Source organism: Bos taurus, chromosome 8 (assembly GCF_002263795.3).
Source record: "Bos taurus isolate L1 Dominette 01449 registration number 42190680 breed Hereford chromosome 8, ARS-UCD2.0, whole genome shotgun sequence".
NCBI classification, from domain to species: Eukaryota; Metazoa; Chordata; class Mammalia; order Artiodactyla; family Bovidae; genus Bos; species Bos taurus.
In genome coordinates, this window is record NC_037335.1 from 62,410,391 (window position 1) to 62,476,113 (window position 65,723).

Consider the following 65,723-nt stretch of genomic DNA (forward strand, 5'->3'; position numbering starts at 1 on the left):
CTCCCCTATAAGAACCTATACTCTGAGAGCAGGGACCATGTGGCTCTAGCTTACCAGCTGGATGTCATCATTTAGCAAAGATGTTTGATGGATGAGTGAGTGAGTGGGTGAATGAATGAGGTCCCAGGCACAGAGAAGACTGGGCTGTCACACACACACACACACAGCCAAGTCTTCTAGAGGCCCAGATGCAGCTTCCATTTCTCACCAGCTGCCAGGCCATCATATCAGACGCAGGTTTTCAAATAGAAGCAAAAAGTTGAATGTTTGAAGCTAAACAAAGCAGTGAGCTAAGCCAATTTTCCTAGAGGCAAGCTGCTTCCCCCTCCACCCCGCCTGCCACCCCAGAGCCCGCAGCCAGGCCTGTCCCACTGCCAACCCTCAGCTTCCAATATCTGCACCCAGTCAGAGAATGTGGGGCTAGGGGCTTCTGCAAGGGAGGTCCCCTACCATCTTCCTATCCTGTACGGCCAGGGCAGACTGCCTCTTTTCCCCTAGTCTACCCCACTCCCAGCCAACACACCCAGGTCCTGGGGGTAGAAAAAGGGGAGGAGCTCTATATTCAGGAGTGGAAAGAAGAAAAGAAGATAGGAGAGCCTACACCTGGGCACCCACTGGGAGCTCTGCTAGGTGCTGGGTACCCCACCTAGGCTAGTAGTTCGCAGCTCATTACCAGTCAGAGGCAGGGGCTGTCACTGCCTTTTGCAGATGTGGAAAAGGAGGCTCAGAGAGGTTACTAACTTGCCAAAGCCGCAAAGTCCCTTCTGCGGCAGAGCAGATAGAACCTCTGCTCAGTCTGATTCCAGAGCCTGAAGTCTTGCCTCAGGCTGTGGAGAAGAGGTTTCTGGTCCCAAACTCTCTCGTCTTCCGCAGTGCCAGAGTAATTCCCTTTTCTCTTCAGTCCAGATGAAATGCCACCAGGATGATTCACCTCCTTGTGTGTTTTGGTTTTGTTTTTAAGGCTAATATAAGTAATGAGGGGCAGAGGTACAGCTATTAGCCATTCAATCCCTGGTGAATTACTCCAATCCATTTGCTTTCCTCTTTTAAAATTGTTATTTTATTGAAGTTGATTTACAATGTTGTGGTCATTTGCATTCCTTTTGATTCTACCCCCAGCTGAGTCTCCCTTGCATGGAGCAGAAGGAAATGCTAGGAAAAGAGAGATAGGGTCACTTAACAACCTTCACTGTAATCCGTGTGCAGATCAGGAAACTGAGGTCAAAAGCAAAGAAGAGAAATGCCCAAAGCCAGGTTAGGAAAGCAGATAGAGTGAGACCCCAGTTCAGGAATAGGAAAGGAGATTCCCAATGCCAGGGCGAGCTCTTCCTAGCAAAGCTCCCTGGTAGAGGTGAAGGAAAAGCAAAGGAGAAGGTAAGGGAAGGGTGTGGAAGGAAAGATGGAGGTTTTCAGAGAGAGAGGGTTTTTCTGAAAGGGGCCACTGGGATACAGTTGCCTGTCCTAGAAAAGGAGGCCCAGCCACCCCCACCCCACCAGCACCCACCTACTTAGACACTGGTTTAAGAAGGTGCAAGGAACCTAACTCCATAGCAGGCAATAGCCTAGCATCTACCTGGAGCTCTGCTCCACCACTCACAAGGCTTGTGGATCCCTCTGAGCCTCGGTGTCCTCTCCTGTAAAATGACTGTTTCCTTTTGAGGGAAGAGTTCATGACTATAAAGCATATAGTAACCCTAGCATGGGGCTTCCCTGGTGTCTCTGTGGTAGAGAATCTTCCTGCCTGCAGTGCTGAGGATGTGAGTTCAATCCCTGGGCTAGGAAGATCCCCTGGAGAAGGAAATCGCAACGGAGTCCAATATTCTTGCCTGGGAAATTCATGGACAGAGGAGTCTGGCAGGCTACAGTCCACGGGGTTGCAAAAGAGTTGGGCAGGATTGGCGACTAAACACACACATACACACCCCTAGTATATGATTGGCTGTCATTAAAAAGAGAACTGCTACCTTTTGTTAGGGCTAGAAATGGACGTCTCACTTGGTCCTCTCTAATTCCTCCTGGGGCCTGACTTGAGATATCTTACTGGTCTGCACAACCCAGCAGAAACCCCTCCCAGGCAGTGTGTGGAGGCCAGGCCTGGGACCCAGGAAACACTAATTCAGTTCCCACCTCTTCTACAGACATGCTGTGTGACCATGGACTGGTGTCTTCACTTCTCTGGGCCTTAAATCTCCCATCTGGTAGTCAGATTAACAGTTTCTAAATGCTTTATTTCATTTACTCCTTATCCCTACCTCAAGTGGTAAGAATTCATGACATTCCCCTTTCACTGATGTGGAAATCAGGGCACAGAGAGGTTAAGTGATATGCCTCAGGTTATTCATCTAGTAAGAGGCAGTCAGGATGCAGTCAGGTCTCTCTGACTTCAGTCATCCTGGAGGACCTTAGAGGAGTGGTGAGGCAGATGGTGAGCATGGTGGGTTCCAGACAGGTTTGTGAGCCTGTGACAGATTTAAGAAGGCACAAGACTGGGGTGCTGGGAGGGGCTGGGGGAATGCCTGACTCATCAAGGCAGCTGCAAGGGGAGGAGCTGGTGAGGACTGGAGGCAGTGCGGGGAATTGGGCCAGAGCCAAGACTATGGTCAGGAGCAGAGGGTGACCCTTGGAAAGTCTGGGGGGCCTCAGGGGTACAGGGAGGAGCTCTGGGCTGAAGTTAGAACTCCTGGATGGCAGAGGATTTGTGTTGTGCCAAAGGCTGACATAGGAATCATGGCCTTGGGTATAATGCTGATCCATGCCATGATTACTGTATATTTACAGCTCTCTTCCCTGCATGATCTGCAGATGTTTATCAATACATCCTCATGGTAATCTGGGGAGGGTAATGGGGGCAGTGATACCTATTGCGCAAACTTTAGAGGTGGGTATTGGGTGGGAGCAGACAATTTAGAAAGATTTGGACCATTTGTTAGAGCTAATCCTGGACTCCTCAGCAAAAGACAGAAAATCCTCCTGTCATGACCCTCGGCTGCCCTGTTGCTCGAATTCTCTCCATCAAAAAGGATGAAAACAGGTGCCACCAGACAAATCCGTATTTGTTGGCCTGCAAAGGATGTTAACAGTTTGTAGTTAGTATTTTAAAACAGGGCGAAGTGGGACGACTGGAACTCTCATGCACAGCACTACTAAATGTAAACAACCTCTTTGCAAAATTGTTTGTCATTATCTGCTAAGAGCTGAATACCTACCTACATGCCCAGTGGCCCAGTAATTCCTCCCCCAGTTGCATCAGGACACCAAAAGGCACGTATAAAATGTGCAAAGCAGCACAGTGTGTAATTGACCCATGCTGGAAACAAACCAAAAGCCCACCAACAGTGGAGTAAATGAATAAATTGTGGAAGACTCACCCAAAGAATATTATGCAGCAATGAGGATGAAATCACAGCTACACGAATGAATCTGTCATGACATTAAGGGACAGAAACCAGATGCAGTGCCCTATGATTCCATGTGTATAAAGTTCAGAAACAGGCTAAACTGTTTTATATCAGAAGTCAGGACAATGGTTACCATTATTAAGGAAGGTCACCGGAAGGAGCACTGGGATGGGGAGTTCTGGGCACTCACGGTGTTTTGTTTCTTGATTTTGATGCTTCTCTCACAGGTACATTCATTTTGTGAAAATTCCTCAAGCTGTACACTTGTGATACACTTAATGCACTTTTCTGTATATGCATTATCCTTCAGTATAAATTTGTTTTGGGGAATTCCCTGGTGACCTGGTGGTTAAGACTCTGTACTTCCACTGCCATGGCCCAGGTTCCATCCTTGGTCAGGAATCTCAGATCCAGCAAGTCATATGGTGTAGCCAAAACAAACAAAAAAGGCAGCACAACTAAAGAAAAAGGGAAAGAGAGAGAGGGAGTTTCTTTATAACTACTCAGATTTTCTGCCTCTCTGGAAAGTAGGACGCTCTGACCACTCTGGCCTGTGGCCACGTCTGGCCAGTGATCCAGCCTGGCTGTCCCATTGAGAGGGCGTGAGATGTCCACCGACCACAGTCCTCATCATTCTTGCCCCCTGTGACTGAGGCCAAGGACTAGTTATTGTTTATCAACCCAGTTGCAGCATTATTTTTTTTAAAGTAGAGAAATCTTTGAATGGTCAATTTACCAAAGTAGAACAACAACAACAACAACAAAAACCAAGAGGGCCATGTGATCCCAGAAAAAAATGGAACAGACAATTCTTGTTTGGCCCTTTACATGTTTAATATGCAAACCCACTTCCGTCTTGGCAGGTCATCTGCCTGGCCTCTGGATGCCTCTCAGTTTACATCCCTTGCTCTGCAGTATCCCTGCCAGTGTCTGGCCTCTGTTTGCACACCCTGATGATGAAGAACTCATTCCCTATCAAGGAAGTGCTTTTCATCATGCAGCAGTTCTCCTGGTTGGAAAGTGCTTTCTCAAGCTGATGTGATCTGAGAATCTCAGACTGTGATGCCTGGGTGGGACTTGGGGGGTGTCCTAGCCAGAAGTCCTCAGCCTTTTAGTCCCCAGAGACCCCTGTCATTATCAGCCCCCCTGGCTCTTTGCTGGGATCTACTGTGTCTACCTCTCCAGGGGAGTGAACTCACCTAAGAGGATGTATTTCCAAGAGATAATATTCTCTGGAGTGTTTTAACTCTGAAAGGCCTTTGACCGGGAATCACTGGTCTAGTCTAGCTCTCAGGCTTTGCAGGTAAATAGCAGATGTCCAAAGAGGAGAAGAAACATACCCAAGGAAACATTGTGAGATATATAGCTCCCTGACCAGACATCCAAGCCCTAACTGGTCCCTGGGGATGTTTTCATCCAGCCTGACCCTAGCAGAGAAAAGAGGGAAATGGCAAAGAGACAAAGGGGGGTAAACTTTGGTGGTAAAAAGAGGAATGGCACAAAGGGGAATCCAACGAAGTCAGTGCCTCTCTTCAGGGCAGAGAATGAATGCCAGGAGGGAGGCTGAGTGCACCGGGCACAGGGCAGTGGATGTGGGGCACAGGCTGGAGGAGCTAAGTGGGCATATGAATAGATGGCAGAGTCCATCACAAGTTTATTGACCCAAACTTCCTGCTCCCTCATGCGCTCTGAGCTCTTGCCAACTGATCCTGAACACTTCCTCCCCTCCATGCTCTTCCCACCTCCAGGCCTTTGGTCCTAATGGTCCTTGGGCTGTTCCCCCATCTCTCTTCTGATGCTCTGATGGGTCACCGACCAACACATGCTGGACCTGGTTGTGCCCTTTGGTGTGCTGGTCACCCTCCACAGTCGTGGCTCTCTCAGTCCTCACAATGGCCCTGCAGATTGAATACGGCTATTTCTAATCGACAGGCAAGAAAACTGAGGCTTAGGAACAGAAGATGTTTAAAACTTTTAGGAGCACAACATATTATGTGGGGAAGTGAAACTGAGATCCCAGGTCTTCAGGCTTCAAGTTCAATGTTCTTTCGAATATACTTCACCATCCTGCTTTTCATGTGAAAGTCATAGGATCTCATGTATATTTATAGAAAACAAAACTGGATGGAAACATCAAAAAATGGGAATAGTGGTTATCACTGGGTGATTTTTATCCTTTTCACTCCAATATTTTCAATCAATTTTTTAAAATTGTTATTTATTTTTTGTTGGCCGTGGGCTTTCTCTGGTTGTAAGGAGCAGAGGTTACTCTCTAGTTGCACTGCCCAGGCTTCTTCTTGTAGTGGCTGGTCTTGCTGCAGAGCAAGGGCTCTAGGGCATGTGGAATCTTCCCAGACTAAAGATTGAACTTGTGTCCCCTCCACTGGGAGGTAGATTCTTAATCACTGGACCACCAAGGCAGTCCTCAATCAATTTTTTTTTTACAATGAACATCAATTTTTCCCCTATCACCAGAAGCAAAAAATAAACATTAGAAGTTAAATCCTTCTCATCTTCCCAAAGTCCAGCTCAGTTTAGAAGGAGAACTCCCTGGAGATTAGCAGCTCTGTCCTCTAAACCTTAGTACTTCTGTCCTGCAGTCCCCTTGCTATGCACTGACTTGTGTCCACCTACAATGCATGTGTTCAAGCCCTACTTCCCAGTAAGACTGTGTTTGGAGATAGGGCCTACAGGTGGTTAAAATAAGGTTAACTAAAGTCATAAAAGGGGCTTCCCTGGTGGCTCAGACTGTAAAGAATCTGCCTGCAAAGCAGGAGACCCAGGTTCCATCCCTGGGTCTAGAAGATCCCCTGGAGAAGGGAACGGCAACCCACTCCAGTATTTGCCTGGGGAATTCTGTGGACAGAGAAGCCTGGTGGGCTACAGTCCAGGGGTTCACAAAGAGTCGGAGAAGACTGAACAATTTTCACTTTCACTTTCAAGGTCATAAGGGTGGGATCTTGATCCACTAGGGTTAGTGTCCTTATAAGAGAGCTTTCTCTCTCTTTCTCTCCCCATCACGTAGTCAGAGCAAGGAAGTGGCTGTAGAAGCCAGGAAGAGTGTTCTCACCAGAAACTAACTCTTGGCCTCTAATTTCCAGAAATGTGAGAAAATAAATTTCTATTAATTTAGCCATCCAGTCTGTGGTGTTTTGTTATGGCAGCCCAAGCAAAGTGAGAGACAGCTTCAACAGAGAAGGCGAGTGGGCCTGAAGCAGGGGTTAGGGTATTCATGAGACACCTCAGAGGTGCTTATGGTAGAGGCAGACTCCCAGATCAACCCCCATGCCCAGGATTTCAAGTGAGCAGGTCTTAGATGGGAAGAGGGTCTTTGTAGATGTGATTAAAGATCTTAAAATAAGGAGATTATCTTGGATTATCCAGGTAAGACCTAAATGCAACCATTGGTGTGCTTATAAAAAGAAAGCAGATAATATGCTGCTGGCTTTGAAGATGGAGGAAGGGACCATGAGCCAAGGAATGCAAGAAAAGTAGCTCTAGAAACTGAAAAGGAGAAGGAAATGAATTCTCTCCTAGAGCCTCCCCATACTCAGGAAGGAGTATGGCCCTAAAGAACTTGATTTTGGTCAGTGAAACGGATTCAGGCTTCTGTCTTCCAGAGTCATAAGAGAGTGAATGTGTTATTATTTCCAACCACAAGTTGGTGGTAATTTGTTACAGCAGCAATAGCAAATAAGACACAGTGTCATATCCATTGTGTAAACCATCAGAAAAGTTTAGAGGAGAAAAGTTTAGAGCTGTAAGTGCTGGAGGTTTCAGGCTCACATATACCTTTGTTTTTAAGGTGAGAAGGAACCTCAAACCCCCAGTTCCTCTGGGAAAGCATTTACCAACCCTGATTTCCAGCATGTTTAAGTGAGGCCGGGTGAGTTGGACATCCTGGGTTAGAATCTACCAGTCAGTAGTTGGGTGACTTTGAGCAAATTAATAGTTCCCTCTTTTCTTCTGACTCTGATACGCATTAGAATCACCTGGAGTACTTAAAATCATACTTGTGGCCAGTCCCATTGTTTAGACTCTGATTTAGGTCGTCTAGGGTAGGGTCTGGGCATGAGTATTTTTATAAGCCCACTGGTGATTCTAACTGGCAGCCAGGTGGAGCAACCCCTCTCTAAATCTGTTCCTCCTCTGAGATAGAAATTGTAGTTAGGTATCCATCACATGAGTGTAAGGAGCCCAAAATCAGGTAATCCACGTAAAGTACTCAGCACACAGTAAGCCCTCAGTAAATATTAATTATTATTTCAATCTAGGCAGATGGATCATCTTAGATTATTACCATCTTTCAGTGTCCCCTTCTATCCCCTTTCAAATTTTTGAGGAAAAATAGGAAGGCTCAGTTAATCAAAGACACGGTGACGTTTTCAGGTACACAAGCCTTCACACTCTGGGTCTAAGCAGATGAGGTGTAACCAGAGGTCTCTCTGGCTTTGTGAGGATCCAGTGCCACACTCAAAGCAGAGGGAAGTGTCACTAAGCAAGTGTCTTGCTCCTAGCATTGCCTTAAGGTTGCAAGAAATGACCCATTTATACATATTCCAGAAGGAAAGGGCCTGTCTGGCAGGCAGATCAGAATTTCTAAAAATCCTTCCGGTTTTAAGACCAAGAGCTTGATTTACTATGGACTCAAGGGCTGCCTTGAAGGGGTGACCTCGAGTTTTCGAAAATAATTGCCTTTCCTCTTCTGTGCTCCTCAATGCTCTTCAGGCAGAGGGAGGAAACTGTTTCCCAGCTGGAGAGAGCTTTGGGAAGGGAACCCAGGGGCTGCAAGCCCTGGGAGCAGGAATCAGAAGACAAGCAGGAGCAGACCTAGGTTTTGCAGGGCCCGAAGCCTGTACCTTAGGGGTGGGATGGGGTACTCTCTGCCACAACCGCTGGTCTGGGAAGCAGAAGATGATGGTGGTGATTATGAAGAGATAATGATGAAACAGGTTTGCAACGGTTACTTGGTGAATAAACCACCGGCCTCAATACAGCCGTTGCTTTGTCCCTGCTTGAGGTCTGAGATTCCAGCCTCAGCCTTGTAGCAGGAGGATGATTCGGCCCCTCATTACCCGGCCTCCCCCCTTTGTTTTGTTTTTGCTTGAAAACAAGATTGAATTATCCTTTTTCCCTCTGGGTATTTCGAGTCAGGAAGCCTGTTGAATAAACATGCCTATTAAAGGTGCTGATCTGTCCCCAGCAGGCAGTTAATTGCCAGTCCAAGGCCACAGATGCAGTGGCTTCTGGACGTGGAGACTGCCTCTTTGTCCGACTCTGCCATGTATTGCCTGGCTTGCTAGTGTTGCCTTGCCTGGCTTGAGGTGATCCAGTCTCCAGTCCCGGATAGTCAGGGTGACAATACTATGAATTCACAGTCATCCCATCCCAGTGATGAACCCCTTTGACTCAAGTCCTGAATGAAAAGGCAGGACTCATTTTCAGCTGAAAAGGACTAGCACTGCCACGTGTGTGCGTGCTGAGTCACTTCAGTCGTGTCCGACTCTGTGTGACCCCATGGACTGCAGCCCACCAGGCTCCTCTGTCCATGGGATTCTCCAGGCAAGAATACTGGAGTGGGTTGCCATACCCTCCTCCAGGGGATCTTCCCAATCCAGGGACTGAACCCTCATCTCTCATGTCTCCTGCATTGGCAGGTGGGTTCTTTACCACTAGCACCACCCGGGAAGCCCCAGTACTGCCATATAGGTGCTTTAAAATGAAATGATCACTTACCAGTTTGTAAGCAGCTGATATCTAAGCCCTCAGTAGCTCACCTCCACTCTAGCCTCCAAATCCCTGCCCTAGGACCCCGCCCCCTCAACAAAGCTTCCCATGATTCAGCATCCAGAGGAGCAATGCCTGGCCAAGCGAGGGGGACATAAGAACAAGCCATAGAAGAATTGGAGCCAGGCTCATGTATGGTGTCAGTGCTGGATATTATGTCAGTCAGTGTTTTGAACAGTGTGCTTAGGCTCTTCCATGGGTTCAAGTACTTCTTAGTCTTGATACTGGCTCTCTGAGGAGCCTCTCCAACCTTTATACCCCAGAGCAGGGCCCAGCTTGTGGGAGCACTCAGTGTGCAGCTGGGAATGAGGCCCAGCCAGGGACCCCTGATCTGTCTCCTGACTCTCCTTTCTAGCAGGTCATCTGGTCCAAAAGTTCGGCCCTATGAGGACAGACCAACTGTCCTGCAACCCCAAGGAGGACTCTCACCAGGACAGGTGGAGGCCATACTCCCTGGCTCCTGCCCCCCGTCACTTTACGCTGTCCCTTCCTCATGAATATTCTTAGACCTCTTCAGCCCAGGGGCATAGCTGGGAAGGACCATGGAGCCACAGGCTCCTGGAACTGTCTCGGGGTCACCAGGGGTGGGGTCTGCCAAGCTGCTTCTTTTTACCTGGCTTGACATTGGCCTTCTGAGTAAGATTTCATTTGGGTCAGTGATCTAGCCTAATCCTCTCACTCCATGGACAGTTAGATCCAGCGAGCACAGTGAGGCAGGCAGCCTGGGATCCAGGCCTCTGGCCCCCCCAGCCTGGGGCTCTGCCCACTACACTCATGTCCTCTCTCCTCTGTGGTTCCATTGTCCTCATTGTGGAGACACATCACTCTGTTCTGGGGAAGGACTATTCCATGACCCATACAGAATCCATATGAACAGATGTGCAGCAGGAAACACCTTTCTTATTCCAACCCTGAGGCAATTTCACCAACCTGCAGCTGATGCCTTAATTAGGATGCAGCCTATCTGAAAGGTTGTTTAAATATCACACCTGGCACCAGCTGAACAATAGATAAGACTGTGTGTGCCACCTGTGGGTCCTTATTACAGATGTTCATCCAACCGGCTCCTCCCCATGGATTCCCCGTAGGACCTGGAGAAATCCTTCTGCCCCTCTGGGCCTCAGTCTCCCCATCTGTACAATGGTGAGTTTGGACCTGAAGCTCTAACAGTCCCCTTGTTCCCTGATCTGCCCCTGATTCTGTGAGGCCGGGGGCAGGATTAGCCGTCCTGGGAATCCTCTCTGGTAGGGGCTGCTGCTGTTGGATGACACACAGAGGCAGATGCCTGGCAGGATCTTAGGAACCAGATTTGGAGAGGAGAGACTCAGCGTGGGCCAGTCACCTACAGTCGCTTGCCTGGTACTTAAGAGTGTGGCATTCCCAGTCAAGCTTTTTAATTCCAGATGTCCCATTTCTAGCCAGTCATTTTCTCTCTCAGCCTCAGTGTCCTCATTTGTCAGTGAAATTGCTAACACTTGTCTTCACAGCAGAAGGGTCTGTAGACTCCTAGTTATCCCCCATGTCTGTCTTTCCGCAGTCACAGAAATGGAAGCCCTCAAAAGGACCACCCAAAATGAAGACTACTTTCCCAGCCTCCACTGAAGCTAGCTGTACCATGTGACTAAGTTCTCGCCAATAGGATGAAAGTATACGTGTTTCAGGGCAGCTTTGGAGACTATCTTGCTGACCACATGCTTCACTGAACCCAGGGTAGTTAAGGCATGACCAGGAAAGCTGGAAGAAGGCTGGAGGACTTCTATTGCCCCCACTACAGTGGGGACTGTAGACATGTATATTCTCTCTGGGCAGCAGCAGCTCGGAGTCTTCAAAGACTACTGATATACTAAGACAGGACAAAAGTGACTCATGGCCAAGTGGGCGCACAGGCACAGTGCTACCAAGGCCAGCAATATCATTGTTTACAGAGCCTAAGAGGCCATGAGAGAGTGGGGCAGGAGTGCCTGACTGATGCCATGTTGTCAGTTCATTTCTCCACAGAGACCCTTGTTTAAAAGCAGCTGGCATGCATTCTTTGCCTTTTCGTTTTCCCTTCCTCCCTCCTTTCTGCCACCTGAAGTACGGATGCGGTAGCTGCCTTCTTGAACCATGAAGATAATGCTCACTGCTAAGGGTGACCAAATGATGAATCAGAAGGGGCAAGTATCCTTGAGGATCATTTATCACCTTCCTAGACTGCTTACCTCTGGGATTCTTTTACTTATTTAGAGAAATCAACTCTTGCCACTGTTATTAGAGTTTCTGTCACTCAGAGCTAAACCTAATCTTCACTCACTGCCATGGGATCTGATGAAATTAAAAGGTTCTCTCTCTAACCCTCCTGCCTTAAAGTCCTTCCGTGCCTCCTCAGAATGACATTGAGACCTTCAGCATGACACTTCAGGCCCTTTGTGATCTGTTCCCTCTAAGTGCTCCAGCCTTGGCTCTCTCACTGCTCCCCTCCCTGCCCATCACACTACAGGTACCAGGCAGCAGGAGCTACTCACGGCTCCCTGAGCCACCAAGCTGCCATTCATCTCTGGCCTTTAGCACATGCAACTGTGTCTTCCAGAAATGGCATTCTCTCCCCCTCCCTTTTCAAGTTTCAAGACTCAGCCCAAGTATCACCTCTTCCAGGAAGCCTCCCCAGACTTTCCCAGATTTGTTTTGCTCCATCTCTTGTTTCTTTGTGTTCTGCCACGTGAGAGAAGCATGCCAGTTTCTGTGTCTTTCTGCCTCCCCAGCCTGTGAGTGACCTGAGGATGGGGATGGTGGCTGGTTCATCTCTGCATGGCCAGGGCCTCTGTGACAGGGTTGTCAGTAACAGAAGCTGAGTGAATGAGGGATAATGGATGCTGGATGCTCGTGAGTGTGGGAACTGCTGGGCCTGGTGAGGGCTGTGCTGAGGAAATAGTCTTTGAAGCAGAGAGAACTGACTGGAGACAGAGGTGAAAGTCAAGGGCCTCCTGAGCAGCTCTTCATCCCTGCTGTCCTCCTCTGGTCGCCTAGGAGTTGGATGCTGCTGGATATCCAAGAGGCCCCGGTGAGTCTGTTGGCAAACCGCACTGTGTGTCATTAACAGTGGGGCAGCGCACCAGGTTCACCCAACAAGCAAGTGTGTGAGGGTACATTTGGTCCCTGCCAACTCTCTGTGCTTCAGCCATTGCCTCATCAAGGCCCAGATCCAGCGAAGACAACTGGACGGGAAAGTCAGCTGACCGGGTTTCATAAGAAAGCATGTATTTGGAGTCCAAACTTTGTGGTCCAAGGACCCTGCTAACAATTAGCAGCTTTACTAGAACTTTCTGGGGCCCTGATCACCTAATAGCTCTTTTGTCCATCTCATAGCCCCTCCTTTTATAGTGGAGAAGGTCAAGACCAAGAGAGAGGAAGTTGCCCAAGGTCACATAGAGAGGCTGGTGTGGGGACCAGGAGCCAGGCTCTCAGTCCAGCCCCCATGCCCTTTGCACAACTCCTGTCTGGTTCTGTGATTGCTGTCCAATAATTAACTGTGGATTTAGAAAAACATGGACCCCTTGGGGCCATTCATAAGGGTCACGAAGGGACAGATCCATTACAGAGGCTTTGAACCAGGAGAACACATCCTATTGATGTGGTAACATAACCTTTTCTTAATTTTTTTTAACTTTTTATTATCAGCAAGTTTAAATACATACACAGAGAGAAAGAGTATAATGAATCCCCTGTGCCCATCAGCAGCCAGCTTAATAATTATCAACACCTGCTGTTCTTGGTAACATAACTTTTCCCCAGGAAACTAGAGGAGACACATGCTTCAACCAGTATGATCTTTTCAAATTGCAGTTGGGATTGGGATCATGTTAACTGGACTCCTTTTCCTCAAAAGTCTAGTAAGACCCTCTACTGTTGAAAGGAAGACAGAGCTAGGGCCCCTTGCCCTACTCTAGACAGTCTGTTTCCAGACTTTTTTAAGTGAGGGAAAGATATACTTCTCTTCCTTTAAGCCACTTTTATTTTGAATTTTCTCTTAAGTTAGTAGTTCTTGAGTGTGGCTACATATTAGAATCAATAGAGGAACTTCAAAACAAAATGAAACAACAGCAAAAACCAGACAACGCAGTACGATCCTGAGTTCTCTCGGTCTGGAGTGCTTCTCAGGCAGAAGTGCTCCAGAAAGCTTTCCAGGCGATGCTGACACACAGCCACAGCGGAGCACCTCTGTTTAATCACATGTGTTTGAACTGATTCTAACTAATACATGGCTCAGCTGAAAGGTCATCTTCTCCCAAGAAGTTGCAGGAGGAGGGAACCTGGGCTCTCTCCTTGTGCTTCCACAGACTTCAGTGAGATATCACTTCACACCCACTGGTGGTGCTGGTGGTTTAGTCATGAATTCGTGTCCGACTCTTTGCAGTCCCATGGACTGGAGCCCGCCAGGCTGCTCTGTCCATGTGATTTCCCAGGCAACAATACTGGAGTGAGTTGCCATTTCCTTCTCCAGCGGATCTTCCTGACTCAGGAATCAAACTTGCGTCTCCTGCTTGGCAGGCAAATTCTTTACCACTGTGTACCTGGGAAGCCCCCTTGTGCTTCCACAGAACCAGATGCTAATACCTGTTAGAGGTATATGACAATTTATTGGGTTCATTTTGTTTAGGTCAGTCTCTCTGCTGTCTTCTCAGCTCCTCCAGGTGGGAACGTGTTAGATTTATCCAATGAATCTGGCCCAGGAGTCAGGGTTCTTACCCAGGCCTCCAAAATTCTATGTGGTCTGGTCCCTGTCCATGCCTCCAGCCTCTTCCAGAACCATCCATCCCTTTGCGCTTCTTGCTTCTGTCCCACTTGTCTTCTTCCAGTTCTTTGAATACACTCTGACCCCTCTCACCTCCAGGAGTGAGCACATGCCTATCCCTATTACCTGCAACTTGAACTTGCCTCTTCATTCAGTGGGGCTCTACTAATCTTTCAGACCTCATTCTCCACTCTCACTACACAGAGCATGGGCTTGGCACTAGCAGCATTGGCATCACTGGGTGGCTTGTTAGACACACAGAAAAGAAGGCATTTATAGTTAACAAGGTGTAACAAGATCTCTCTTATTTGCAGAATGCTATGATGGGTAGTTCTGACTCAAAAATATTGTTGGTGAAGGCAGGAGAGCTCAGTTCAGTTCAGTTCACTTCAGTCACTCAGTCACGTGTGACTCTTTGTGACCCCATGGACTGCAGCACGCCAGGCCTTCCTGTCCATCACCAACTCCCGGAGTTTACTCATACTCATGTCCGTTGAGTCGGTGATGCACCCAATCACCTCATCCTCTGTCGAACCCTTCTCCTCCCGCCTTCAACCGTTTCCAGCATCAGTACTTCACATCAGGTGGCCAAAGTATTGAAGCTTCAGCCTCAACATCAGTCCCTCCAATGAATATTCAGAACTGATTTCCTTTAGGATGGACCGGTTGGATCTCCTTGCAGTCCAAGGGACTCTCAAGAGTCTTCTCCAACACAATTCAAAAGCATCAATTCTTCAGCACTCAGCTTTCTTCATAGTTCAACTCTCACATCCATACATGACTACTGGAAAAACCATAGCCTTGACTAGACAGACCTTTGTTGGCAAAGTAATGTCTCTGCTTTTTAATATACTGTCTAGGTTGGTCATAACTTTTCTTCCAAGAAGCAAGCATCTTTTAATTTTATAGCCCAAGAAAATAGTCTCTCACTGTTTCTATTGTTTCCCCATCTATTTGCCATGAAGTGACCGGACTGGATGCCATGATCTTAGTTTTCTGAACGTTGAGCTTTAAGCCAACTTTTTCACTCTCATCTTTCACTTTCATCAAGAGGCTCTTTAGTTCTTCACAGGAGAGGCAGGAGAGGGGGTGCTGTTTTTAAAAGAAAGGAAAGCTGAGCAGGCAAAAGAAATGCTGTCCACCATAATTATGGTGTGTCTACACAACAGAATACTGTTGGCCACCTGACCTGCTCCAGCTAGGCCAGCGTCCATAAACCCAAATGCTAACAAGGACTATCAATGAGTAAATCAATGTATTAGTTTTCCATTTGTTAGCTGTAACAAATTATTACAAATTTAGTGTCTTAAAAGCAACATAAACTTTATCTTACTGTTCTGGGGACTCAGAAGTCTGAAATGAGTATCACTGTGCAAAATCACTTTCATGCATTGGAGAAGGAAATGGCAACCCGCTCCAGTGTTCTTGCCTGCAGAATCCCATGGACGGAGGAGCCTGGTGGGCTGCCCGTCTATGGGGTTGCACAGAGTCGGACACGACTGAAGCGACTTAGCAGCAGCAGCAGCAGCAGCAGAAAAACCATAGCTTTGACTATCCTCCCTACCTCAGGATTCTTAGCTGCAGATGCCCAGTGCTGCCATATCTTCCATCCCAATGTTGGTTGCATGCTTGTGTGGGAGGGAGTGAGCAAGGAAGCCAGGCAGGTGAGAGGGAAACTGAGTTTGTGGTAAAGACTTAGGACTGGCTTGGTTTGGCAACATTTCAGATTTAGTTCATGTACACAGAGTATAAATTTATACTGAGGATCACTTAGGAGAAAAAGTGGGGTATATTTTGGTTTGCTTTTACACGCACCTTTATTTTTAAACTTCCATTCCCCGCAACTCTCTCGGGGTCTTGACTGGGTCTTCCATCTTCAGTTCAAATGCTGAGAACAGAGGAATCTGCTATGTTCAGTGTAGAATCAATGTTCAGGGCAGCTTACACATCTTTTTGTTTGAAATCTGTTCATTATCTCTAAGCCTGGAATCTTCTCCAGTAACTTCCTAGGGATCCAAGGCTTCAAAACCTTCAAGGAAAGAAACAGCTTCTCTTCCCCCATTCAGTTCAGTTCAGTTCAGTCGCTCAGGCGTGTCCAACTCTTTGCGACCCCATGAATCGCAGCACGCCAGGCCTCCCTGTCCATCACCAACTCCCGGAGTTCACTCAGACTCACGACCATCGAGTCAGTGATGCCATCCAGCCATCTCATCCTCTGTCGTCCCCTTCTCCTGCCCCCAATCCCTCCCAGCATCAGTGTAAACACATCCCTGGATGACATTCCTTGCTGACAATGACCTGACTGTGGTTTGTGTTATCTCACCATCTCCCTTCAATTCTTTTAGTCCAAACACTTACAGGAGCTCCAGGCTCAATATTCATCTAAGAGGCCTGGATTTTTTTGTTAATTAAAAAGCTGAATCTAAAATATTCCTTCTGCAAAAGTTCTCTGTGCATTTTACCCTGAGTTATTGCACATTCATCCTTCTCTCCATATCATAAATGTCAAGCATTGTGGAAATTTTTTTGTTTTTTTAATTTTTGCATGTTTTTACAAATGCCTTTCAGCAGGACTGACTACTTTGGTGACTTCCAATGCAAGCCACAGCTTATGAAATGTCAGGGGTGGACCTGCTGAATGGAATCTAGATGCAGATAAAACGTTCCCTCAATAAGTCTCTTTATGAAAACCATCCATGATGGAGTCATAGAATCCCAAAGACCACTTAGGCTGATGCTTCCTAAATATAGTTGTGCATCAGAAGCATATGGGAAACTTAAAAAATTCCTGGGTTGCAGCCAACATCGAATAATTTAGAATCTCTTAAAGGTAAACCCAGGGAGATTATAAAGTTTTCTGTTGTTATTTTTTTATTATGGTCCCCAGGCAATTCTGATGCACAACTAAGTTTGGGAACCACCTGTCTAGTTCAGTCCTTATTTGGTATTCTCCTCTACAGAATTTTGCCAAGCAGTTTTATTACTGTTTTTTCCTTCTCCAGTGATGAGGGGCTCACTACCTTTCAAGGCAGCCCCTCCCACCCAACCTTGGCCAGCTCTGATTTGTCATGAGGTTCTTCCTCTGCCCCAGGTAACTTACCCTCACAGGTCTGGCTCCATCTTCTAGGACCCCTCAGACTATGTCTGCTTTTGCCCTTTGGAGATTTGGAGGGTGCAGTCCTGTTCCTTGAGCTTTAGGGGGTGGACACTCCCAGTTCCTTCAGCTGCTTCTCACAGGACACAGCCTTCAACCTCTCCCCAGGGGGCCACTTCTTCTTTGCTACACCACAGCTTTCCAAGCAGTCTGACCACATGAAGACTGATACTTGCTTTGTCATGGATTCACTGCCTCTATCAATGAAGCCTGTTAATAACTGACCAAATAATCCTTGAGTCAATCCACCATGGAGTGAGTGCCATGTCAAGTACCCAAGGGGTGCTAGGCTGGCCAAACCTATAAGGGGAGGCAGAAGGGTTTTTGCAAGGGGCCACATGGTTGTTGGAAAAACATGAACACAGATGTGGCAAGACACAAGATATAATGCTTTTAGTGAAGAACCAAATTTTGCAGCAAGGACTGTGAACATCCTAAGGATGACATGGTAAAAAGAGATTTCACAGAGATGTAGCTTAAGGGAAGACTTACGTGAATTAGGTTCAAACAGGAAATGTGAAGACTCTCAATATGTGGAGAGATTGAGATTTAATACAGATATTGGGTGCTGGCAAAAATTGCTGAACTGGCTGGAGGGAGGGAGAATCAGGGAGTACTTGACCTTCAGGACTGACTGCCAGAATGAGATGGATATGGCCTACCAGCTACTAAACAACCTCCTAGCTTTCCACCCTCTCCAACAAGCAAGAGGGTGTAGTGGAGATGAAGTGATTGACAGGCACAAGTTCAGGATTTAGCATCCTTTATGGGGCTTCCCCAGTGACTCAAAGGTAAAGAATTCACCTGCAATGCAGGAGCCACAGGAAACGCAGGTTTGATCCCCCAGTCCAGAAAATCCCCTGGAGGAGGGCATGGCAATCCACTACAGTATCTTTGCCTGGAGAATCCCATGTACAAAGGAGCCTGGTGGTCTACAGTCCATGGGGTCGCAAAGAGTTGAAAACAACTGAAGTGACTTAACATGCATGGCATCCTTTACAGCAACAACAAGATGGAGACAAAATTTAAATGTCCATCAACAATCCACCCTGCTGTGGAAATCTACACTACACTGGAGAGGATGATGTTGTTTTTAATTAATTTTCCCTTGGTGGCTTAGTGGTAAAGAATGTCTGCAATGCAGGAGACACAGAAGATGCAGGTTTGATCCCTGGGTCAGGAAGATCCCCTGGAGAAGGAATGGCAACCCACTCCAGTATTCTTGCCTTAATTAGTGACATGAGGAAAAGTTCATTTTTTAAAACAATTTTTTTTAAAAGGTAGCTAAATAGAGGTCATCATATAATTCATATTGGGCACTGTTTTTAAAAGAATTTTTGAAAAATGCAGGGGGAAAAATATCAGCAAGGTGAGTGGCAAATTTTGAGTGAAGGATTGAAGGTAGTATGTTTTCTTCTTGTGTACCTTTCTGCGTTTTCCAAGCTTTCTACATTGTGCATATCTTCTTTATGTCCGTAAGAAAAATGAAGCTTTTAAAAATTCAAATATAAAATCAACTGGGAGAAAGAGAAATGAGAGTGGAAGACAAACGAAGTCAAGGGAAAAAAATGAGAGAGCTGGGAGAGACAGAAGAGGTTAAGGAGCGGTTCAAATGATGGCAACCTAACAAGGCGCATCGTGTGCGAGGGAGAAAGGAAAAATACAATCGGAGTCCAGTCTCCCACTTTCCTGTGACCTGGGAAGTACGGCCCACTCAGCGTCTTGACTCGAGAGGAGACAGCTTGCGTGGTGTGGGATACAACCGGAGCTAGGGGTAGGCGTGGAGGGGTGACGCTGGGACTCGCGGAAGGTACAGCGCTACCCGACCTCCCGCTCCCAGTCCCAGAAGGCCCTGCCCGCTGGCGCCCGAAGGGAGGAGCATTGGCCGCGAGGCGCGAGGTCGGCGGCTCCCCAGGCGTAGGCGGAGCCTCATTGGCTGAGGACCGCGCGGAGGCGGGGCTTGCGACGAGCACCCCGGAGGAGGCCTGGCTAGACCTGGGAGAGTCCGAACAGGCACGCGAGCGCGAGCCCCAGTCTGCCACAGGTAACTGGCACCCTCCCCGCCCCCAGGCCCCCGGGGAAGGCCGCAGCTCCCATCCCTGCAGAGTGGAATCTTCCTCTTCGGGTCTCGGCTTCCCCATGTACGGGGCCGGCCTTTCTGCCCCCAGCGTGCACTGTAGGAACCTCTTCACGTTTCCCACCGCTCCTCCCGCACCCGGGTTCCTGGTTGGCGCTTCATCTGGCCTGGAGACTCACACCCTCGAAACCTTCCGGGTAGCTGGACCTCATCGCGTCTGTCCACCCGGCCTACTCCAGCAGAGAGCCCCTGACTTTATCGAGTGGCCAGGACACACACACCCTCCCCACATAAGGGGTAAAGTGGGAGCCACCTGGTCCTGGATGACCCAAAAGGTCCGGTCCTTGGCAGGGGTCACTAATACAGGCAACTGTGAGAAACTGTCCATAGTAGGGAGGAAACACAAAACTAGGGCTGTGGGATCCAAGCTGAGACTCCTGTTCTTACTTGCCCTGTGTCTCCAGTGAATCCCAGAACCTCTGATCCCTAACGTTCTTCCAGAACGGAGGTTATCAAATGCCCAAATCCCTTCAGGGCTGTTGGCCACTTGGGGAGTTGACTGTTGAGAAGATGGGCCAGCAAACTGTAAAGCTTGGTGTGCTGTGAGCTGTCCTCTTTCCGTACGGAGGTGGCGGCACCAGTGCACACCCCACATGGGCCTCTAGAGTAGTAGCAGCCTTGGCTGGACAGGAAAGCCGACATGCCAGCCTTAGTCTGTGAACACCCCTCCCTCCTGTTTAGCCCCTCTGCCCCCACCCCAAGGACTGGTGACCTCCCATTCCCTTTATCTTGACCTCCCCTGGGACTCCTCCCTCTATAGACACAGGCCTGCTGGACCCAAGGATGCTTCTGTCCCAGCACGGGGCAGAGTCCTGAGTGAACCTGCATCCACCCCTGACGGTCTGCTGGCTCAGTGTCTTTCCAAGGGATGGCTTCCTGGGCAGCATTAGTTTGTGTGGGGCCAGGGATCTGGCTCAGCTTGTAAAGAATCCGCCAGCAATGCGGGACACCTGGGTTCAATCCCTGGGTTGGGAAGATCCCCTGGAGAAGGGAATGGCTACCCAGTCCAGTATTCTGACCTGGAGAATTCCATGGTCTGTATAGTCCATGGGGTTGTAAAGAGTCAGACACGACTGAGCGACTTTCACAGGGATCTGTTTGGAGCTTTGTTTTCCTGGATGAGTTCTTTCCTCATCTCCCTCCCCAGTGGCAGAGAGTGGGGGGTGCTGGGGTAGGGCAGGTGCAATTCATTTTGGGAGCTGGTGAAGTGAGGCTTAAGTGAGCCAGCAAAAGTGGGGGGATTGATGTCCCAGCTGGAGAGTAACTGCTTCAGCGAATCTAGGAAATTTATATACTATTTAAATTTCATTGAATAAATTTTATAGACTTAAATGTTGTGTGTGTGTATGTGTGTTAGGTTGCTTCTGTCGTGTCCAGTTCTTTTCGACCCTATGGACTGTAGCCTGCCAAGCTCCTCTATCCATGGGATTCTCCCAGCAACATTACTGGAATTGGTTGCCATGTTCTCCTCCAGGGGAATCTTCCGGACCCAGGGATCGAACCCTAGTCTCTTATGTCTCCTGTATTGGCAGGAGGGTTCTTTACCTCTAGAGCCTCCTGGGAAGCCCTTAAAATTTATAGGTATCATTTTAATAAAGTCTACACTGTTTTCAGAGTTGTAGGCCAAAGTAAACAGAGCCTTCTTTCCAGCTGCCGGACTCACTGCACTCCTGGGAAAGCTGAAGCAGTGCCTGAAGGGCTGAGCTGGGCTGGTTTCTGAGGGTGCCAAGCTCTGATGACCTAGGTGGTTGTGCCAGGCTTTTTATACGCACAACGCCGTTCAGTGTAGCCCCATGAGGCATTTCATATTGTGAGGAAACAGGCACAGAAGTAAAGTGAAGCAAGCCCTCTCTCAGAGAACGGCTCTGGCTCTGAGTCTGTCTGGTTTTTACTCTACCCTTAGGTCAATTAAGGGGCTTCCCTGGTGGCTCAGATGGTAAAGCGTCTGTCTGCAATGCAGGAGACCCGGGTTCAATCCCTGGGTTAGGAAGATCCCCTGGAGAAGGAAATGGCAGCCCACTCCAGTATTCTTGCCTGGAAAATCCCATGGACGGCGGAGCCTGGTAGGCTCCACTGTCCATGGGGTCCCAAAGAGTTGGACACACCTGAGCGACTTCACTTTCACTTCACTAGGTAAATTAAACAGCCTCAGTGGATATTTTGATGTTTCCTTGGTCTATCATTTAATAACTACCTACTGAGCAGCTGCTCTGTAGCCAGCATAATTCGAGGCATCAACAACATAGCAATGAATGAAACAGGAAAAAAAAATCCCTGCCCTCATCGAGCTGACATTTTACTGGGGAGAGGCAGACAATAAACATGTAAGCATATACATATACTGTTTGGTATGTCAGATGGGTGAAAATAGAGCACAGTATGGGGGAGAGACAGTCCTGGGGCTGAGGAAGGCGGCAATTTTATAAAGGGTGGTTAGGGAAGGCCTTGGGCTTCCCTATATAGCTTAGCTGGTAAAGAATCTGCCTGCGATGCAAGAAATCCTGGTTTGATTCCTGGGTCGGGAAGATCCCCTGGAGAAGGGATAGTCTACCCACTCCAGTATTCCTGGGCTTCCCTAATGGCTCAGACGGTAAAGAATCTGCCTGCAATGGGGGAGACCTGGGTTCGATTCCTGGGTTGGGAAGATCCCCTGGAGGAGGGCATGGCAATACACTCTAGTATTCTTGCCTGGAGAATCCCCATGGACAGAGGAGCCTGGCAGACTACAGTCCATGGGTCACAAGAAGTCAGACACAGCTGAGTGACTAAGCACAGCAGAGCACGGGGAAGGCCTTACTAAGAGGGTAACATTTGAGCCAAGACCCAGAAGAGGTGAAGGAGTGAGCCAGAGGCTAGATGGGACACAACAGACTTGGACCAAAGTGTTCTTCAAGGCTTTTGTAGCCCTTTGGATCCATGTTTTCAGAGGGGGCACCCTGTTATGCTAGAATCTTGGAACATCTTAGCTGGTGGGCCTTTGGGGGCCCCTTATTCATTCTGCCTGTTCACCCTGGCTCCTGTCCCTCTCTAGAGTACTCAGCATGCTGCGCTTCCTTTGCCCCGGCTGTTTGCCCTGCACCACTCCGCCACCCAGTACTTCTCAGCAGCAGCCCTTCCCAGCCCCATCCCTAACCCAGACATCCCCGACAACCAGCTGTTCATCAGCAACAAGTGGCATGATGCCGTCAGCAAGAAGACTTTCCCAACAGTCAGTCCTGCCACGGGAGAGGTCATCGGCCACGTGGCTGAAGGGGACTGGGCTGACGTGGATCTGGCAGCGAAGGCAGCCCGTGCAGCCTTCCGACTGGGGTCTCCATGGCGCTGGATGGATGCCTTGAAGCGAGGCTGGCTGCTGAACCACCTGGCTGACCTAGTGGAAAGGGATTGTGTCTACTTGGCCTCACTGGAGAGCCTGGACAACGGGAAGCCTTTCCAAGAGTCTTATGTCTTGGACCTGGATGAGGTCATCAAAGTGTACCGGTACTTTGCTGGCTGGGCTGACAAGTGGCACGGCAAGACCATCCCCATGGATGGTGAGCATTTCTGCTTCACCCGGCATGAGCCTGTTGGTGTGTGTTGCCAGATAATCCCATGGAACTTCCCCTTGGTCATGCAGAGCTGGAAGCTCGCCCTGGCACTTGCCATGGGCAACACTGTGGTCACGAAGGTGGCAGAGCAGACACCCTTTTCTGCCCTGTACTTGGCCTCCCTCATCAAGGAGGTGGGCCTTCCCCCCGGGCTGGTGAACATCGTCACAGGCTATGGCCCAACAGCAGGAGCAGCCATTGCCCATCACATGGATATTGGCAAAGTGGCCTTCACCGGCTCCACCAAGGTGGGCCACCTGATCCAGAAGGCCGCCGGCAATTCCAGCCTCAAGAGAGTCACCCTGGAGCTGGGCGGGAAGAGCCTGAGCATCGTGTTGGCTGATGCCGACATGGACCATGCCGTGGAGCAGCGCCAAGAGGCACTGTTCTTCAACATGGGCCAGTGCTGCTGTCCGGGTTCCTGGACCTTCATTGAAGAATCCATCTATGATGAGTTTCTGGAGAGAACGGTGGAGAAAGCTAAGCAGAGGAGAGTCGGGAACCCATTTGATCTGGACACCCAACAGGGGCCCCAGGTGGACAGGGAACGGTTTGAACGAATCCTGGGCTATATCCAGCTTGGCCAGAAGGAGGGGGCAAAACTTCTCTGCGGTGGGGAGCATTTCAGACAACAATGTTTCTTCATCAAGCCCACCGTCTTTGGTGGTGTGCAAGATGACATGAGGATCGCTAGGGAGGAGATCTTCGGGCCCGTGCAGCCACTCTTTAAGTTCAAGAAGATCGAGGAGGTGATTGAGAGGGCCGACAACACCAGGTATGGCTTGGCTGCTGCTGTGTTCACCCAGGATCTGGACAAAGCCATGTATTTCACACAGGCACTCCAAACTGGAACAGTGTGGGTAAACACCTACAACGTTGTCACCTGCCACACGCCATTAGGAGGGTTTAAGGAACCCGGCAATGGGAGGGAGCTGGGGGAAGATGGGCTTAAGGCCTACACAGAGGTGAAGACGGTCACCATCAAGGTTCCTCAGAAGAACTCATAAGAACAGCTACCAGGGAGACCCAGCTCTAGGCCAAGGATGCCACCACAGCTACCTACCAGTGGTTGCCAAACACTTGTTTAGCCATTTCCCTTTATTTGTGCCAGATGAACTCTTAGGGGCAACCACAACAAAGAAAGCAATTAAAATGAAAGCTACTGTAGTTAAAGCTGGATGGGGCTGGACTCTGAGTCTTATCCACCTGCACCCCAGCGCCCTAGGTGGGCCTGTGTTACTTCTATGAAACCTTAGGAGTCTCTGAAAGACAGATAAAAAATCCCTGATCCAGACCATGGCTCTTAGTTCTTCCCGCTGGCCCAAGGACTTCCCAGTGAATTAATTGATGTCGTAGTGGGTAGACTCTTCCAGGGGATTGGAAGTCATCAGGAGTTTTAAACTCAACCCCATAATCTTGGTCCCATTCTCCAGCGACATACCCTAAAAATCAAGGACGCTTTTCTTCTAAGTACCAGTTGCTGGCTGGTTTACTTGCTTGCATTACTTTGTTTTGCTACTGATTTTCCTTAATTTGAAAGAGTGTGGACAGAAAATGCATATATATAATCATTCCTTTAAAATAATCTCAGACAGCCCTAATGTCAATCAACTAATGAGTGGATAAACATAATGTTTCCATGGAATGTCTCTTAAACTGTTCAGCCTTAAAAAGAAAGGAAGTACTGACACATGCTACAATATCGATGAACCCTGAAACCATTATTCTAAGTGAAAGAAATCAGACGTATAAGACCACATGTTGTATGATTCCACTTATAGGAAATATCCAGAATAAGCAAGTCCATAAGACAGAAAGTATATTAGTGGTTGCCAGGGCCAGGAGTCGGGGTGGGGAGGGAATGGAGATAACTGTTAATGGCTATAGGATATCTTTGGGGAAAGTTTGAAATTTATGGAATTAGTGATGGTTGCACAACTTTGTGAATATACTAAAAAGAAACTGAATTATATACTTTAAAGGAGTGAATTCATTAGTTAAAAATTAAAACAAGCTCACACATTCTGCTTGCAAATCAATTTTGTATCAATAGTCTCTTGCTGATGAACATTTTACAGAGTCTTAGGGATGGAAGGGACCCCAATAGTCTATAATCCCCTGCATAATATTTCTAGTTTTGTTTTCTCTCACCTGGGTGACAAAGTGCAACTTTAAGACCTACAGATAAAAGTGCTGGCTTCTGCCTAGAGCCAGTCTATTCGAAGTCTCATTTTAAAGCTTCCACTGGCATTGTCCCTCCAACTCTCACCAAAACACACCAGCCCTCAAGCCAAACTCAACATCAAGGCCATCCTGACATGCTGGGGTTTGAGGAATTTCAGACCTGAGAGTTCAGTATGTTTGTTGTTAGTCTCACAACTCCATTGCCCAACTGATGGGAGTGAGTCAAAGTCAGCTAGAGCATGATACAGAAACAATGCTGATCCCCTCTCTGCTTGTCTTCCATCTTTCTAGACCTTGCTGCCCATGGCTCACTGTACTTTTAGGTCCACTGAAGCCTTGTGAACGCACCTTCATCATCTCTTTAATACCCCATGTCTCACCTAGGCATCAAGATGATTTTGTTCAGTATCTTACCTTGGAGTTGGCCTGAAACTGCTTCCTACGGATTCAGTGTCCGTTTTGTCCCCTCATCTCTGCTTCCTAGGGTCCCCTTTTTCCATTTGACTAAGGCTGGAGTGACTCTTACTGCCCCCTGAAGTGCACCTTTTACCTATTTCTCTTGGAGGCTGTTGACACTTTGCACAATAGTGAAAGTTGCTTGTGAGTGTTTGGGTGGCTGCGTTGGTGGGGCCTCTAATCATCAGTGTGCAACATCTCAATAAGTTAAAAGATCCATCCCTCACTTGCTTCTCAATACTTATAAGCCAAAGAGGAGTTTGGTAGAGGGCATCCCAGTGCAGAGTGGGACTGGGAAAGGATAATCTTCTAGGTCCCTCGTGTGTGTGCTAAGTCACTTCAGTCGTGTCTGACTCTTCACTACCCTATGGACCGTAGCCCCTCACTTCACCCTGAAATTCTGAGAGTGAGGAGTCACGTAGGTCAGATTCCCAATCAGCACAGCCTCTGCAGACTCTCAGCACTCATCACAATTGCTCTGAATGCAGACAGGTGTGAGCAGGGAGGTTGAACCAGGCATCACTGCCAAATGTAGACACTGCCTGCATGACTTCACTTGGTCACAAACACTGCAGTTCCAGGACATCCACCCACTCAAAAAACGTAAAACAAGTGCCTTGTCGATCACTGTGCCTACGTGCTTTTGAAGTATCACAATAATCCTATCAAGTAGGCAGTAGGGTTACCCCTTTTGTCAGATAAGGAAAGGGAAGCTGAGAAATTTTGTATGCAACTCATTTGGAATCATTTCCCATGTGCCTATGCTATGAGCCAGGAGGGAGTTGTGATACTGTCAATTGTAATAATAAGTATATGTTCAGTCTTCATCCATTTCTGGCACAGCTCCTAAAACCTTTGGAATTTACCTGTGTGACCAGAGTGATAAAGTTGTCTTTACTTTGTAATTAAAAATAAAAACCTTATTGGGGTATAGTTGCTTTACAGTGTTGTGTTAGTTTCTGCTGTACAATGAAGTATACAGTACACCCTTCCTCTTGGGCCTCCCACCCACCATCTTCCCCTCAGCTGAGCTTCCTACACTATACCGTAGATTCCCCCAGCTATCTGTTTTACAACTGGCAGGGCTCGTACGTCAATTCCCCTTTCCCAGTTCATCCCACCTTCCTCCGCCCGTGTCCACGGGTTCATTCTCTATGTCTGCATCTCTATTGCTGCCCTGCAAATAGGTTCATCTGTACCATTTTTCTAGATTCCACATATATGTGTGAATATACAATATTTGTTTTATTCTAACTTACTTCACTCTGTATGACAGCCTCTAGGTCCATCCATATCTCTACAAATGACCCAGTTTCTTACCTTTTTATGACTGAATAATATTCCATTGTGTATGTGTACCACATCAAGATCCATTCATCTGTCGATGGACATTTAGGTTGCTTCCGTGTCCTGACTATTGTAAATAGTGCTGCTATGAACTTTGAGGTGCCTGTGTCTTTTTGAATTATGGTTCTCTCAGGGTATTCTGGAGAAAGCAATGGCACCCCACTCCACCGCTCTTGCCTGGAAAATCCCATGGACGGAGGAGCCTGGTGGGCTGCAGTCCATGGGGTCGATAAGAATCGGACACGGCTGAGCGACTTCACTTTCACTTTTCACTTTCATGCCTTGGAGAAGGAAATGGCAACCCACTTCAGTGTTCTTGCCTGGAAAATCCCAGGGACAGGGGAGCCTGGTGGGCTGCTGTCTATGGCGTCGCACAGAGTTGGACACGACTGAAGTGACTTAGCAGCAGCAGCAGGGTATTCTTGCCTGGAGAATCCCATGGACAGAGGAGCCTGGCAGGCTACAGTCCATGGGGTCGCAAAGAGTTGGACACGACTGAGCAAGTTCACTTCACTTCAGGGTATATGCCCAGGAGTGGGATTGCTGGCATCTTTTGTTATGTTAATGAAGTGACTCCTGGGCCGTAAGCATGAGGGCTGATTACCAGGAGAACCAACCTTGCAATCAGAGGTCTGGAGCTTTCAGTCCCACCCCTCTGACCTCTCAGGAGGGGAGAAGGGCTGGAGGTTGAATCAATTGCCGATGGCCAATGATTTAATCAATCATGTCTGTCCCAAGCCTCCATAAAACCCCAAAGGACTGACTTCAGGGAGCCTGGGTGAACATGTGGAGACTCCAGGGAGAGAGGGGAGCTTGGAGAGAACGTGGGAGCTCCATGCCTTGTCCCTGTGCATCTTGTCTGGCTGACTTCCTGAGTTACATTCTCTTATAAATAAACTGGAGCTCTAGTAAGTAAAATGATTCCTGAAGTCCATGCTCTAGCAAATTAATTGAACCCAAGGATAGAGGGGTTCATGGGAATCTCCAGTCCAAGCTTGTCCGTCAGAAGTACAGGTGACAACCTGGACTTGTGACTGGCATCTGAAGTTCGGGGTGTGTAGGGTGGGGAGACAGCCAGTGGCCCTGACCTTTGAAAGGGATCTGTCCCCATCTCTGGGTAGATAGTGTCAGAACTGAGTTGAATTCTACTCCCTGCTGGTGTCTGAGAATTGCTTGTTGGTGTGGGCAACCCCCCTTCTGAGTAACACACACGTTAGCATTGGGTCCAGGAGATAGGGGCAAGGGAGGCACACCAAGAGTACATCTAATGAAACGCCAAAGTCTGTAGAGCCCACAGCCATGCCAACAATCCCAAACACCCAGCTTCTTTGCTGGAGCCATCGGGGCTGCTGCTCCATCACCCAGACAGATTCCAGGCCATTTAAGAACTTCAGTTTGGGTTGGTTGTATTATGGGTGTGAGACTGACCTCTGGTGGCTACTTTGTTAATTAATTTGAAGGCTACTTAATTATGGGAACACTTCATGTTGTCCTCAGGTTTCAGACAGAGGACAGCTCACTCTGGCACACCACACAGAGCACATCCGTGCAGGCGTGCACAGTGAATAGAGTGTTTCTTATAAAGATGCTTTTAGAGTTTAATCCTCTTTGGCGCTGTTCACGCCTACCTTCCAACCTTGCTTATGCTGTTTCTCCTTCCTCCCTCTCCCAAAGTCAGCCCGTTGTCTCGGAGCCCTGCTGGGGACCCACCTGCTGGGGGACCATCCTGGAGGTACCCTCCTCCTCCAGGATGCTTTCTCTGACCATCTCAATCAAGCCATCTCTGGCCTCTTTGAACTCATAGCACCCATCATACCTTTAGTCTTGCTTTGTGGTAGCTGTTTGTTAGTGTGTATATAATGAAATGGGTCTGATTTTCTGTCCCATCATGTCTCCCATAGACCTCCAGCATGTCTGACCTCTCTCCCTGCATCCTTGCCACCAGGCACACAGCCCTCAGTAGCCCCTACAGAGTGGACGGTGCCCATCCGTTCCCACATGGGACTTTCAGGGCAGCAGCACAGGGCAGTGATGCTGACCTCCCTGAGCTGATGAGGAGATGAAGACTCCTAGAGTAGAGGGAAGTGCCCGAGACCCACAGACCATGGCAGGGTTTGACCTTGGTTCTGGGTCTTTCAACTTCAAAGCTAATGCCCGTTCTTCCTGAGGAATGAGTGGGGCACCTTCACAAGCAAGAGACAGGAGCCCTCTCTTCTCTTCAGAAGCCCTCTCTGAGCCAGGGCTGTGACTCTGGGGGTGTGAGCAACAGTAGATCCCTCAGCACCAAGCAGGGCCTGGGTCCCAGATGGTCCTCTGCAGATGTGTGTGGTGGGTGGATTTACCAAGGGAAATGAGAGAGGCCTCTGTTCCCCACCCCCACCCCACTCCCTAGTATTGATACTAATGATTTTTACTCTTTCCCCCGACATCCAACCATTCCCTAATATCATGGGGGAGATTAGGTTAAGGAAGAGGCAGCCACAATGAAAGGACACACAGGCACAGTCAAGGCTGAACTCAGAGGCAGTCCTGACTGTAGAAACATTCACGCCCCAGGAGAGAGGTGTTGACTTGAGGTAAGAGTGGGCAAGTGTATTCAGTTCTGAATTCAGTATTCAGCTGCAGACGCCATGGCACTTTCATTTCCCTTAATTAATTAAAATATCATATAATAATGATTCTCTGATTTAATGTTCAAGAGGCTCTGGTGAAGGCTGGGGATGTGGAAATTCATTAGAGGGAGACTGTTTAATGTTCAAGAGGCTCTGGTGAAGGCTGGGGATGAGGAAATTCATTAGAGGGAGACTGTTCACTGTCAACTGATTTGCTCACTCATTAATTTTTTTGCATCATGCATCTCTAGGGCAGAGGGGAAGGCAATTTTTTAAAGATAGGATTCATTTCACCCTAAAACTTGAAGAAAAAAAAATCATTTTGAGTTAAAAAAGAAAACCACCCTCTTTTGTTTAAGATGGAAAGTGAATACCTTTGGGATTGAACAGTAGCTTTTTGACTTCTTCCTCAAGCCCCGTTATAACCCAGCCAACAACAGCAGACTGAGATTCAGGCCCACTTCTTATAGCATAATTCCAACCTCTTCTGATGACACTTAGGGGTGTGGCCAAAAGCCCACCTGCCACAAGAGCTCTCAGCCACCACTGGTCGCTAGTCCCCGTGCACAAACTACATCGCACTTCTCCACCCCTCTTCCTTTTGTGTGCTCCTTGCTGAGCCTGGAGTCTCCCACACTCACTTCAATCCCCCGCTCAGATGGCACCTCTTCCAGGAAGTCTTCCTTGATCTCCCCCTACTTTGATCACAGAGCAGACACCCTGTGCCGTGTGGCAGGATGGCAACCTTGTCCCACGCATCCCCACTTCAGTCTCACCTGAGTGCAAGGCCCAGGTCGCACACACCTTCATGCTGCCAGTGTTTGCACTCTTCTGTTCTCTGGAGAATGCTATGCTGGGTGCATGTGGGAGGTAACAGAAAGCAAATCTAAGTGAATGAGTTAAACAGTGAAAAGTGAAAGTGTTAGTAGCAGCTGTGTCCAACTCTGCAATCCCACGGACTGTAGCCCGCTAGGCTCTTCCGTCTATAGAATTCTCCACAGTGGAGTGTGTTGCCATCCCTCCAGGGGATCTTCCCAATCCAGCGATTGAACCTGGCTCTCCCACATTGCAGGCAGATTCTTTACCATCTGAGCCTTATACAGTGGGAGACACCATTTCAGAGGCAGCGAGAAAGTTCGGTCTGGCAGTAGATGATTAGTTAGGGCTTGTTAAGAATTGCAAGCAAGATGACCGGGCAGGACTGTAACCACAGCCCAGATGTGAGAGGTAAGGAGGATTCTGATGAAAGCAGCTGATGTGGGCAAGCAGGAAAAAAAAAGAGGGGGCATGATACATAAGGACTGATGGAGAAGTATCAGTGGGGCCTGGACCCACCTACAGCAGTTCCAAGCACAGAGACCACAAAGACTGTCCCTAAAAACAGTTATTTTTGGAGTGCAGGGGTTATGTGACATCATCACATGTATCAAAATAGGGGAGAAAACTCAGGCTCCAAGGGAGTCCTATTTCTGAGTGGTAACTCAGAGCACATATCTAGCCTCAGAGAAGTCCTGGGCTCTCACAGTGGAAAAGTGACTAGGTAGGAACAATCATATTAATCTACGTTTTTGGTTTTGGTGGAAACTTCACACAGTGTAACATTATTACTTTTTGTACATCATTACAATGCTGAACCCAGCCTCCTGCAGCCTTGAGGCTCGGCCCTGTCACCCAAGAGCTCCATCCATCCTGCTCTCTAAGTCCACATCCAGCTCTCACCGGGCAAATCTGGGGTGATTCAACCGATTTTGCTGAATGTGCTTATCAGCAAATGCATGATGCTGTTCTCCCCAGCCACAGTTCCCTTTTCCTCTGACATAGTTTCACTAAATGTCTTCCCAAGCCATCTCCCAATCACTCAAATCACAGAGGAATTAACCACAGACTTGGACACAGAAAGTCACTCATTGGGGTGGGGCGGTGTGCTGTGTAGGAAGGGGATGTGAGCCGGTCCCCTAGAAGGCCCAGCCTCCAACAGACAAGCGCAGCTTCCCACTTGTGATCAGTTTCAGTTCTGACTTTATTCAAAGAAGGGGTTCCAATGTTTTAAAGTTTGAAAACCACTGATCTAGTTTCATTCCCTTCTCATTCACATGAGGAAACTGAGGTCCAGAAAGTGAAGGGGACTTGCTCAGGGTCACCCAGAAAGATAGGGATGCATTCCCAAATGAACCTCATGTTTCTGGAGTCCTGGGACAGTCCTCTGCTGTGTTTGTTAGGGTGATGCCACCCCAACATTTCAGATGTGGAATAGCCAGGCTTAAAGGAAGAAAATGCAATTCCAAAAAGACTCCAAAATGCAATGCTCAAAGTGAGCGTCATGAGAGTGTTGGTTTAAAAGTTGAGACAGACCATGAGGAGAATCCCTGAAACCCGTGGAACTGGCAGCATCTTCCTTCTCATGGATACAAATTGTTCTGAGAGGTAGCACCATGGAGTGGAAAGGGTGCCAAAGAGGACCAGGCACCCTCAGCTCCAGTCCTTCTCAGAGGCTTTCAGACCTCAGGCAAGCACTGTACCCTCAGAGCTTGGTTTCTTCACCTGTAAAGGGGGAGGAACATTAATGCGCATCCTACCTGCCATCCCAGAGATGGGAAGTAACCACAGACAGAGAAGTGTTTCGTGAAATTTAACAGCTATCCACATGTGAGATCTCAATTTTGATTTTAAAGAATTTTACTCGTCACCCAGGGGATCTATTTCTTTAGCCAGATATTACTCTCCGTCTTTCTTAACAAAAAAGCAAGCAAGTTTTGTTTCTGGGTGACCTCAGAACATCTCTAAGTAAAATATACTTTACTATACTCTAATCTGGAGAAGGCATTGGCACCCCACTCCAGTACTCTTGCCTGGAAAATCCCATGGACGGAGGAGCCTGGTGGGCTGCAGTCCATGGGGTCGCTAAGAGTGGGACACGACTGAGAGACTTCACTTTCACTTTTCACTTTCATGCCTTGGAGAAGGAAATGGCAACCCACTCCAGCGTTCTTGCCTGGAGAATCCCAGGGACAGGGGAGCCTGGTGGGCTGCTGTCTATGGGGTCGCACAGAGTCGGACACGACTGAAGTGACTTAGTAGCAGCATAATCTAATCTACAGGCCAGAGAGAGCAGTTGACTCCTTTTTTTACAATCTGATGTCCAAAAGCCAGGTCTCCACTGCCTGCTTGGTTAGAGAATGCTGGGCTTGTTAATAAGTGGATATCTTAGTCCCCAAATACTCAGCCTCTGAACCTGGTTAAGTGTTCCATCTAGGACTAAATCTCTTTAAAATGGGAAAATAGCAGGAATAGATAAGCTATAGCCAGCTCTCCACACCCTCATGTGAAGCAATGCGTTTGTTTTTGAGGGAATATTTTTAAAAGAATGCTAAGACTACACTTCTCATATTTTTTCTGTAGGACCATCTTACTCCAGGATGGCAGTGTTTGAAAGGACAAAGGTTACATACAGTCCAAATAGCACATTCACAGCTGAAGAGACCAAGGCCCAGAGAGGGAGGGACCTAGCCAGATCACACAGCAAGTTAGAGGTCAGGCAGAGGACAGCAAGACCTTCCCCCTCCTAAAACACACACTGTCTGTCACAGAGCCCCACTAATCAACCATGGACAAATGAGGCAGAGTCACAGCTGACACACACTTTGCCCAGCCCTGTAGAATTACATGGACTTAAATGTGACCTTCCCTTGGAGGGAGAAGCTAAAAAAGAATTCTCACAGAGCTGTTCATTTCAAAAGTATAAAAAGGCTACATGCAGTCTGTTTTCCCAAGGTTTGTTTGCCCTGCTAAAAACTACATCTGCATACGAATCTAGTTTGCATCTAATGTTTAAAAACATACAAAAGGGGTCATCTATAAACACAGTTTTTCTAATTCTTCACAAAGTGAAATGATCCATGACTTGACTTTTCCGTCATCCCGTGATCAAGTTTCTAAGACCCTAGAAGAAAAGAGGGAAAAAAAAAAAATTAGAGAAAAGAAGCCTGCTCTGTCATAGTCAACTACATGTTAGACGGAAGGTGGGGGTAATGACCCTAACTTTAAATCTCTCCCCAACCAGGAGGGGTGCTGGTGGGAGCAGAGGTGCCTAGGGGGATCCCAGAATTACTAAGACCTATGGGTGGGCATTTCAGAGGCAGATTCCTGCATAATATGAGGAAGAACTTTCAATTACTGGAAAAATCCACAGATGGTTTTTTGGTCGTACAGAGCTCTGTGTCCCCAGAGTTATGCAAGCAAGATCCGGCCTATTCTGCAGGCTGCAGAGAAAACTCAAGAGCTAGGCAGTGGCAATGGCTTAAAATTCCATGACTCTTTGTGACTTCTTTTGAAAACTCAACTATAATAGACTATATTCAAAGCCTGGTATCATTTCTGTTTTTAAAATATAAATATACACTTATTTAAAATATGAAACCTATATATATATATATATATACACACATGTGTATATACATAAGTATACATATAGGGAAAAAAATCCTGATACCTGACTTTTTGATACATATATGTTTCTATTTGTTGTTGTTGTTTAGTCACTCAGTCTTATCCAACTCTGTGACCCCCATGGACTGTACCCACCAGGCTCCTCTGTCCATGGGATTTCCCAGGCAAGAATACTGGAGTGGGTTGCCATTTCCTTCTCCAGGGGATCTTTCTGACTCAGGGATCAAATCTGCATCTCCTGCTTCGGTAGGCAGATTCCTTACCACTGAGCCGTATATATAACAATACACATACATAAAAAACTAGAAGTATCAGGAGGGCAACTGTAAGAGCCATCTCCTAACTGAATTTCTGTTTGACGATTTTACACATTACACTTTCCTCCCTGTTTCTAGAAGCTCTAACTACTTGCTGCTGCTGCTGCTAAGTCGCTTCAGTCATGTCCAATTCTGTGTGACCCCATAGACAGCAGCCCACCAGGCTCCCCCGTCCCTGAGATTCTCCAGGCAAGAACAGTGGAGTGGGTTGCCATTTCCTTCTCCAACCCATGAAAGTGAAAAGTGAAGGTGAAGTCGCTCAGTCGTGTCCGACTCTTCGAGACCCCATGGACTGCAGCCCACGAGGCTCCCCCGTCCCTGGGATTCTCCAGGCAAGAACACTGGAGTGGGGTGCCACTGCCTTCTCTGCTAACTACTTGCAGAGCTACACATAAGGGAACAGAACCAGGAAGCTCAGACTGTCTCCTTTGTGCGTGTTTTCACCCGGGCACCATCACAGTGACAATGTCTGCCCTCTCAGCACCCTCACAGGGCAGACTTGGAGGAAATATTCCATTCAGCCTCAGAAACAGAAAAAAAAGAAAATTAGTGGTCTCTTTCACCTGGACACCCCTAATGTTCATAGCTCTTGACTTGGCATGCTAGTGGGAAGCCCAGCATGATATGTGTGTAGACCACACCAGAGTCTACCTGCCAACTGTAATATGTTCTGCTCTTGGTTTGCATTCCTCTGTTTCCCTCGATTCAGTATTTTTCTTTTTATTTATTATGCATCTTATAACTCATCTCAACCTCTTGTGACAGAGGTGTACAAACTCAGATGACTCGAAACACACACGTGCCCCCATCATAGGCGGTCATCTGGAGCTGGGAAGCGGGGTGCTCTGTACTGACTCCGATCCACCACGGTCACCGTGCCATGCGACTGGGCCTCCCCGACTGCGTTGGCTGAATGGCACTGGTACACCCCCTCGTCTTCCTTCCTCAGAGGGTTGATCTAGAAGTTAAACAGGCAAGTTTGTATAGTCATACACGACACAGCAAAATCACTTACTTAGTTCATAATGATCCTGAACACTTATAGCTTTTGGGAATAAGACAGAGTTCACCCTCTTATTTCTCTTCTTGTCTTGGCTGCTGAGACAGAGTTAAACTTCCTTCTCAGTACCCTCTGTATCCTGGCTCTCATTTTAATGTTTCCTGCAGCCTGCCTTTTACTGAGAGCAACCTGGTCCTTTTATTGAAGGTGATAGGTATAGATTCTAAGGAAAATGTGTGTGTGCTCAGTCGCTCGGTCATGTCTGACTCTTTGTGACCCCATGGACAAAATAACACCTTTCCCCTGCCTCTCCTTTTAACAAAGCAGGGGAGTATGTTACATTTGAAAAAGCCATGGACCCAGTTGCATCCTGAGCCTCTGAGCTGGGTGGAGAAGTTGCCAAACCTGGCAGAGATGGGAAGGGAATCAGAAGGGCACTCTGGAGAGCCCATCTCACACCCCTGCAGAGCAGATCCACAGCAGCGCCCTCTTTTCTTGCTTTCTCTCATCAGAACAGCGTCTCTCAACTGTGAGTCCCTACAGACCTGAGAGGGTTTATGCACCCTGTCTCATTTTGATCCCATCATGGCTGAAGGGGAGCATCATTATCCTCACATTACAGGAGACTCACCAGTAAGTCACAGATGTTAGGGTCACCAGACATGATCCAGTCCAAAGCCCCCTTTTTATGGCTGTGGACACTGAAGCTCAGGGAGGTAGAGTGACTAGCCCCACGTGGGCCCTTATCTCCTTTCTCCATCACCCTTTCAAACACAGGACATTCCCTCTTCTCAGCCACACCGCTGCATGTGGCATGGGAGAGCCCTGGAGGAGGATGGGAATGTGCTGTCCACACCCACCCGGCCCCCAACCCTTACTACTCCCTTTATCAGCCGTGTGGTCTTAGTCAAGTGTATTTGTTTTCTATGGCTCTGTTACACATGACCACATGCTTAAAGGCTTAAGACAACACAAATTTACTATGTACACCTCTTGAAGTCAGACGTCCAAATGGGTCTCAGTGGGCTAAGGTCAAGGTATCAGCAGGGTTGCCTTCTTTCCAGATGCCCTATGAGAAGCATTCTAGAGGCTGCCTGTATTCCTTAGCCTGTGGCTCCTTCCTGCATCCTCAAAGCCAGCAACAGTAGTTCATGTCTTCTGATACTGCCATCTCTGGCTCTCTCCTCTGCCTCTCTTTTCTACATTTAAAAGACTCCTGTGATTGTATCAGGCCCACCCAGATAGCTCAGGATAACTTTATTAAAGTCAGTGATTAATAACCTTAATTCCATCTGCAACCTTATTCCCCTCTTGCCATATAACATATTCACCAGTTCCAGGGATTAGGACATGGACATCTTTCTGAGGCCATATTCTGCCTACCAGTGAGATCACTTCTGCTCTCAGGCATTAATACTACCTGCCCTGCTTTCCTCACAGTTACTGCAGAGCCCAGGGAGAAATGGATAAGAACATTTGAAAGTTGTAACGTGACACAGGAATATAAAAGGTGCTTTATAGGGGCCAGTCAATAACAGCCAGTGAAGTGAAAGTTACTCAGTCGTGTCCAGCTCTTTGTGACGCCAAGGACTATACAGTCCATGGAATTCTCCAAGCCAGAATACTGGAGTGGGTAGCCTTTCCCTTCTCCAGGGGATCTTCCCAACCCAGGGATCGAACCCAGGTCTCCCGAATTACAGGCAGATTCTTTACCAACTGAGCCACCAGGGAAGCCCAAGGACACTGTAGTTGGTAACCTATCCCTGCTCCAGCAGATCTTCCTGATCCGGGAATTGAACCGGGGTCTCCTGCATTGCAAGTGGATTCTTTACTAGCTGAGCTCCCAGGGAAGCCCATGAGTATCAACAAATGAGATACTCACCAAAACCCAGGCCGTGGCCTCATGGTCAGAAGGGCCCCCTTGCACCTGGACAGCTATGTTGGTGTGGTCCCCAGGCAGCTCCTCCATTACCTGGGTGCCCTCAGGAGACCGTGTGACCTACAGAAGGCAGAAAAAGCAGGAGTGATTTATAAAAATCGTTTCTGAATAAGGACCACCCCACAGACATCCTCACTGTCTTCACCTCCTGGCTGACTTGAAGGCTGAGACCCTAGTATCTCATTCCTATCAAACATTAGTTTCTTCTTAAGCCTGAATATATGTACAGACAGCACCCCCTGCTGGACAGCAGAGATACAGACATCACCACCACCAGAATTTCATGGCCCTTTTCAGGGCTGTTGAGATAAGGAAACAACATAGGCTGTGCTCATCTCCATCTCTCAAAAACTGAGCTGCAGGAAGATCTAGTTTTAGGATAGGATCGGGTCACCTTCCACCAACAAAGTCTTTCTAAAACCCAGATCCCGTAGAGGAGGCTCTAACTTCATCTCAGCTGACCCAGGCTAGATAAACAGCAGAACTTCCTGGACAGCTGAGTGGCAAAGGGAGCAAACAGCCACACCCCTTCTCTGGGGAGAGCTTTGGGGTAAAAGTTTTAAATTGTAAATCTGGAGGCAGAGGAATGAAACATATTTTTTGTAATCCTCCAACTCACATAAGAGATAAACACACACACACACACTTAAAAACATTTATACCTTCCCCCAGCCACACACACACACACACACACACACACACACACATGCAGAGAAGTTCTTGGATATAAATACCTTCCTCCATGTGACAACTGGGGTGGGCACAGCTCTCACCTCACAGGACAGGTACACCTGTGCCCCGGTGACATTGTGAACACTCTGGGGTGGGGTGATGACCACAGGAGCTGGGAGAAAAAGACAAGGGAAGACAACCTTGACCCTGGCCAAGCCCTTCACCTCTAAGATCCCCTGCCTGCACATAGCATCTTGGGGCAGGTGAGATCTCCCCACACGGAAAGGACACACTCAGAGGCAAGGAATCCTAGAAGGGAGTTCTCCTTAGACCTGAAAGGATGCCTTCATTTCCTCCTTCATTGCCTCTGTTCTACCAACAGGAAAACAGGGATCCAGAGAGGAAAGACGACTTCTGTCTGTGGTCTCATCAGACTCCCTCCCAGGACCCCTCCCAGGATCCCTCCCAGCTGCCATCTGCTTACAGCTCAACTACACGACAGGGTGGCAGGCTCTGGGAGGGGCTGCTGTCTTCTAACACAGGCGAGGCAGAGTCTTCTAACAGATGGGCTTTTTTCCTTCTGCATCGAGGGCGTTCAAAGAATAATGCCACAAACCACAGCTGCCCTCACCCCCTGCTGAGACCCCCTGCGATTCAAGATGCTCATTTGCATATCACAGGCTCCACCAACCTCCCCATCCCCATCCCCATCCTCAAGGGCAAAACTGCAGGCACGGATGCTGAGCTTCGCTGCTGCCAGAGAAAAGTAAATCAGGGAATTGGGCAATGTGGTGCTAGGCTGCCAGGACTTTACAGAAAAGACGGAGGGCGTGGGCTTGCCAGGTGGGACGGGAAAGCATATGGCATTTGAGTTAGACATTCTTTTTTAAATGCTTATTTTCTCATTTATTTGGGTCTTAGTTGTGGCACTGGATCTTTAGTTGCGGCACGTGGGATCAGTTCCCTGAACAGGGATCAAACCCCCAGCGCCCTGCATTGGGAAAGTCACTGGACCACCAGGGAAGTCCTGAGTTAGATGTTCTTAGCTGATACTCCACACTCGTTTGTCCTTCTTCCTGTGGCCAGCCCCTACTCTGCTTACACTGGGCCTAAAAGAATTAAGCCCAGCTGCCTTGGCCTTCAGGCCCTCCATCTGGGCCTCAGCATGCTTGCCTGCCCTGCCCTGCCTGTCCTCTGTTTGGGATGCACCGCAGCTGCCCATCCTGAGGGCCTGGGGGTGTGTCCTAGTCCAGTACCAGGGATCTGCCCACTTTGACCTGCTGAATCTCAGCCTGCCTCACAGTGCAGATGCTTCATCTGGTCTCACCAGCCTACCCTCACAGCTGAGGCCAGTGTGGTCTTGGGGAGGTGCAATGTGGAGGCCTGGCCAAGAGAACACTCTCTGCTCAGGTTTGCTGTCTGTAAGATGGGGATGCGTGTGCGCTAAGTCACTTCAGTTGTGTCCGACTCTGCAATACTATGGACTGTAGCCTGCCAGGCTTCTCTGTCCGTGGGATTCTCCAGGGAAGAACACTGGAGTGGGTTCCCATGCCCTCCTCCAGGGGATCTTTCTGAGATGAGGATAATACCCCCTGTGTCACAGGACTGTTGAGCTGATTTTAGTACATGTTGAGTGTGAAAGTGAGGGTTTAAGGTAGCACAGTGTGCAAGTGCGGGGCAGGGTAGGCCTGTCAAACAGATGACTCCGCAAAGAAACATGTGACAAACAAAAGAGTAAACACATTCATCCCTGGGCATCAAATTGCAGAGTCCACGGCTCTTGGCACTTTGCCTGGTGACTGATGGACATGCCCTCTGCCCTCCACAGGCCAGCCTTGGAGAAGGAAAGGGCCTTTGCCAGCCGAGGTGAGGCTGCAGTGAAAAAGGAGAACAAAGGGAGAGAGACAGAAGGCTGGATGGAGAGCATGGAGGGAAGGAATGAAAGGGTGCAGAAATGAGACAGGTCTGGACCCTCTAGACAGACTAGGAAGCAGACCCTGTCGAACTGATGCCAAAAGATCTCTGGGAAATTGTCTTCGAGCTTCTTATTTCAAACTGGAGAGGCCCAACTCCCCAAAGCATGTGCCTGACGGTCTGTGATGGACTCATCTAGCCTCCACTTGCATGCCCCCAGTGATGGAGAGCTCACTACTTATAAAGCCAGGCCCTTCCATCCTTGACTCTTCTAGTAAGAAAGGTTGTCCTCACCTGGAGTTAAAACCTGCGTCCTGTAACTCCCACCTATCAATCCCAGGGCTGCCAGGAGCCCTATGGAGCCCTGGTTACCTCAAGTGGCCTCCAGTAAGTTGAATACAAATGCTGCTCTCCTCACCCCAGGCTGTTTTCTTCCCCCTCAGGCCTATCAGCTCACTCCTTCAGCTGTGACCAACCTCTCTAAGCACCACACCTCTACCCACAACCCCGAGTGTAGCCAGTCCCCCGAATAAACCAAGGTTCCAGGCTTCTAACATCACCCGACACACCCCAGCCACCTGCCAACCACCACAAAGAACCACAGCACCCCTGCTCTATGGCAGAGACCCATCTGCAATGGGCAACAAAGACAGTCTAATTTATTCACATCCTCCTGCCAGCATCGCCTCCCCCGGAGCCCAAACCAGTCCTCAAATGGCTCGCTGTGGGAACAATCAGAACTGCATCTTATTCTAAAGCCCTCAATAGATTCCAAAGGGACACTCAATCAACATGTTTTACTTCCGTTCATGTAGAGCCATAAATTTTAAATGAGATTTCATCAGTCCCTTTCAAGCCTAAATGAATAAGCCAGTAAATCACATTTCATCTCTCTCTCTCCTTGCATTTCCCTCTTTTTCCATAACTACAGTTAAAGACCGTCTTGGAAATACTGCCTTTGCCAATAGTTTCAAGCCAGAAAATAGCATTTCTTTTCCAAAAGAGCCCACTGCTTTTGGCAATAAAGCGACATTCAAGCTTTGATTTATTTTTAAATGTATACACAGTACATTCATTCTTTCTAGTGTACAGTTCTAAGTTTTGACAAATGCATACACCGTGTAACCACTACCATAACTCAAGATATAGCAGTGTTCAGTTATTTCAAAAAATTTCCTCCTGTAGCTTAATCTAGTTTTAATTTAAACATATCTGATTTTAAATTTAGAGATTTTTTTATCCATAATGGCTCTTTAAAATCAGCCATCATTATCATGATAGTGTGTGTGTGTGTGTGTGTGTGTGTGTGTGTGTGTGCGCGCGCTCAGTCGTGGCCAGCTCTTTGTGACCCCATGCCGTAGCCCACCAGGCTCCTCTGCCCATGGGATTTTCCTGGCAAGAATACTGAAGTGGGTTGCCATTTCCTGCTCCAGGGGATATTCACAACCCAGGGATCGAGCCTGTGTCTCCTGCACTGCAGGAGAATTCTTTACCACTGAGCCACCTGGGAATCCCATCATGATAGTAATAATGCCACCCTTCTGCTTACAGCGGTAAGCCATTTGATCCTTCCAGCAATCTCCCCAGCTGCCATCTGAGGGAGCTAGCCAGGGTTACCCAGCCTTACACAGCAGGGTGAGACTATGAGCCCAGGGGGCTCAGTCCCATAACTTCCTGCCTTCTCCTGAGATGACACTTCCATGTCCAGCACCCTCTCATCTTCACACCAGTCATGGGAAGTAGGTGCTTTTAGCCCCACTTAACAGATAAGAAATCCAAAGCTCAGAAAGGTGAAGCACCTGGGGGAGCAAAGATGCAAACCTAGGCACTCTGATTCCATTAATTCCACATGAATTTTAAGGGTGAAACATATGTTAGCCGTATGCACTCCATCCCAGAATAAGAATGAGTTCCTAAGGTATTGTGTTGGGGGCCCCCAAGACAAGTCCCAGGATCAATGACTTGCTACGAGGACTCATGGGACTTGGCACAGTTTATTCATAGTGGGATTTATTACAACAAAGGAGACAAAGCAAAACAGCAAAGGGAAAAGAGATTCATGGCACAAAGGCTCAGGAAACCAGGAGCACGCTTTCAGAAGCCTCTCCCAGTGGAGTCACAGAGGATGAGGCACTTAATTCTCCAGCACAACCTGTGACAACACATATGACAGGCCTCTACCAAGGAGGCTCACTAGACACTCAGTGCCTAGGGTTTTTACTGGGAGCCAGTCCCCTAGGCACCCTCTGCCTGCTGCTGCTGCTGCTGCTGCTGCTAATTCGCTTCAGTCGTGTCCGACTCTGTGCGACCCCAGAGACGGCAGCCCACCAGGCTGCCCCGTCCCTGGGGTTCTCCAGGCAAGAACACTGGAGTGGGCTGCCATTTCCTTCTCCAGTGCATGAAAGTGAAAAGTGAAAGTGAAGTCGCTCAGTCGTGTCCAACTCTTAGTGACCCCATGGACTGCAGCCTATCAGGCTCCTCCGTCCGTGGGATTTTCCAGGCAAGAGTACTGGAGTGGGGTGCCATTGCCTTCTCCGCACCCTCTGCCTACTACATACCAAAACTCCAGACTCCCAAAAGGAAAGCAGGTGTGCAGCATAAACCATGCTGATTGTACAGTTCGCATGCAGTGAGTGACTCTTCTCAATTCTGGAGATGGTGGGATGCCTCCACACATCCAAATTCTCAGTGGGCCTTTCCAAGGATAACAGTCTCAGGCCCGCCACATTTACTCTTCTGCACAGAAATGAGACCCTCCCAACATCACCCCAGGGAGCAGCTCTTGTGAAGATACCATTAAATGGGTGGTGTGTCCACATTTACTCTTTTCTGCACAGAAATGAAACCCTCCCAACATCACCCCAGAGAGCAGCTCTTGTGAAGATACCATTAAATGGGTGGTGTGTCCGTAATCCTGGCAGGATGCTCCCAGTCTTACTGCTCCCAAGGGCTCACTGAAGTGTGGCACTGAGGCCCTGCAACTCGTGACTGCCCTGGGAACTCAGGCTCTGTCCTGTCTCGCCCACACCCCAGTTTCTTCTTCTTTAAAATGGGCACAGGAGTCCCTTCTCCCCCCGCTGCCCTCTGCATGGGCTCCTGTGAGGACAATCACAAGAATTCCAGCTTGCACAGAAGGACCTGCAGATTCCACAGGGTGTGCTACCCCAAGGGTAGTCTGTGATGATGCTGAGACTCTCTACTGGCCTTTGGGGAGTGGGCTATCGGTGGGCCCTTCCCCGGAGGCTCCCAAGGCCGTGGTCCGCAGCCCTCTCTTTAGAGAGCCCAGCCCACTGCCGCCTGAGCTGCCACCCTTCTGGAAGAGCCAGGGCTCTCCTCTCCACCGGCCTTTGGCAAGAGTCACGTGGCTTTCAGGAGTGAGGATGGTGCCTGGTCAGCCCCGCCTGGGAATCTGCTGGTTTTGTCTCCCTAGCTCTTCCTTGCTAAACACTTGCTTCCTTCTGCTCATGTCAGCTACTGCCCTGGAAATGCTGGGATGGTACAAACTCACCCATCAGGGAACAGACTAGTCACCCAGGTGTACACCCTCGGAGGCAGCACAGAGGGTGGGCAAACAGTACTGTGCGTGTGTGCTCGGTCGCTTGAGTCGTGTCTGAGTCTTTGTGACCCTGTGAACTGCAGCCCACCAGGCTCCTCTGTCCATGGGATTCTCCAGGCAAGAATACTGGAGTAGGTTGCCATGCCCTTCTCCGGGGATCTTCCCAAACTGGGACCCGAACTTGGATCTGCCTGCGTTTCCTGCATTGTAGGTGGATTCTTTACCCACCGAGCCACCTGAGAAGCTCAAACACTACCAAAGGAAACCCAAATGCCCCGGGGGTCTGGCCGCCAACCACCGGGCAAGTTGCTAACAATTTTCTCCTTATCTGCAAATGACAATAATGACCATAGCCCCACATCCTCCGGGGTAAAGGGAAAGAATGGATGTGACTGTGTTATTAACCTTGTGGATCTATAGAAATGAAAGGGATCGATATTATTACTATAGTGTGTGGGGAGCTGTCCCCCCACCCCATGGACTGAGTATGTCCTTGATGGCTGGAATAAAAGATCTTTCCTAATGCCTCCAAGATTTGTCTAAAGTTAATGGTGCTTGGGAAAGAAAGAATATCAAAAGTCATCTCCCAGGAACCCATCTGCTCATATGGAAAAGCACACAACCAAAGGGTTTAATAATCAGTGCACTGAACAGCCCTGATAATTTATGCTAATAGTCGCATTACATGTGGAACCAGAAACAGCTTAATCCGACTCCCTGCAGTGTGCGCCTCAAGCCCCCTCCCTCGGTATGAAAGGCTTTTGAGCATGAGGCCCCCTTCTTTGTCCCTCTCACAAAGTGGCATTCGCTGCATCTCCTGGTTACCTGGTAACACAGGCCTTGCACAGACTGAGATTTCTAAGTGGAGATGGAATTTCAACCAAGGCGAATTTTCTAAGATTTAGGATCTCAATAGCTCACTGATGCTTCAGCGGCTTGGTTGGCATGGTACCCCATTCCTATCTAATGCAGCACTCAAAACACGACCTCAACCTGCTGTCTGCAGGACCCCAACCTCCTCCCAGTGCTAGCAAACGATCAGGGTACATGGAACAAAGCAGCTTTTTAAAGTAATGATAACAAAACACTAACATCACCACCACCTTACTGTTGAGAAACGGAACCAATACCTCAGTACAGAATGAAGGTTCACCCCACAGAACGGCACGCCAGTTCCGCAACGAGCCTGCCCCAGAGGACTCTGGGTCTCATCTCCTCCGCCAACCAGCCCACTGGGTATTGCCTATGGGTCCACTGTTCACACTCGCCCCAGGAGCTCCTACCTCCTTGCCTTGGTTTATGCGGTGCCTCTCTGCCCCCGCTTCTCAGCCCAGGAATTTTCTACCCATCTTTCAAGCTCCACTCAGCTGCTTCCCCTTGTGTGAAGCTATCCCTGTTCCTCTGAGGAGCCATCACCAGGTGCTGAAACGAGGTACCAGCAGCGAGCCTTGGAGGGGAAAAGGAAGGTGGATTCAGACTGAGAAACTAAAGATTCAAAGGTAGCCAGTTTGCAGCACCTTCCTCATCAAGTTGCCAGCAGGTTATAGATACATGACTCCATCTGAAAAGAGTCAGGAACTGGAGCCCCACCTTGGCCAGCAACCAGTCATGTGACTCCAGGAAACTCTCTTCTACCAGCCTTAGTTTGTCCTTCTATGAAGTGGGAGTGAGACCTGGCCAGGGTAGTTGTAAAAAATCAAGAAAGAAGATGGAATGCAAAAGTGATTTCCAATAGCCAAAAATTATTTTTATGTTGGAACCCAGTGAGTCTTCAATGCATGTGTGTTGATCACAGGATTACTCTCATAATTCGAATTTTGGGGCATTTCAGAGCATAGGAGGAAAGGTCAGAATTTAAGCCTGAAATCACACCAGAGGTATTTGGGTACGAACACTTCCCACACTGCGAAACCTAATATTTCTGGAGGCTTCATTCCCTTAAAGTCAGGTGCTGGTTTACTGAAGGCACAGGAGAGGACAGGGGAGGGGTGACTTTATTGCCAATATTGAAGCAGAACAGCTGCTGCTCTGACTCGATCTGTTTCCCGTCAAGCAGCGAGGTCCCCAGGGACATCGTTAAAAAGTGCTCCTGCCATGTTGTCTGAATAAAGGCTGGCTCGAGGGCAGCACAGAATGAGGTGCCATTTTCCCTAGCTGAAAAGATCCCTGGTTCACACCTTCCTGCTTCACCAGGGCCCAAGAGCAGGGGCCGCACAAACACTTCAGGACAGAACGCAATGGGATGATAGTGCTGGGGTCTGGGTAGTGGCCAACGACACAGTCGCTGGTAGGGAAGGAAAGCTAAATTGTGGGGAGGCCTGACGCCTGTCACTCCTGGGATCGTTAAAAGCAGCTTCTGAATTACTTGTGTTTGGCTCCATAAACATCTTTACTCCCGGGGCCTGTGCCTGTGGTGGGCTCAGAGCCCACAGATCAGAGTGAAGGGGCTGTCACATTTACTTGTCATTTGGTAATTTTCAATGAATTAGGGGTACGGGACCTCCATCTGCCCACACTGTGGTAACCATGGCAACCGCCACCTGCCCGACTTAATACTATCAAGTCCTGTCCTGAAACAGTGCTGAACAGGGTGCTGGGGACCTGGAAGCCAGTCAGGTTTTACTGGTCACCCTGGTCACCCTGGATGAGTGCCCTGCCCCAAGGGTCTCGGTCTCCTCCGTATAACAGTAGATTGGGTCTAAATGCCTTCATGGCAGCTCTCTCTTAGAAACAGAGTGCCAGTCCAGGGAGGAATCATTTGAGAGCATCAGCACCGGTTAGTCTGGAGACCTGGTCAGCATTTCTCATGTCTCCTGCGTGTGGAGTGAAAGTGTTATCTGTCTGGAAACAAAGAGACTTGCCTCAGCAGAATTAACTGCTGAGGAAAGTAGATTGTAAAAACAGATGATAGAAAGAAGAAGGAAGGAGACAGGGCTGTTTAAATGCCACAGGGCATAAACAAAGGTTCGAAGTGGAGGGAGCTCAACAGTAACTCCACAGGGGCTGACACAGCCCCTGGAAGGTCCCAGCCCAAAGCCGCACCAGGGAAGCAACAGCCAGCTCTCTCCTCCACCGGGAGCCCCAGTGAGGAACAGCCAGCAGTGACTTGCCTGTGCTCTCCGGGCTGCCTCAGACTCCACAGTGGGCAGCACATTATTTCCAAGTTTCCAGAGACAGGGGCCTTCTTGCCTCATCTCCAACAAGCCACTGGGTCTCCTGGACTTGAGGGCATCTAAATGGGATTCTTGGTGAAAGATAATACTTACTAGAAATTCCAAAGGCCGTCCCCCACCCCCAAGGCTTCCTTGTTGCAGCTGAAGTCATGACACTGAATGAAGCATTTAGGTCTGCTCTTGGGTCTCCAGTCCCAGGCCAGAACCCCAAAGTTGGGCCTCCTTGCGACTCCTCTGGCACAAGCTCACCTATACTCTCCACTTCCCCCTCCAGGCCGCCTAGACAAGGGGCATTTCTCCAAAATCTAATGGCCCAGCAGGGTGCTTGACTGGGCATCCCTATACTAATATTTTGGTTTGTTTCTGTTTGGTTTTGAAACATTACATGTAGAAAGTGAGCAAATACGAACGCATAAATGGCTTTATTGTGATGTTAATGAAGCTTGTGTTTTTAGGTCCCAAGCAATTAATCATTTTCTATTACTTTACTTGAAGTGAAAGTGAAAGTCTCTCAGTAGTGTCTGACTCTGCAGCCCCAGGGACTATACAGTACATGGGATTCTCCAGGCAAGAATACTGGAGTGGGTAGCCATTGCCTTCTCCAGGGGATCTTCCCACCCCAGGGATCGAACCCAGGTCTTCCATTTTGCAGGCAGAGTCTTTACCCTCTAAGCCACCAGGGAAGCCCTTACTTAAAGTGGAACAACTTACTTAAAGTGGGACCCTCCAAATTCTATAAACTTCAGTCTTATAAAACCTGGGGTCTGCTTCTGATGGCACCACAATCTCTTCAGAGCTTAGGTCTCCCAAGGTTTTACCTGTCCTGGGCGAGATCTTCCTCAAGATTCCCCGCAGGGCAGGACTCCACACTCACTGAACCCCGGTGCCCTAATCCCCCGGACTCCAAGAGTCTCAATCTGCAGCTCCAGCTCCTCCTCCTCCTCCTCCTCCTCCAGCATCTCCATCTGCTCTCCCTCTTCATTCACACAACCCACCCCCGTCAGGTCCAAGGTGGGACCCCAGGGAGCTGGACCCAGCGGGAACACCCTGCTTCCCACACTCTCAGTCTTTCGGAGGCAAATATGCCAGACCTGCAAACAATTGTATCAGTAAGTATTTAAGTACCAAAAGGGACAGCAGGCTCACCAAAATTACGACCAGCTCTGTGACTGGTGACTCCAAGGGCTTGGTAAGAGAGGGTTCAGGATGTGGATTCCTGAGCGCCCCCCCCCACCCCCGCAGACACACCCCTCACCCCCGTCTCCTTGAGTAACTGTCCAGGTGAGAAAACTGACCCCATAGGGAAAACTGAGGCCTGGGCAGAGCTGTCCATCGCTGTGCAACAAAAGATCCTTCACCCCACTCCCCAGAGGGTCAGGGTCCCTCTTTTTCACCCGCCCCAGCACCGCGGGGCAGAAGCTAGACTCACCAAATTCGCAGGGGCCGTCGCGCGCCTTGTGCAGGTGGCCAGGGAGCGCGCGGGGCGCCTGGCGGGCGCGCAGGCGCAGCGCACAAACGCTGGGGTACGACCGGCCGTCCGAGCCGCAGACCGAGCCGCGCTGCGCGCACACGCAGAGCCCGGTGCCCTCGGGCGCGGCCCCCGCGGCGCGGCTCGCACACACGAGCCCTGGGCCACAACGCGCGCCGGCCCGGCCCCCGCAGCTCGCGCCTTCGGCGCCCAGGCAGAGCGCGCAGCAGCCGCACTCGTCGCGCGCCACGATGCCAGGCACCGGGCAGCGCACGGGCTCGGGACAGCGCTCCGGTCGGCACGGACCGCACTCCGGGTTTCGTCCGCCTGCGCTGCGGAGCCCGAGGCCCAGGGCTGGCAGCGGCTGCAGCACAAGCAGCAGCAGGAAGAGCCCGGGTGAGCGTGGCATGGTCCGCTCCCGGACGGCACTGGTGCCTCTGCTTCGTGCTTCTCTCTGCGCGCGCTGCGCCGCCACCCCGCCCGCCCCGCGACCGCTGATTGGCCGGGCCTGCACCGCCGGGCGCCAGCAGTCGGCTGCCCGGCTGAGACTAGCGCAGCGGGTGGGCTGATGGCCTGGCCTGGGCTCTGAGATGGAGGAGTGTTCTGAGATCCGCTCTTCGACAACCATTGGGCTCTTGGAGATCCCGTAGGGGCGGGAACTTGCCCAAGGTCGCTCTAGTAGAGCAAGGATTGAATATACAATCTCCGGATCCAAGGCTGGCTCTAAGTACTGTGCCCCTTAATCCAGAAGGATGCTCTCTTTTATTTTACTTTGCATCTAGTAGTTTCCCAAATTTTATTTTTAAAAAAGGAATACATGGCTTAAAATGTCAAAGTTAACAAATGAATGTAACTATGAAAAGAGGACCTCCCTTCCACCTGATATCCCAATGCCCCAACCAAGTGTCAAGAGGGCACACCTGTTATCAGGTTCTTGGGTATCTTTCTAGGAATTTTTATCTTTATAAAAGTACGTATGATTGCATAGCCCCTCCCTTTAAATACACACACAGACACACACGAATGCCCTACACATTACTTTGTGCTTGGGTTTTCTACTCACAGTATTTCCCATAGTTCCCCCGCCTCTTACCTTCTCTGAAATCAACCTCTTGTACAATCAATGGAGTGGAGTTTTATTGGCTCATTTCCCCCTTGATGCTGCATAAGGGCTTCCCAGGTGGCGCAGTGGTAAAGAATCCACCTGCTAATGCAGGAGATGCAAGAGACAGAGGTTCAGTCCCTGGGTGCGGCAGATCCCCTGGAGGAGGAAAGGACAACCCCTTCCAGTATTCTTGTCTGGAAAATTCTGTGGACAGAGGAGCCTGGTGGGCTACAGTCGATGGGGTCCCAAAGATTGAGCAGGCAGGCTGCATAAAGTCATGGTGCATCTCACAGTCAACAGTGACTTTGATGGTGATCAGATGGTGATACATTTTGGATTGTCCTTGGACTTTTCAACTTTGCAGAGTGTTTAAATGCAGAAAACTGTAGTTATTTAACCAGTTGTTTTCAGTACTTTTGTTACTACAAATAATGCTTTGATGTCCTGGAGCACGTGTCAACGTATCTGTGGCTTAGTGGGTATGTGTGTTGGAAAGATGCAGCGGAACAGGTTCTTTCAGTCAGCTATACTGTTATTCCTGTGGCCCTGCGCTTCCTTAGAGTCAGACTCTGCACCATGTCCATGGCCCAGTCCTGGCAGGGGTGCCAAACAAGAGACCCAAGAGAGTCTTGATTGCTAGAGTTTGTTGTATGTAGCCACATGAAGATGCTGGATGGAAGGAAGGACTTCCTGACCAGGCTTTACTAGTGGCTTTTCATGCCTTCACCCCCTAACCCTCATTGTCTCTAGGAATCCTACTAAAAGGCGACTCACTCTATTACAGTAGGAAAAACTGTGGATCTTGTGTTCAAAAGCCAATCTGAATCACTGTAAGCCATGGTCTGTTATCCAGATTCAGATTTCATCTAGCTGTGGAGCTGCTGGTTGGAAGAGGAGGCCATGCCCTCTTGAAGGATTGTGAGGAAATTCTATAAATCTTCGTCTAAGCCCTTCCAGAGGAACCTGTGATCACTTACTAGAGTGGCCCACTGTTGCCCAGTCAAAGTGGGGGCTTATGGCCATCAGGGCCCATGTTCCAATCACAGTGAACCCACCTGTGGTTACTTCTCCAGGTCCCAAACCACTAGGCACACTTGGCAACTGGCAGAAGAACCCCAGCATCAGTTCTGTGAACGCAGAATAAGTGCTGCTGTTAGAGGTTGGAAGCCCCTGGAACTTTCCTTTTCTGCCAGGAGAGTAAACTGGCTCCCTCAGTTTCCTTATAAATAATTGAAAGAGAAGTCACCTTGCCAAAGGGAGACTAAAAAAAATTCATTTTTAGAAGATGACATAGTCTCACATGAGGCAAGTATTGGCTTCTTTTAACAAGCCTTTGGCCCTGCTCCTTTCAAAGTAATAATGTGCCTTTATTGTGCTAAGGAGCACTTGGTCCCTTCCTGAACGAGGGTCAGCAGAAAAATAAGATTTTTCTCTTAAATGAATCCCCCTTTGGGAAGAAGGAGTTTCTCTATTCATCTCGCTACAGCACATCCCTAATTCATAGATTCATTGCTTCATTGTTCATTCAGCAAGCTCTCAGAGGACCTAGCCCTGCCCGCCAGGCCCATGCAGGACACGGAGGGGCTGGGGGATAGATGAGCAAGCTGGTGCTTAAGAAGGCAGGCAGAGAGGAAGCAATTTCAGTGTGATAAATGCCATTACAGAAACAAACTTGAGGGAAAAGGAATCAAGGAGGCTTTCTGGAAAAGGTGCTTTGTGAACTGGGTCTTTTAAAAATATATATACAATTTTTAAAGGTCATACTCCATTTACAATTATTACAAAATGTTGGCCATATTCCCTATGCTGTACAATATATCTCTGCAGCTTATTTTATACCTAATGGTTTGTGTTTCTGTCCCCCATCTGTTTTGCCCCTGCTCCCTTCCTTCTCCCCACTGTAACCACTAGTTTGTTTCCTATGTCTGTCTGCTTCTTTTTTGTTATATCCACTAATTTGTTGTCTTTTTCAGATTCCACATATAAGTGATATCATATGGTATTTGTCTTTCTATGCCTGACTTATTTCACTTAGCATAATGCTCTCCAAGTTCATCCATGTTGTTGCAAATGGCAAAATTTTGTCCTTTTTATGGCTGCATAATATTCTATCACACACACACATGCATGTATGTATATGTGTGCATGTGTGCCAAGTCATTTCAGTCATGTCCAACTATTTGGAACCCAATGGACTGTAGCTCATCAGACTCCTCCGTCCATAGGATTCTCCAGGCAAGAATACTAGAGTGGATTGCCATGCCCTCCTCCAGGGAATCTTCCCAACCCAGGGATGGAACCTGAATCTTTAAGTCTCCTGCATTGGCAGGTGGGTTCTTTACTGCTAGTGCCACCTGGGAAGCCTATATATATATATATATATACTTCTATATATTACATACACACACATCTTTATACTGCTTCTTCCATATCCATTTATCTGTTGATGGACACAAGTTGCTTCCACGTCTTGGCAATTGTAAACAGTGCTGCTCTGAACTTTGGGGTGGCTTTTTGAATTAGTGTTTTTGGGGTTTTGATATATTCCCAGGAGTGGAATTGCTAGGTCATATTGTAGTTCTGTTTTTCGTTTTTTGAGGAAGCTCCATATTGTTTTCCACAGTGGCCGCACCAAGTTACACTCTCACCAACAGTGCATAAGGGTTTCCTTTTGTCCAATCCTCACCAACAGCCAGCTGGGTCTGGAAGAACCGGTAGGTGCTGCCTGGGAGGACAGCGAAGAGAAGGCACAGTGTGTCTGAGGCATGAAGATCAGAGAGAACAAGGCAGAATCAGGAGCAGAAGAGAGCTCACGCAGTTTGCAGAGCTGAGTGGGGTGGAGGAGGGGTGCAGTTGCTGACGGAGGAGGCTGGAGAGGGCGGTGAGGGCTGGATCACCAGCCTTGCCCAGCCAGCTGAGAAGCCTGGAAACGTGAAATCCAGGCTTGGCCCCTGTACCTCAAGCCTGCATGGCTGACTGAGATGGATACTTTAAAGGTGGAGGGGAGAGCACAGCATATACCTACTGAGGAGCCAGAGGATAAGTCTTGTAGGAGAGTCCTCTTCCCTGCTCTCTGTTTTTCCTTCAACATGCAAGGTTTGTATAGCAGCCACCTGTGCAAACTGCCACCTTGTGTTCAATTCGGGGATTACAGACCTAGAAATGTTCCTCATTCTTTAGTTCAGCAATGGCACCCCACTCCAGTACTCTTGCCTGGAAAATCCATGGACGGAGGAGCCTGGTAGGCTGCAGTCCATGGGGTCGCTAAGAGTCGGACACGACTGAGCGACTTCACTTTCACTTTTTACTTTCAGGCATTGGAGAAGGAAATGGCAACCAACTCCAGTGTTCTTGCCTGGAGAATCCCAGGGATGGGGAAGCCTGGTGGGCTGCCGTCTATGGTGTCTCACAGAGTCGGATATGACTGAAGCAACTTAGCGTAACTTAGCAATAATTCAAATGAGTCAGAATGCTGGGATAAGGCACCTTTGGTTTGGAGGGGAGAATAGAAATAAATACAGATGATCACCAAGTGCTCCAGTATGCGAGTATGCCTGAAGCAGTAGGGTCAGTGAGTTGATCAGAGAAAGTGTCACAGAGGTGACACCTGAGCTAGGTCAGGTAGGAAACAAGAGACCACCTCTAATATCCTCATTTTACAGAGAGGGTGACTGCAACCCAGAGTAGGAAAGGACTTGCTCAAAGTCACAGAATCTTTCAGGTGGGTGTTTCAGGCCAGGTCCACCTTGCCTGGGCATGATTGGCCTACGATTAAAATGAGCCCCCCACTCTGGGGTCTAATCTGCTGCTCCTCCCTGTGCCTGGGCAGTCCCATCCCAGCAGTTTGTCCAGCCTGCCTCCTGCTGCAGCAATCGCTTCCCTCTTTGTCTGCACTCCACCTGTGATCAACAGCAAAGCACTGAAACCCTCCCCAGGGTTTACCCTCCCCTGTCCTTAGGCCAGGATCTTGGCCAACCTGGGAAGAGGGCAGAGTGCATCTCTAGGGCATCTACCATCAGGGACCACCATACTTCCTAGTACACAGGCTACTTTGTACATTCTGTAACCTGGATAGATGGGTAAGGAGAGGGGTCGGGTGGCACTGGAGAGATCAGTCCTGTCTTGTGGACTTTTCCAGAGTTGAGTCTAGTCTGAGAATATAAATTAGAGCCAGGTCACCTGACCTGCCTCTTGAGAAATTTGTATGCAGGTCAGGAAGCAACAGTTAGAACTAGACATGGAACAACAGACTGGTTCCAAATAGGAAAAGGAGTATGTCAAGGCTGTATATTGTCACCCTGCTTATTTAACTTATATGCAGAGTATATCATGAGAAATGCTGGGCTGGAAGAAACACAAACTGGAATCAAGATTGCCGGGAGAAATATCAATAACCTCAGATATGCAGATGACACCACCCTTATGGCAGAAAGTGAAGAGGAACTAAAAAGCCTCTTGATGAAGGTGAAAGAGGAGAGTGAGAAAGTTGGCTTAAAACTCAACATTCAGAAAACGAAGATCATGGCATCTGGTCCCATCACTTCATGGGAAATAGATGGGGAAACAGTGGAAACAGTATCAGACTTTATTTTTTGGGGCTCCAAAATCACTGCAGATGGTGACTGCAGCCATGAAATTAAAAGACGCTTACTCCTTGGAAGGAAAGTTATGACCAACCTAGATAGCATATTCAAAAGCAGAGACATTACTTTGCCAACAAAGGTCTGTCTAGTCAAGGCTATGGTTTTTCCAGTGGTCATGTACGGATGTGAGAGTTGGACTGTGAAGAAGGCTGAGCGCCGAAGAATTGAGGCTTTTGAACTGTGGTGTTGGAGAAGACTCTTGAGAGTCCCTTGGACTGCAAGGAGATCCAACCAGTCCATTCTGAAGGAGATCAGCCCTGGGATTTCTTTGGAAGGAATGATGCTAAAGCTGAAACTCCAGTACTTTGGCCACCTCATGCGAAGAGTTGACTCATTGGAAAAGACTCTGATGCTGGGAGGGATTGGGGGCAGGAGGAGAAGGGGACGACAGAGGATGAGATGGCTGGATGGCATCACTGACTTGATGGACATGAGTCTGAGTGAACTCCGGGAGTTGGTAATGGACAGGGAGGCCTGGCGTGCTGTGATTCATGGGGTCACAAAAAGTCGGACACGACTGAGTGACTGAACTGAACTGAACTGAAGGAGTTTGTCTTTCTTCTGCCAGCAGGGGGAGCCAGAGAAGGGATAGGACCAGAGTATAAAATAGTTTCATTCTCCAAAGTTTTAAGAAATATTGTCCCTAGTCAAGGGTCATACCCGTTCCAGAAAGCCATCAATATTGCTTGAGGAAGAAATTGCACTAGGTCTTCCAGATATCTTTATATTCTTTGTTTTTTAATTAAATAATTAAGTCATATGTTTATAAATAAATGCTGTCCTGTAATAACCTTCCAACACTCTGGAAACAAGCATGGCTTTTGTGGTGCCCTGCTGAGTTTCCTTCTGTTGTGTCTCCAGAACTCTGGACCCTCCCAAACACAGGCCTCAAGCAAAGTGTGTCTTCCTCTCCTGGGTTCTGGTGTAGTTGGTCATTTCTTTTCTCACATTCTGCCAACTGCAGCACTGTTAAACATAGCTCCTGGAAAGAGGTCTGTAGTGGGGGGGCTCTGTTCTATTCAATGTTTTTTGTCAATAACCTGGATGAACTCATCAAAAGTATTCAAATGCTCCACAGTTTCAAAAAGAAATTTGTGTACATTGGATAGAGTGAGCAATGTTCAGGGACTTCCCTGGTGGTCCAGTGGCTAAGACTCCATGCTCCCAATGCAGGGACCTGGATTCTATCCCTACTCAGGGAACCAGATCACACATGCCGCAACTGAAAGATGCCACGTGCCTCAACTGAACATCAAAGGTCCCATGTGTCACAATTGAGACCAGTGCAGCCAAATAAATAATTTTTTTTTTAAAGAAGCAATCTTCCAAAGTCTTGCAGAGGTTAGAATGGTAGAGGTAAATCAAATGTTGAAATGTTCCACAGATATATGTTGAGTTCTCCATTTAGATTCAATACTAAAATGAGAAAGTATGGAGGTGGGGGGAGTGAAACATATATCACACAGGGTTATCTCCAGGTTCAAAGGGGCCATGTCTAGAGCATGGTGGTTGCTTAGAAATGGGTCCTTATTACTGAGGATGAAATTATGCTGAAGCCTTCCTCCCACTTTATTGTGGTTGCATTCCCAAATCCCCAGGACAGTTGGTGGCAATTCAGTAGTGACTCTTCCTTGATGCTGTGGAGAGAGCAGTTATAGAATTGTGAGGGATACCACCATGCGAATCCAAGAATGTAAATATCCATCTGAAGCCTGGGCAATGGAGCCAGGAAGCACCTAGCAGGTGGCACTCCCAGAAGAGACAGCATCTGCATGTGCCTGATAAAGAGCTTTGCAATTCCTTTCTCTGAACGGTATGGCATGGATGCACTGCTTCTTCTGGGAAAGAGAGGGCCTGGTTTCAGAGGAAACACATTTACAAGGTTTCTTTGTTTCCAGGTGTCCAGTAAGAGAGTTACATTTTACTGATCCTTGTGTTTCTGTCTTTTTATTTTTCTTTTATCATTTAAAATTTTGAGAACAAACATTTATTTATTTATTGGATTTTCTAACGGAGGATATTCCATTTTTTTTTTTAATTGGAGTGTAATTGCTTTACAGGGCTTCCCAGGTGGCGCCAATAATAAAGAACCCAGCTGCCAATGAAGGAGACTTAAGAGACAAGAGGTTTGATCCCTGGATCGGAAAGATCCATTATTTTTGGAAAATATATCCTCATATAAATTTGATAAAGGGAAATATGTTAGCATGTGGCGCTAGTGGTAAAGAACCCGCCTGCCAATGCAGGAGACATAAGAGACACTGGTTTGATCCCTCGGTCAGGAAGATCCCCTAGAGGAGGACTTGGCAACCCACTCCAGTATTCTTGCCTGGAGAATCCCATGGACAGAGGAGCCTGGTGGGCTACAGTTCATAGGATCACACAGAGTTGGACACAACTAAAAGCGACTTGACATGCACACAATTGCTTTATGATGTTGTGTTAGTTTCTGCTATAAAACAAAGTATATCAGCTATATGTCCCTCTTGGACCTCCCTCCCATCCCCCCACCTCACCCCTCTGCTGCTGCTGCTGCTAAGTCACGACAGTTGTGTCCAACTCTGTGTGACCCCATAGATGGCAGCCCACCAGGCTCCCGTCCCTGGGATTCTCCAGGCAAGAACACTGGAGTGCGTTGCCATTGCCTTCTCCAGCACATGAAAGTGAAAAGTGAAAGTGAAGTCCCTCAGTCGTGTCCAACTCTTAGTGACCCCATGGACTGTAGCCTACCAGGCTCCTCCGTCCATGGGATTTCCCAGGCAAGAGTACTGGAGTAGGGTGCCATTGCCTTCTCCACCGCTGTAGGTCATCACAAAACACTGAGCTGAGCTCCCTGTGCTATACAGCAGCTTCCCACTAGTTATCTATTTTATATACAGTAATGTACATATGTCAATGCTACTCTCCCAATTTGTCCCACCCACCCCACCCCCTTTCTCCCCTGTGTCCACATGTCTCTCTTTATGTCTGGGTCTCTATTCCGTCCTGCAAATAGGTCCATCTGTACCATTTTTCACATAAGAGTATTAACATATGATACTTGTTTTTCTCTTCCTGACTTATTTCACTCTGTATGACAGACTCTAGTTCCATCCATATGACTACAAATGACCCAATTTCAGGAAACAAGCCTTTATGAGGCCTCCCCTATATCCCAGATGTCATGTTGAATTGGATCAAGTCATAGCTTCCAAGCCACTGTGATCTAACTGAGGATCTGAGATCTTGGACATGACCATATGCTCCACATCCCAGTCTGGGCACAGCCTCTAATCACTCATGTTCATTGAGGGCTTGTTGCATGTCAGGCACCCTCCTGAGCATTTTGTTAGTTCACTTCAACCTCATCTGTCATAGAGTAGGGGCAGCTTGTCTCAGATAATACTGGGGATCAGAGGGGATTACAATGTAACGTGGCCAAAATTACAGCTGATGAATTGTTGAGTTGTCCTCAAAGTCCACACTCTGAACCACTGCCTCAGGTTGCTTCTCCATAAATATGTGCTAAATGGACAAATAAAGAAGACATAAATACATGCCATAAAAGAGACGTCGACCAAGCCAAGAGAAACAAGATTATGCCACAGTCATCAGAATATTATGCCAGATATTATGTTTGAGGTTTCATCACTCAGTCATGTCCAACTCTTGAGTGACCCCATTTACTGTAGCCCACCAGGCTCCTCTGTCCATGGAATTCTCCGAGCAAGAATACTGGAGTGGGTTGCCATTTCCTTCTCCAGAAGATCTTCCTGACCCAGGGATCGAGCTTACATCTCCTGCATTGAAGGCAGATTCTTTACCACTGAGCCACTTGGGAAGCTCATGCTTAAGGTAGGACTTGATAAACAAGCAATGGTGATAAGCAGAGGTCAGAGGTGTCATTCTAGGCTTGAGTAGAGGGAGCAAGTGGGTAAACACAGGTGGTCTGAATTGTCAGTTAGGGTGCCTATTCAGTGCTTCCAGGACCCCCTTCTGCTCCATCAGAACTGATTAGACCAGGGCTGTTTATGGACTGAATTGTCCCCCTGCCCCAAGTTCATATGTTGAAGCCCTAGCATCCAGCTTTGTAGAATGTGACTTTATTGGGAGATGGGACATGTAAGAGGTGGGCCTGATGCAATCTGACTGGTGTCTCCGTTAGAAAAGGAGCTAAAGACATAGAGACGCTAGGATGCAGGCGCACAGAGGAAAGGACACGTGAGGACAGAGGGAGAGGGCAGCTCTCTGCAAGCCAAGGAGAGACCTCAGGAGAAAGCACAGCTGCTGAAACTTTCATCTTGGATTTCCGCCTTCTGCAACTGTGAGAAAATAAGAGTTCTGGTTTTTGGATTTTGTTTTGGGGGGCCCTAGGAAACTGATGATACCGCCTTTATGGCAGAAAGTGAAGAGGAACTCAAAAGCCTCTTGATGAAAGTGAAAGAGGAGAGTGAAAAAGTTGGCTTAAATCTCAGCATTCAGAAAATGAAGATCATGGCATCTGGTCCCATCACTTCATGGGAAATAGATGGGGAAACAGTGGAAACAGTGTCAGACTTTATTTTGGGGGGCTCCAAAATCACTGCAGATGATGACTGCAGCCATGAAATTAAAAGACACTTACTCCTTGGAAGGAAAGTTATGACCAACCTAGATAGCATATTCAAAAGCAGAGACATTACTTTGCCAACAAAGGTCCATCTAGTCAAGGCTATGGTTTTTCCAGTGGTCATGTATGGATGTGAGAGTTGGACTGTGAAGAAGGCTGAGCGCCGAAGAATTGATGTTTTAGAACTGTGGTGTTGGAGAAGACTCTTGAGAGTCCCTTGGACTGCAAGGAGATCCAACCAGTCCATTCTGAAGGAGATCAGCCCTGGGTGATCTTTGGAAGGAATGATGCTAAAGCTGAAACTCCAGTACTTTGGCCACCTCATGCGAAGAGTTGACTCATTGGAAAAGACTCTAATGCTGGGAGGGATTGGGGGCAGGAGGAGAAGGGGACGACAGAGGATGAGATGGCTGGATGGCATCACTGACTTGATGGACGTGAGTCTGAGTGAACTCCGGGAGTTGGTGATGGACAGGGAGGCCTGGAGTGCTGTGATTCATGGGGTCACAAAGAGTCGGACACGACTGAGTGACTGAACTGAACTGAACTGAGGAAACTGATACAAGGGGTGTAGGATTGAGCCGAAGACAGGAGGGCATAGACTGGCTGTGACGCACTGAGCGGAAGATAAACAGAAGAGCTTTTCTCTTAGCAGGTCTGGGGAAGGAGCCGGAGATAGAGGTTGAAAGGATACCAGGAACTAGAATCAGGATGGTGGTGAGTTGAAGCCCCAAGAGAGCCCCAAGAAACCCTAAGAAGCAAAAGGGACTAAGCCGGAGAGAAGAAAGATTAAAGAAAAGGCCAGAAAGGAGAGAGACACGATCAAGAGAGACCACTTGGCAGGAAGGGAAGGAACCTTGCCCAAGAGTACTTCAGTTTCCATCATCTTCCCTGGTTGGGCCCTACCTCTTTCAGGGGAGTAACTGGAAACCCCTTTAATTAAAGGCAACTCGAGTGGATCTCCAAGCTGGCAGAAGGGAAAAGAGGAATGAGCCCTCTGACAAAAGTGAAGGGATGGATAAGAGCCAGGAGGCAGAATGAGTGAGGTGAGAGAAGGGGAGGAGCCACAATTTGTGGGTGATGAGAGTGTGAAGGTGCCATTAACTGGCCTGGGAGCCAACAGATGCAGTGAGTGGACAACAAAGACACCTCTGGTCTAGTTCCCATTTGGCTCTGGAAGGTCATCATGGAAACAGGGTGGCCGTTTAAAATCTATAGGCCATGCTGGGAGATCTTAATACTTCTTAGGAGCAAGAGCCATGATCTGCCGTGATCAGAATATGCTCACTCCTTGGCTTCCTGCATCTCTCTGGGTGTCATTTGGTTCTTGGTCCCACTGACCAGTGCTGGGCTCTTGTTTTGTGTCTCAAGGTCAGACTCCTGAAAGTGATGACCTGCTGGACAGAATGCCCATCATAGATGACATTGATGTGGTTTATGACTGGCTGTTGTTGGGTCAGGTGCTCAGCCTTGGTTCAATGAGCAGTGCTCTGGGGCACAGAATCTCACAGCACCAGCATGAATGCTCACACCCTTGGCACAGCTCTGTGGGCACAGCAGACTTACTGAGGCTTGGCCAGTCCTGTTAGCGTACTTCCCTTCCTTAAGCCCATGTCTTCTTATCCTTAAAATCAAGAACTTGGATCACATGATGTTTACAAGTCCTCCACATTCTGTGCTGTGTTAGCTAGGGCAACACTAGCTGCTGTAACAAATAGGCCAGCTCTCAACTGATTTATTATAATAGACCTTTATTTCCTGCTCACGGACAGGTGTAGAGCAATAGTCCCCAGCCTTTTTTGTACCAGGGACTAGTTTCATGGGAGACAATTTTTCCATGGACCGTGGAAGGGGATGGTGTTGGGGTGATTCAAACCCATTACATTTATTGTGTACCTTATTTCTATTATTATTTGGTGATATATAATGAAATAATTATACAACTCATCATAATGCAGAATCCGTGGGAGCCCTGAGCTTGTTTTTCTGCAACTATATGGTTCTATCTGGGGGTGATGGGAGACAGTGACACCCGAAGTGTGATATTTATGTCCAGTCTACTCCATAATCTCATTTTCATTGCTGTCACTGCAGAAAAGCCTGCTTCACAAAGATGAGGTATTGAAAATGGAAGCAGGCTCTCCGGTGCTTTTGCAGCAATCTCAGGACATTCCTCCTCGACTTTAATCCACAATAGATGGAGATTTCAAGTTGTCTCAAACATACTTTTAAGGCCACTGTCATTTGCCGTCTCAAGCCATTGATCCTCTTATAGCATAAACAAGGTCTATTCAGCTGGCTTATTCACAAATGGGTCATGGATCCATTCCTTCCCAGTTTGGGGGGCTTTTGTGGTTGGGAAGTAATGTTTAAATTCTTTTGAATGTTGAGATAGGTGATCATGCATCAGCTTGGAGAAAGAAGACCCTGGCTCAGTCTCTTTCAAAATCTCTGCTAATGTTTGAAACATGTCAACAATCCTGATGTTCACTCATCACCCTCATAATTCCAATTTGGCTTTCAATGTAGCTACTTTATCTGCCAGCTGAACACAGTTGTTTTTCTCTCCTGAGATGATGGACTGAGTTCCTCAAACAGGTTGAACAGGTTTATCGACTCATTCTGTGTCACTGAAATATGCTGCCAATGGTGACTGTTTTTCTAAAAGAAATCTCTAGAACTGCTCTCATAACTCAAAAACTCTGGCCAGCAACCTACCTTTAGAAAGTCATCTCATCTCTCCACATAAGCCTTCTCTTATGAGATGAGATGCTTTGAGTTCAAATGGATGCTTTGCGTCCATCTCCTCATAGAGCTGCATGAAGAGACCTGAGTTAAGGGCATGTAATCGAAAAAGCAAGAGAGTTCCAGAAAAACATCTATTTCTACTTTATTGACTATGCCAAAGCCTTTGACTGTGTGGATCACAATAAACTGTGGAAAATTCTGAAAGAGATGGGAATACCAGACCACCTGACCTGCCTCTTGAGAAATTTGTATGCAGGTCAGGAAGCAACAGTTTGAACTGGACATGGAACAACAGACTGGTTCCAAATAGGAAAAGGAGTATGTCAAGGCTGTATATTGTCACCCTGCTTATTTAACTTATATGCAGAGTATATCATGAGAAATGCTGGGCTGGAAGAAGCAAAGCTGGAATCAAGATTGCCGGGAGAAATATCAATAACCTCAGATATGCAGATGACACCACCCTTATGGCATAAAGTGAAGAGGAACTAAAGAGCCTCTTGATGAAAGTGAAAGAGGAGAGTGAAAAACCTGGCTTAAAAGTCAACATTCAGAAAACAAAGATCATGGCATCTGGTCCCATCACTTTATGGCAAATAGATGGGGAAACAATGGAAACAGTGTCAGGCTTTATTTTTTGGGGCTCCAAAATCACTGCAGTTGGTGATTGCAGCCATGAAATTAAAAGATGCTTACTCCTTGGAAGTAACCTTGGACCAACCTAGATAGCATATTAAAAAGCAGAGACATTACTTTGTCAACAAAGGTCCATCTAGGCAAGGCTATGGTTTTTCCAGTAGTCATGTATGGATGTGAGAGTTGGACTATAAAGAAAGCTGAGCACCGAAGAATTGATGTTTTAGAACTGTGGTGTTGGAGAAGACTCTTGAGAGTCCCATGGATCGCAAGGAGAGCCAACCAGTCCATCCTAAAGGAGATCAGTCCTGGGTGTTCATTGGAAGGACTGATGTTGAAGCTGAAACTCCAATACTTTGGCCACCTCATGCGAAGAGTTGACTCATTGGAAAAGACTCTGATGCTGGGATGGATTGGGGGCAGGAGGAGAAGGGGACGACAGAGGATGAGATGGCTGGATGGCATCACTGACTCGATGGACATGAGTCTGAGTGCACTCCGGGAGTTGGTGATGGACAGGGAAGCCTGGCGTGCTGCGATTCATGGGGTCTCAAAAAGTTGGACACGACTGAGCGACTGAACTGACTGAACTGACTGACTTTAATGTAGTTGATAATTTTAATCACATCCTGCAAAGCATTGTTAAATTCAGGTGACTTTTTTCAGCTAGCCAGTATTTCTCTATGGATGACACAGTGCATAGATTCATATTCAGAATTGACCTTAGACGTGAAACCAGAAAGTCATCTGGTCATGGCAGCTACTTCATCTGTGCATATAACAACACAAAATGACCAATACAGTTTTCCTGATATGTAATCATCCAAATAATGCTCAAAATTCTCCAAGCCAGGCTTCAACAGTACATGAACCGTGAACTTCCAGATGTTCAAGCTGGTTTTAGAAAAGACAGAAGAACCAGAGATCAAATTGTCAACTTCCGTTGGATCATCAAAAAAGCAAGAGAGTTCCAGAAAAACATCTACTTATGCTTTATTGACTATGCCAAAGCCTTTGACTGTGTGGATCACCACAAACTGTGAAAAAGATGGGAATACCAGACCACCTGACCTGCCTCTTGAGAAATCTGTATGCAGATCAGGAAGCAACCATTAGAACTGGACATGGAACAACAGACTGTTTCCAAATAGGAAAAGGAGTATGTCAAGGCTGTATATTGTCACCCTGCTTATTTAACTTGTATGCAGAGTATATCATGAGAAACGCTGGGCTGGATGATTGCTGGGAGAAATATCAATAACCTCAGATATGTAGATGACACCCCCTTATGGCAGAAAGCGAAGAAGTACTAAAGAGCCTCTTGATGAAAGTGAAAGAGGAGAGTGAAAAGGTTGGCTTAAAGCTCAACATTAAGAAAACTAAGATCATGGCATCTGGTCCCATCACCTCATGGCAAATAGATGGAGAAATAGTGAAAACAGTGACAGACTTTAGTTTTGGGGGCTCCAAAATCACTGCAGATGGTGACTGCCACCATAAAATTAAAAGACACTTGTTCCTTGGAAGAAAAGTTATGACCAACCTAGACAGCATATTAAAAAGCAGAGACATTACTTTGCCAACAAAGGTCCATCTAGTCAAGGCTATGGTTTTTCCAGTAGTCATGTATGGATGTGAGAGTTGGACTATAAGGAAACCTCAGTGCTGAAGAATTGATGCTTTTGAACTGCGGTGTTGGAGAAGACTCTTGAGAGTCCTTTGGACTGCAAGGTGATCCAACCAGTCCATCCTAAAGGAAATCAGTCCTGAATATTCATTGGAAGGACTCATGCTGAAGCTGAAACTCCAATACTTTGGCCACCTGATGTGAAGTACTGACTCATTGGGAAAGACTCTGATCCTGGGAAAGATTGAAGGTGGGAGGAGAAGGGGACGACAGAGGATGAGATGGTTGGATGGCATCACGGACTCAATGGACATGAGTCTGAGTAAACTCCAGCAGTTGGTGATGGACAGGGAGGTCTGGCATGCTGCAGTCCATGGGGTTGCAAAGAGTCAGACATGACTGAGTAACTGAACTGAACTGAATCACTCAAAGACTTGAATAGTTCTGCAGCTGTGGTGTTGGTCAGCAACAGAAGTGCACATAATATAGCCTCAAGCACACCCTCAAAACAAGCACTGTTGCCTTGATGTCAACATTGGTAGACTCGTCAGTGTCAGTACTGTATGCCACAGTAACTCATTAATCCTTTCTAACAATTGAGCCTCAACATCCCCTGCTGTTTCATCAATTCATCTAGTTATGGTGCCAGTTGTGAAAGAGGAACATGTGCCACCATTTGAACTGAAGCCTCTCCTAAAAGTTCATGACAAATGTCCTTAGCAGCAGGCATGATGAACTTTTTAGCAAGAGTAAAGTGCTTCTTAGCTTTACCAATGAGGTTAGCCACTAAGAATCATGCTCTCAGTGCAGACACATTGGACGAAGTGATCGCCTTCAATAATTGTTTCTGTTCTTCATGTTCATGGTTTTTTTTTTTTTTTTCTTTTAAAAGACTCCAAAGTCTTGTCTTTTAATGCAGGGTGCTTGGTCTCCATGTGGAATAGTTTTGAAGGTTTCAGGGCTTTGTTGTGTAGCCAGTCACCACATATTATACAAAGCAGGGTTGGAGAATGTGAATCACCTGTTGCAACAAACCCATAATTTAAGTTGGACTCGGTATTTTCTATTAAATACAGTTTTCTTTTTGTTTGCAGTCTTAGAGGCTTCTGCTGTCTCATCATTGGGTTTTTCCCCAAGCTCTCTAGCAACATTTGTTTTTTCCTCATTTTGGCTAGGGTTAGCTTGCAGGCTTCGGAGAAGGCAATGGAAACCCACTCCAGTACTCTTGCCTGGAAAATCCCATGGACGGAGGAGCCTGGTAGGTTGCAGTCCATGGGGTCATGAACAGTCAGACACGACTGAGCGGCTTCACTTTCACTTTTCACTTTCATGCATTGGAGAAGGAAATGGCAACCCACTCCAGTGTTCTTGCCTGGAGAATCCTGGGGATGGGGAGCCTGGTGAGCTCCCATCTATGGGGTCTCACAGAGTCGGACACGACTGAAGCGACTTAGCAGCAGCAGCTTGCAGGCTTACCAAAACTGTGACTGAGACAAGTGTTCAGTGCAGGAAAGAGGCATGGATGGGAGTGGTAAATAGAATAATGAGTGGGCCATGCACAAACTAAAATAAGTTGGATTATTGCCACTGTCTGATGTTTTGATATGAGTCTGCAAGCAATTGATTTATTGTGGTCTCTGTGCAGTCAAGCCTGTCTAATGATAATCTGTATTTGCAGCCACTCCCTAGTGCTAGCATTACCACCTCAGCTCCACCTCAGATCACTAGGTATTCAGGTCTCACAAGGAGTGCACAACCTAGATCCCTCACATGTCCAGTTCACAGTAGGGTTTGCACTACTATGAGAATCAGATGCCACTGCTCATCTGACAGGAGATGGAGCTCAGGCAGTAATGCCAGTGATGGGGAGTGCCTGTAAATACAGGTGAAGCTTTGCTTGCTTGCCTGGTGCTCACCTCCTGCTGTGTGGCCGGGGTCCTAACAGGCCATGGCCCAGTACCGGTCTGTGACTCAGGCGTTGGGGACCCCTGGTATAGAGGACAGTTTCCTCTACATGGTGATTCAGGGACCTAGGCTCCTTCCCTCCCATTCCTTTCAGGCCTTTGAATCCTAAACCAGCAGATGGGGAAGGAGAGGGTAGAAAGACACACTTGCTTCTTAACTGTCTTAGCCCAGAAGTAATGCACATCACTTCTCACAGTCCACTGGTAGCCTTGGTCCCGTGTTTGTTCCTAGATGCTGGGTGGGCTGGGAAATATGCCCCTGGGTTGGGAAGGTCCTTGCCAGCAGCAGCTTCACTTTATGGCAAGGGAGTAGGAATTCCTGGTGGACAGCTAGCCCTGGTTCTGCTACAGGAGTAGGGTTCTGTTTTGAATTTGTCTCTAGCCCCTCCTCCCAGCAAATGGTCTTGTTTCCAGAGAGAATCTTGAAGGCAGTGGTCCTAATTTCCTAGTTTATTGCCTTGAGGCAGAGTAGGCAGAGTCCTACTTTATTGCCT

At 48.0% G+C, this 65,723-nt stretch overlaps 2 protein-coding genes across 3 annotated transcripts; one reads left to right on the forward strand and one right to left on the reverse strand.

Annotated features, from left to right (window-relative positions):
• Window positions 1–21,145: 21,145 nt before the first annotated feature.
• ALDH1B1 (aldehyde dehydrogenase 1 family member B1) lies at window positions 21,146–26,581 on the forward strand. The gene is given in 2 exon segments (XM_015472548.3): window positions 21,146–22,301; window positions 22,304–26,581. Coding segments are annotated over 2 exon segments (1,551 nt in total). The 5' UTR covers window positions 21,146–22,288; the 3' UTR covers window positions 23,842–26,581.
• A 4,854-nt stretch (window positions 26,582–31,435) lies between these two features.
• Window positions 31,436–48,591, reverse strand: IGFBPL1 (insulin like growth factor binding protein like 1). 2 transcript variants are annotated; one of them, NM_001099161.2, is given in 5 exon segments: window positions 31,436–33,373; window positions 34,996–35,154; window positions 37,079–37,195; window positions 37,870–37,979; window positions 47,880–48,364. In NM_001099161.2, coding segments are annotated over 4 exon segments (825 nt in total). In that variant the 5' UTR covers window positions 48,328–48,364; the 3' UTR covers window positions 31,436–33,373; window positions 34,996–35,004.
• Between the last annotated feature and the right edge of the window lie 17,132 nt (window positions 48,592–65,723).

Coding starts and splice junctions, on each gene's coding strand:
- IGFBPL1 (XM_024995951.2), bottom strand. CDS start 48,546: ATGGTTGTCGAAGAGCGGATCTCAGAACACTCCTCCATCTCAGAGCCC. Junction 37,196..37,869: donor CAGTTGTCACATGGAGGAAG/GTATTTATATCC, acceptor TGCCTTCTGTAG/GTCACACGGTCTCCTGAGGG. Junction 35,155..37,078: donor AGGCCACGGCCTGGGTTTTG/GTGAGTATCTCA, acceptor TTTAACTTCTAG/ATCAACCCTCTGAGGAAGGA.